We start from the raw sequence: 72,089 nt of genomic DNA on the forward strand, positions 1-72,089 counted from the left end.
GGCCGAGAGGTTAGGAAGTTGAATAGAACTTTCAGAAGCTCCACAGACCTTCCATGAGACACACACTAGAGTTCATGGTCCTCCAAATGGGAGTGGGGTGTGGTAACCCTATTGGCTTAGCTTTGTACACCATTGCGCTGTGTTCTAAGAGTTACGATGAATCCCTCCAGAGAATCTTCTCAAGTTCTACGACTACTCTCAATTTATTGCTGTAATTTTTAAGAACATATTTGGCACACAATAAAAAATGCCCTGGCACACAAAAAGAAACCTTTTTTTTAAAAGCAGAATTAAATGTCAGTAGAAACAGATCCACGGGGAATTAAAAATTATTTAGCTCCTTGTGTTTCAGTAAACAAAAGACAGGGTGAAGAAATTGGACAGATAAGTGTAAAATATAAAAGAAGATAAAGCAGAGTTGCAAAAAAAAAGACCAATAATAGCAAAACTAAGAAACTAATAGGCAGATTTAAGAGCAGATTAGTGAGAGCTAGAATTAGTGAAGAATAAACTATACATAAAGAAATACAAAAAGATACAAAAGGTTAGGAATATGGAAGGGAAGCTGACAGACACAGGGAATGCAGAGAGTAGGTCTAACAAAAAGGTATGGTAATTCCAGTAGAAAAGAGAGAGAGAGTAGGACAGAAGAAAATTTGAAAATAGAACGGCTAAGATTTCCAAAACTGTTGAAACATAAAAATCAATTGAAGCAGGATACACATGTAGGATAAATAGTTTTACATGTACACAAAAGAATAGCATACTAACAATTTTGAAAACCAAATATAAAGATAAAATATTAAAGCACATAGAGAAAAAATGGCAAATTACCTTCAAAAGAGCAAGGGATGAACCACCTGCTGACTTGTTAGAAGACATGATGGAAACCAAAGGAAAAAGTAGTGCTGAAATTCCAGTATGCCAACTTATAATTTTGTCAGTGGGGATAGCCTTCAAGAAAGAGGATGAGGGCTCCCCTGGTGGCGCAGTGGTTGAGGGCCTGTCTGCCGATGCAGGGGACACGGGTTCGTGCCCCGGTCCAGGAAGATCCCATATGCCGCGGAGCGGCTGGGCCCGTGAGCCATGGCCGCTGAGCCGGCACGTCCGGAGCCTGTGCTCCGCAACGGGAGAGGCCACAACAGTGAGAGGCCCGCGTACCGCAAAAAAAAAAAAAAAAGAGGATGAAATAAAGGTACACTCAGATAAATAAAAACAGAGAATTTATCACCAGCAGAAGCACGCTAAACAAATGCTAAAGTGAGTTGATCAGAATATAAAGTTCACAGTTGCAAATAAGGAAATGCAAGAAGGAATACAGAGCAACACAAAAGAGTATTATGTGGTAAATCCAACTGAATATTGATTGTATGAGACAATAATCATAATATGCCATGGGGGTTAAATGTATTTTCACTAAAATCTGTTAAAAACAAAGTGTACAATTTGGAAGGAGTTAAATGAAATCAAAGACACCTCACAGGTACTGACCTTGTCCACAGAAGGGATAGAAATACAAATCAGATTTGACTTTGATTGGTCAAGAATGCATCCTGTTGTCTCTTAGGTGACCTTAGAAAATAAGCAAATATTATATAACCATAGTGTTTTTACCTGATGAACACATTAAAAACAAAGCTATTCCCCTCACTGCTTCAATCCTCTACCCCCTACCAATCTTCACCCAACTTCTCCACTAACTAAAGTGTTTCCAAAAAGCAGTTGTGATGAATATTTCCAAGTGAGGGGCCTGGTTTGAGTTAATAAAGATGGAGAAATGACCAGGAGACATAACAACCTAGAGGTCACTGACAAGAGTTATTTTAACAGCATAGGAGGGTGAAATTTTAATTGGAATGAGTTTAAGAAAGAAAGGGAGGAGGGAAAAAGGAGACAACAAATACAGACAACTTTGGGGGGAAATTCTTCAGTAAAAGGGAACAGAACATGAAAAGACAGAGTTGGAAGACAAGATCAATGCCGAGTTATTTTTTCAGGACAGTATAGGATGTTTGTGTGCCGATGGAAATGATCCAGCAGAGAGAAAATCTAATCCTGTAGAGAGAGTGGGAGAAAATTTCTGGAGCAGTAACTTTGTGAACAAAGTGATGGAATGCAGTGCACAAGGAAGGGGTTGACTTAGGAGGAGACAACTCATCCATCAAATCAGGAGCAAAGGCGGACGGCTACAGAGCCACTTAGCTTGTTGGTTATGGGTGGGACCATGGAGGCTCCTTCCTGATTGTTTTTATGTTTGCAGTAAAATAGAAAGAATAAAATAGAATGGCCAGGCAGCTCTAAAAGATCACCAACATAAAGTGAGACTAGCCAGCCACGCTCCATGTCTTTCTTCAACAGCCTCGATGGAAGTTTAAAAGAGAGGCAGAATTAAGCAGGTTGGTAGCTATTTCAGATGGAGGGGAGGGAAGGGGATGGTTATTTCACATAATATAAACTGGGGAAGGACAGAAATCAGAAGATCTGAGTGGTGAAGGAGGATGAAAAGCTGTTAGAATCAGTAGATTATCAATCCTGATGGAATTAAAGAATCACTAGGGTTCAGGTCCTTGAAGTAGGGACCTGGAAACATAGGAAGTGGTGCTGGGAGAGTGGGATCCTTGATATGAGATGACAGTGGGGATGTAGCTAACCAGAATGTCAGAGCTCAGGGGTGGTCAAAGGAATCAGAATGTGATCAGATCAATCAGTTAATCTTAGAATTAATCAACTAATATTCATTTAACAAGTTTTCAAATCATTCTAAATTTCAAACCTGATCATGCTGTTATTGGAAGTCCTTTAGACTACTCTGCCCAAGCTCTGAGCTAGTTTTCAGGATAAAATTCAACCTCAGGAGGTTGGCATGAGAGTCCCTTTGTCATCTGATTTCTCCTTACTCCTCTAACAGCAGCAATAACTTCCTTCCCCCCAGCACTCTTCCTAGGCTATTAACTCCTATCAAAGAACATCTTAGATGCTACACTTTTTGAGAAAAAGCCCTACAACCACACCCCATCAAACTGAGCTTAGACATAAGATCTGAGTTTAAACATTACATTGCATTTTCACAATTAATGGCTTCCCACAAATCGGAAGCTCTTTGAGGACATGGACTTCTTAGTCTGTAACCCTCCTCTCCCACCACTACTTCCATATATTTGTGGATTAATTTAATTACTAAGTGAATGAGTAAATAAACGAATCAACAAATGTGCATCTACTTGAGGCAGAGACCAAGTTAAGGATTTAGCCTTGAGACTGCAGTTAGAAATAGAGATACAGTTCTTCCTGGTGAGAAGGAGTCTCTGGGGGAAAAAAAAGAAAACAAAAAACAACAGTTGTAGGAAGAATCTAACTTATCAATGCATCCCAATTCTTAAGAACTTAGTAAGTAATACATTAGTAAGCGGTAGCTCAGTGGAAGCAGCTGGACATTTATGAGTTAATCCCAAAGAGTGAGATACAATTCAAGTTAAAAAAGAAGCTAGTAATGGTATCAGGATAGATTCTGTAGAAAAGCCAGTTGTCTCTGGTAGTTTTGCCTGTAAATTGACCATTTGACACCTCTGTTAATTTTTTCCCCAATCTCAAAGTGGTTATAGTACAGTCTCAGTTGTTTATATAAATGAAGTCATTAATCTTTGGCAAGAAAGTAGAAACAATGACGCTAACTCTACCTTTATTTAAATTCTGTTAAACATCTTTGGTTTCTATGTTCAACTGTTTATTGGTATCTAGGTAGTTATTTAATTAGCTACTTGTTTAATGAAGCCATTTATTACTGCTCAGATAGCCATAATCAAGGGCATGATACAAATAAAGTATGAAAAAGATTAAAAGAAATTCATCAGCCAGATATGAGCTCCTGTACAATGGAGAGATTTATTATTTCAGGTCTGGTATTGAGATTAGCCTGACTGACTTTCTGGCTTTGAATCAACAATCTATTATCTCATTTTGAGATAAAATCTGGTGAGCAACAGTCATATCAGTTGTTTTGCAGACATAATCAAGAAAAGGTATATTCATTTACCTACCACAGCACCTGGCAAAACAAATTACTGCAGCAAGATGCAACATACTATATATAGTTTTTACTCATTAAACTTCATTCTATGCTAATTTTCTGTGCTGTTCCAGGTTTTAAGAAGACTGGAGTTTTGGATTATTTTGTTATTTAGACAGAAAGTGGTTTCTTTTCTTTTTTCTTAGATTTATTTATGATCTTTTTTGGTTTTCTTTTGGCTGTGTCAGGACATAGTTGAGGCACGCGGGATCTTTCGTTTCCACGCTCAGGCTCTTAGCTGTGGTGTGCAGGCTGCTCTCTAGTTGCAGCGTGCAGGTTTTCTCTTCTCCAGTTGTGGCGCGCAGGCTCCAGGGCGCCTGGGCTCTGTAGTTTGCAGCACACGAGCTCTCTAGTTGAGGCACATGAGCTCAGTAGTTGTGGCACGCAGGCTTAGTTGTCCCACGGCATGTGGGATCTTAGTTCCCTGACCAGGGCTTGAACCCACATCCCCTGCATTAGAAGGTGGATTCTTTACCACTGGACCACCAGGGAAGTCCCAGAAAGTGGTTTCTTTTACATTATGACTTACCCCAACAAACCATAGTGTTTTGGAAAACACTTACTTATGAATTGCTGGAGAAAAAGAATTACTCTCTTTTCTTTGTTTTTTCAATGTAATTTTTAAAAGGAGAAATACAGATAATAATAATTAAAATATTACACAGCTTAATAAGACCAAACATATGGCCAAAATATGTACATTTAAATAATGTACGCATTAGCGAATGATTGTAAAGTTAATGCAAAGTTATTTCTACTTCTTTGGCTCGCCAGTTGCCTACACCATGAAGTCTGCATCCTGACCGTGGCATGTCTGCCTGAGTTTCTTCGCACGAACACTTCTCCATATGTTCAGCCCCCGTGGCACGCACAACACTCTCCACCCTCCACATCATGTCGTGTTCCTTCCGTGATGGAACCGGCTCCGTTGCTCGCACTCAACATCTGAGGTAATTTCATTAAGAAGATGTTTATCCTAAGGAGGAAAAGAGCATGGAGGTTCAAGGAATTAGGAAATAGAAAAGCATGTGGTGGAAGGATTAGTATGCACTTAAGTTGGAAACCAAAAAGGAAAACTCCAAGGAATTTAATTTGATTTTAGCACATTTTATTTCATGTGGTTTTAACTAATCAGAAGAATTTGGTACCTAGAAATATAGTGTTATATAAACCAAATTATATAGTGTAAGCTAAGGCTCTATACATTCCAAGTGATTTTTTTCACATATAAAACTTTAGTCTCTTTGCCCATTGGAAATATAGGTGGATCATTAAATGTTCACACCATAATATCACTAAAGAAGTTGGTTAAGTGAGGTATAAATAATGTCACTCAAAGGAGGTGATTGAGTTTTCCCCATAGTAATTTTCAGTAAACTGTTAGACTGGGGTATTAGAAGCCTAAATGATTGAGCTGACAGTTTTCAATCTCAGACTTTTATCTTCAGATAATGACTTTAGAAATGAAGAATACACACAAATTCTGTCAGGAAAATGATGTGGCAGATTGAGACCTTCACATGGCATATTTTTATAACCATAGTCATACACTGAACTTAGTTGCTATAAAAAGCACAATAGCTCAACATTTTATATCTTTCTAGCCCATTAAAACCATTTTCAAAATTCAAGTAACTGAATTTCATTCAAAATATGTAGTATATAACTACACCTTCTCATTGTTTTATTAGGATATCTTTTTGTATGACAAGTTAGCAGTTGAGAATGGGCAAGTCTATTTTTGTCCTTCAAAACTCTTCAACAAAATTGGAAACTCGGAAATATTATTAACATTTTTATTTGATTTAATTTAAGATAATTTCTTTCACAGTCACTTAAGCTCTCATTTACACTTACAAGCTGAGAAAGCTGCCCCAAAATAAATCCTGCAAAGCTCTGATACAGAAGTATTTCAGTTCAGTTCAACTAGGATTTCCTGATTCCAGTGATGGACACTTGGGGAGATTACAAGAGGGTTATGAGCATGGCTGCTACCCTCAAAGGTTAATCTAATTGGAAAGACATAGCATACATGCATGATTCTGTTTCATACATGTTTACGTGTTGAGTACCATATGTGGTGCTGTAATGTAAATTAATGTAATTGTGTGCTTGAATAAAGGTTCAATGGACAGGAATTTATTTAAATCTGGGGGAAATCTTTATAGAAAAAGAAGAGTTATGAGTATTGAAAGTATAAGGCGTAAAATAAGATGTTCTACTGTTCAAAATCGTAAGAAATTAGATATCAAAGCCAAAACAAAGAAAACCAAGGAAATGGCAGGATGGCTCAAAAATTCAAGAACACGTGCCGCTAAAATAAATTCGTACATATTCAACAGGTAAGAGTAAAATTATGGGCACAGCAAAATCATGTGTTACTGATCTTAAGATGGGTAAGTCTGCAAAAAATATTTGGAGGAAGAAAGATTATTGTAGGAAAGAAAACTTAGAGGGATGCATTATTTTCACTAGTTAACCCACTCTCATAAAACACACTCAAAGTATGAGGCTTCTCTAAAAATTCTGTCCCATGAAAGATCTCTTTCAGGAAAAAAAGTAAAGGAAAGCTCAGAGATTCTCATCATTTCCAGAATTGAAAAGGTGTCATGTAAGGGAGAGGAATATATGGCCAAATGCAAATGTATTACATTAGATAATTCAGATTTCCAATTTGGACTCAAGAGTATAAAAATAATAATAGTAATAATAATAATAATAATATGAACCACACACTCTTCTTATATATATACATGTACATAAGTATATGTTAGATTCTAGTATTTCTTCTACTACATATCTATAATATCTATTATATTCTAATATATTCATATAATGTATATATTACAGGACTTACCTCAAGAAGTAATTTTAAGCATTAAATGGCTTATATATATTTAATCCTTAATATTATTATGTTAATGTTGTATATTAATATATTAATTTGTTTAGATTAATTCATTCATACTATGTATAATATATAATAGTATGTATAATATTTTATATATATGTATTTAATCCTTAAAACAAGTCCCTGAGGTCAGTGCTATGATTGTCCCATTTGCAGAGAAGAGGCCTACAAATGATAACAAAGTGCCGAGACCACACAGCTGGTAGATATCAGAGCTGGGATTTTAATACAGTCGACCCTCCATATCCATGGGTTCTGCATCTATGGAGGATTCAACCAACCTCAGATGGAAAATATATTTTTTTAAATATTCCAGAAAGTTCCAAAAAGCAAAACTTGAATTTGCCAAGAGCAGGCAACTATTTACATAATATTTACATAGTAGTAACAACTATTTACATAGCATTTAAATTGCATTAGGTATTTAAAGTAATCTAGAGAAGATAAAAAGTACAGGAGAGGAGGTATGTAGGTTACACGCAAATACCGTGCCATTTTATGTAAAGGACCTGAGCATCCTCGAATTTTGGTATCGGGGTTGGGAGGTCCTGGAACCAAACCCCTGCAGATTCTGAAGGACCACTGTATAGGCAGTCTGGCTTTAGAGTATGTGCTTTTAACAAGTATATTCTCTCTCTCTCTACATAGCAAATTGTCTCTGAAACAAATTATTATTTTCACTAGCATGGCCTCACCCATTTTCCTGCTGGTCCCTATAACTGAAAAGTGTGTCTCCCACTGGCCTTTTATCACTAGTCAGTACCTAACCATTTTTCAGATATCAGATCAAGCATTCCCTGAACTTCTAGTCTAAATCTGTTTCCCCTGTTATTGCTCATATAGCTGTATATGAGCTCATAACAGACCAATTATTTTCCTCAAAACATTTATATAAGTTCATAGTAAGTAATATGATAATTTGCTTAAAATCTGTCTCCACCACAAGGCTGCATGATCCTGTAGTATAGCACCTACCACTATAACTGGTACATAGTAGGAATTCAGAAATATTTGTGGAATAAATGAATAGAGGAAGGAAGGGAGGCAGGAGGGGAGGAAGAGTCACCCATTCTTTAAAAGTTGAATAACTTCTGCAGGAAACCCTCTACAGCTTCCCCAGATGGAAGTGGTCAGTTCTTCCCCAGTGAGCTCACCTCCCTTGTACCTCCATGTGTGTTGTTTTTCAGGTCTGCTTTGTATTATCTTTAATTCATCCATACCCACCTTCCTCACTATAATGTAAACCTCTGGAAATCATGAGTGGTGACCTATTTTCCTTTCCATTTTCTGCAGTGTTCACTCAGTATTATATTGAATAGCAAAGTGACTGAGCTTTCTTACTGGACTGAATTAGATAGGATGATGATAGCTTTCATGCATAATTTGTCCTTTTCTGGGCCCCAAATTTGGAAGGAAACATGCTGGAAGGCCTAGAAAGAATTTGTATGCTTTGTTACAGTTAATTCAGAAATATGAAGTTCCATATGTACCTTGCCTGCACATGCTGTTCTCCCATTGCAAAAGTCCCATTTAGCAGGGAAAACCTCTAAGGAAAAAAACATTCAAATATGCCAACTAAATACACCATCTTCTGTCTTTAAAATATAAACCACATGCTTTTTATGTTTTAACAGACTCTGGACTCCATCAGCAACTTTGAGTACAGTGAACTTAGAGTACCCCCAGGTTTGGAATTTCAAACAAACACTTTGTTTGGTCATATGCATGTATTGACCCGTACTAGGAATTCTTTCCCAGGAGTGGTGATGGGTTTTCACGATTAGTCCACACTTTCTCACCTCATTCCTTTGTGGGCCAAAGCATCTGGGACATAGATAACCACTAAGCTGGGTCTGCAGCCTGGGGCCAAAGAACAAATCACCATCCAATGTCCTCCGTGGAGGCAGAAACCAAACCAACCAACTGCGTCTCATTAGCACCATGTCCTTAACAACTGGGCCAACCCACCCACACTGAATTCATTCAGCTGTACACAGGAAATGCCATATTAGAAAATCGGCTCACCAAAATCCCAAAGAGGGACTGAAAATTTGGAATATTTTTGGCAGACTGTAATTTAAAACCAGAATTTGGAATTATGGAATTAAGATAGCAAATGCTACCCTATACGTGGTCAGAAGTAGTGTTTTCAAAAGATAAATTTTTTATCTTACTGCTATCTAATTTCATAAAGGTCAGAAATAAGAGACTTGGTCATTGAATGCTTGCTGTCCAAAGAGCCAAGGGCAAAAGGGTGGTTCGTCAACAGCCTGTGCTATATCCTTAGTTGTTTCAGATCCTTCTGGCAATGGTGGGTTGCCCTTCAAAGACTATGACTGAGAAAATTTCATCCTGTTCTTTCTATTAGGACCTGTGATCCCTTACTTCTATCTCCATTCCAAGGTCTAACAGACAGAAGTCTACTGGACAAGGGGATAGTTAATCTCAAAACAATGTCATCTACCCTCCCATTCAAATGTAACTCCCCTTCCACCCTGAAGTCCCCATAAATTCCCACAAGAGCCCCTGCCTTAACTAAAGTCTGTTACAGCTTTGCCTGCTCTCTGTGAAGGCTAAGAGGTTTGACTTTCAAATGCTAAAAAATAGAACATTCCAATCCTGCTTCTACTCCAAAAAGAAATAAATGTCCAGCTCCCTGGCATCTTAAAAAAAATAGATCTAAAGATCCTGCAATTGTCCGAATGGGTATTATGTGTGCATCAATTGATGGATTATATAAACTAGCACTGGTGTTTTAGAAAGAGATACCAGCCCATCCAATCACTTCAGTTTACACATTAAGAAATCAAGTTTCCACAGCTAGCTACGGAACATGGGCCAGAGTCCACTCATGAGAGATGCTCACCCCATACTCTGTCCTCAGCCTTATACTATGACATTCTTTAATAGACTCGGAAGGAAGTTAACAGTAGGTTTAATCTGCTAGCAGGTAATGAACACCTCACTGCTCTCCATTAGAAAAAGGTCTCAGGACAATCTTGAGAACGAAAAACGTAGCTGGAGGAATCAGGCTCCCTGACTTCAGACTATACTACAAAGCTACAGTAATCAAGACAGTATGGTACTGGCACAAAAACAGAAACATAGATCAATGGAACAGGATAGAAAGCCCAGAGATAAACCCACACACATATGGTCACCTTATCTTTGATAAAGGAGGCAGGAATGTGCAGTGGAGAAAGGACAGCCTCTTCAATAAGTGGTGCTGGGAAAACTGGAGAGGAACATGTAAAAGTATGAGATTAGATCACTCCCTAACACCATACACAAAAATAAGCTCAAAATGGATTAAAGACCTAAATGTAAGGCCAGAAACTATCAAACTCTTAGAGGAAAACATAGGCAGAACATTCTGTGACATAAATCACAGCAAGACCCTTTCTGACCCACCTCCTAGAGAAATGGAAATAAAAACAAAACTAAACAAATGGGACCTAATGAAACTTCAAAGCTTTTGTACAGCAAAGGAAACCATAAACGAGACCAAAAGACAACCCTCAGAATGGGAGAAAATATTTGCAAATGAAGCAACTGACAAGGGATTAATCTCCAAAATTTATAAGCAGCTCATGCAGCTCAATAACAAAAAAAAAAAACAACCCAATCCAAAAATGGGCAGAAGACCTAAATAGACATTTCTCCAAAGAAGATATACAGACTGCCAACAAACACATGAAAAAATGTTCAACATCATTAATCATTAGAGAAATGCAAATCAAAACTACAATGAGATATCATCTCACACCGGTCAGAATGGCCATCATCAAAAAATCTAGAAACAATAAATGCTGGAGAGGGTGTGGAGAAAAGGGAACACTCTTGCACTGCTGGTGGGAATGTGAATTGGTACAGCCACTATGGAGAACAGTATGGAGGTTCCTTAAAAAAATACAAATAGAACTACCATATGACCCAGCAATCCCACTACTGGGCATATACCCTGAGAAAACCATAATTCAAAAAGAGTCATGTACAAAAATGTTCATTGCAGCTCTATTTACAATAGCCTGGAGATAGAAACAACCTAAGTGTCCATCATTGGATGAGTGGATAAAGAAGATGTGGCACATATATACAATGGAATATTACTCAGCCATAAAAAGAAACGAAATTGAGCTATTTGTAATGAGGTGGATGGACCTAGAGTCTGTCATACAGAGTGAAGTAAGTCAGAAAGAGAAAGACAAATACTGTATGCTAACACATATATATGGAATTTAAGAAAAAAAATGTCATGAAGAACCTAGGGGTAAGACAGGAAAAGAGACACAGACCTACTAGAAAATGGACTTGAGGATATGGGGAGGGGAAAGGGTAAGCTGTGACAAAGCGCGAGAGTGGCATGGACGTATATTCACTACCAAACGTACAATAGATAGCTAGTGCGAAGCAGCCGCATAGCAGCGGGAGATCAACTCGGTGCTTTGTGACCACCTAGAGGGGTGGGATAGGGAGGGTGGGAGAGAGGGAGACGCAAGAGGGAAGAGATTTGGGAACATATGTATATGTATAACTGATTCACTTTGTTATAAAGCAGAAACTAACACACCATTGTAAAGCAATTATACTCCAATAAAGATGTAAAAAATAAAAAGAAATAATAAATTAAAAAAAATAAAAAATAAATTAAAAGTTCTCAGGAAAAGGGAAAGAGAAAAGAAAGGCCAAGTGACACATGTATAGTATGAAGGTAATTTGTAGCAGAGCTTCAGCTAAAATCTGAGCCTATTAATTCTTGCTGCCTTTATAGAGTGCTGAGTTAAAGAGCCCCTACTGACAGATTTAGAGATAGACATTTGGATCTCCACTGGAAATTGTGATCAAACTTCTAAAGCCCAGAATAGACTAAAGCCCAGAATAGACAGCCAGTCAGGTAAGCAGCAGATCTTACACAATGAGGTTTTTAAAAGATGGCACATGTCTGCTTAGCGTGACACATGCTATGCCAAGTCCTTTCATTCCAGATCTTGGAATCTAGAGCCTGACGTCCTGCAGAATGATTGTTCTCATTTGATGCACGATGGATAACTCCCTGCCTCACGTTCATCTACAGATGGCAATGAAAGTGCTCATTCCTGCTTTGCACCTTGAATTGTGAGTCCTCTCCAGCAATCTAATAAAATTGTAGTATGAAGAAATTGCATAACGTTATTATAATAAATGAGAAGTAGCACTACCTGGGGTCTCATCTCTTTCCAACCAAATATGAGAACCTTGCTTTTCAACATGAATAATATCCTAAAGCCCAAACTGCATTGAGTTTTTCATTTTCTGGTCCTCAGTGTGCTGATAAAGATTACTGACTATACTATGGTGTGATTTATCTATATTTGATGCCATAGACAAGCTTTTCTCTAGGAAATAATTGTGCATGGTGGCCATATCATTCATATTGCAAGTGCTTAATTTATGATAAATATTCTATGAGCAATTCCAGATAATATTGGCTAGAAAACAAAGTAAAATATTAAAAAGGTACTTTGTACTTCCTACTTTGGCAAACAGTGAAAAACATTTTAAACTTTTAAAGAAAAAGTACTACAAAGATTTCACTGTAAAGAGTTTAAGATGAATGCTTAAAATTCTTTCAGTTTAGGAACCGAAATATATAATAAAGAAAATTAAAATGTTATGTAAGAATATATCATGGTACAAATATAGCTGTTTAAATAGTGTACTTTTTTTAAAATTAATGTGTAGTTTACTTACAACATTGTATTTGTTTTAGGTATACAACATAGTGATTCAATATTGTTGCAGATTATATGCTATTTAAAATTATTATAAAATATTGGCTATTTTCCCTATGCTGTATAATATATCCTTGGATCTTACTTCTTTTATACATAAAATGTACATATTTTGTACCTCTTAATCCTCTCCCCCTGTCTTGCCCCTCCCCCCTTCCCTCTCCCCACTGGTAACCACTAGTTTGTTCTCTGTAGAACTTTTTTTTTTTAACATCTTTATTGGAGTATAATTGCTTTACAATGGTGTGTTAGTTTCTGCTTTATAACAAAGTGAATCAGCTATACGTATACATATATCCCCATATCCCCTCCCTCTTGCCTCTCCCTCCCACCCTCCCTAGCCCACCCCTCTAGGTGGTCACAAAGCACCGAGCTGATCTCCCTGTGCTATGCAGCTGCTTCCCACTAGCTAGCTATTTTACATTTGGTAATGTATATAAGTGTATATAAATATATATATATATGTTACTCATGTAACACAACCAAATGTCTTGTTATTATTTATAATCAAACTAACCAGTGAATTTGCTTGTGATCCCATATATTTTTCTCTAGGTCATAGTATACATAGTAAGCTATCATTACTTTAAAACGTTGAATTACTTTTTTCATTATATTACTCTTTCTGTGGTTGGCTCTATCTTTGCTCATCTACACAATTTCTCTCCTCCTGTTTTACATTCCTTTCTCAAAATATAACCCTATTTATAACAATAAACATAACTTCTTCTATTTGACAAATTTCACCATAGCCAAATCAGGCAAAAATACTTCTCTATATATAGATATGCCAATAATTGATGTCTGTCTGTGATCCATTCTGGGAAAAAAAGACACAGTGTTTACAGGAAACTGTTAGGTATTATCATTTGGCATAAAAGTCGCCCAACTGAGAACATGCTTATCTGTTATCATTGTTCCTTAAGCCTATTAATTCAGCTCATGACAAGAAAATATCCTACTTATAAAACATCCAGCATATGAACATGCCTTTTCTTTTGAGTCTTGAGAAAGACGAAAGTAATCAAACTGCTTTGAATTTCAAAAAAGAAAACCATGTTCATGAATTCAGATAGTGAAAGTAATTAGTCACAAATTTTAACTCTGCAGTAGGGCATGAAGATGAGACTTGAAATGGACTTTGTAAAACACTCCATGGACACATTGCTGACAATTTTTCAAGCTCTGCTGGTCACGTTGCCATTTAAAATAAATCTGCCCTTAATGTTGACTCAGAGATCTTTAAAAAAAAAAAGACAACTCTTCATAACCCCCAATCATCCTTACTTTTAAAACAAAATTATTTGCTATTATAATTTCTTCTTAGGCAATGTGAATAGAGATAACGCTGGAAATCTTTTTCCAAAGAAATGAGATTTCCTCTTATTGTGAAGATGAAAACACTCCCTCTTAGTCACAGTGAGTGGGGGGAAAAATCAGTCATTTGATTGTTTCTTGGTTTTAGGTGTGCCTTCTAAATTGGATGGCATTCTCAGACACTTGGGATACGTGACAATGACTTCCCTAAACAATTCCTAAGTACTAAAATAATATAGATTTCAGAATCTGTATTTGCTCCAACTTAGTGAAAAGTTGGATGATGAAGAGAAAACAACATATAAAATGGCTCCTGGTGGCTCAAAACAAAAATCAGCTAATAAAAGCAATCCCAAAGAACCACACTGAAGTTTAGTGTTCTCAGCTAGGTGACATTGTCATTAAACTGGGATTTTGGTTTTAAAATAAGACAGAAGAAAAATACATAAAAAATGAAATAAGACAGAAAGTATATTTGCAGTAGAAGGGAACTTGTTTCTATAACACAAATAAGTGTTCTGATGACAATGGAGAAATATGTCAGTTTTAAAGAATAGATGGTATAAATGTCATTTCCTGAGTATAAGACTTTAATTTTTTGAGACTTGTTTTATGGTGTTTTACTTATCCTGGAAAATGTTTCACATGCTCTTGAGGAGAATGTGTATTTTGCTGTTTTGGGGTGTAGTGTTCTACATATAGATGTATATTAAGTCTGAGCACTTCTCTGCATGTGAGATTTTAATAAAGTTTTTCTTAAAAAGAGGAAAAAAAAAGAAGTAATACTGGCTTTCCAACACTTAGGAAAATCTCTAATCTCACTAATGATCAAAATGGAAATTCAAACAACTAGATACCGATTCTTTGCTTTAAAATTAGCAAAGATTTTTATTCCCATGTTTGACGAAATACCCAGTGTGGTTAAGGGTGCAGCAAAAGTCATATACTCCCTCCCTGCCGGTGGGAGTAGTTTGGTACAACTCTCAAAAAACAATTTAGCATCCCATAGTTTTACTCCTGGTTCAAAAATATATTAGAGTGTTATTGATAAAAGCAAAAATTGGAAATAATTAAAATGTAACTATTAACAGTGATATTTATGAAGAGCTCATAGAAACATGGGGAAAAAGCAGGAGAGATTAACTATTATTTAAATAATTATACAGAGTTTGCCCCAGGAATGTGGCAATGCTTCAACATCGGAAATCCTCTCAGTATAGCTCACCGTATTAGAGAATAATCACATTGCTATGACAGAATATTTCAAAGTGTTTAAATATTCATTATGGTAAACTTGCCTTGTGACTTAATGTACCTTCAAAAAATGGATTGTCTAATCATTTCCCTCTCTTTGGGGCCCAAACTCCATGCTTAGCAGGGCAATTGAGGAGATAAATTAGGGTCAGGGTCCCACGAGGGCTTCTGTGTACCTACTCATTCTTTCTCACAAAAAGGCTCAGCAGACAACAAAGTCATACAATAAACCTTGAGGCTGTGGTGCATAAAAAACATTTGAGAAATCTCTATGGGCACTTGTAATTTTTAAAAAGCTCTTTAACAAATTAGGAAAAGTATTTGCTTGTATTGATACTTCTGAACTCGTGGTGGATACTGTACATTGACTCAGTACCCATTTAAGTACAGTCTGGTAGAATTCTTGAGCTACCAAGGTCAGACAGCTAAAAACTACATTTTCTGTGCTTTTATTACAGCTAGAATTCTGCGTGGGACCTGGCTTCTGCCAAACAGACCTATTACAGGAGACCTAGAGGTAAATGGTAGACACTGGCTTGTGGTGGTGGAGGTGTGGTTCTTCTGGGCAAGCTGAGGCAGGTGTCAGAGCATCTGGTCCCAAAAGACCTGGGTGCTGAGTGGCAGGCCACCACCATGGTACTGCTCCAGGACAGCACTGCCGCGGCGTGGCTGGACATTTCTCCTGCAGATCTATTCCCAATTATACAGGATCCAAGCTCAGGTATCTGACTTTCTTGCTGATAATATGTTCTACTAAACCCTTTTCTGCTTAAATTAGCTAGAAGAGAATCTATGGCCCCACACAGCAAACCACAAATGATACAGCCATAAGCCCAAAACTTCAACAGATATCATAAGTAATGGAGGAATGTTAGAAATAGCGTGTACACACTGCTAGATTTAAAATGGATAACCAACAAGGACCTACTGTATAGCACAGGGAACTCTGCTCAATATTCTGTAACAAGCTAACTGGGAAAAAAACTTGAAAAAGAAGTTTTATGTATGTATGTATATGTATTGAATATAACTGAATCACTTCGTTGTACACCGGAAACTAATACAACATTGTTAATCAACTATGCTCAAATATAAAATAAAAATTTATAAAGCAAACAAACAAATGTAGTGCTGAATGGAAGAAGTAAAAAAATTTAAAGAGTAATTTAAATGTTAAATTAAAACCACATAAGGATAGAAAGGAAGGGAGAGAGAGGGGCTTTTCAGTCACTTTGCTGGTGATGTTTCAGATCCTGTCGGCCTCGCCTGCTGCGGCTTTGGCCACTTTGCTCTGCCCCTGCTGCTGCTGCAGAGGCCGGTTATGTGGGACGGGCCAGCCTCCCACCGGTACAGCCTGCCGGCACCTGCCGGCACGTCCGCCGTACACATCAGCTCCCAGCCAGGAGCTGCCCCACTGACACAAAGCTGTATATGATGTTGCAACACCGAGCGAGAGCTGCTCACCAGTTGCTTTGACCAGTAGGAAGCGTGAGCCAGTGGATCAGTTCTTGCCTCTCTTCCCCACAGGGACTGTTCTGAGAAACAGTCATTTATTCAGCTTCTTGGAAGAAAGGTTCTACAAAACCAAATAACCAGATTTCCTTGCTGCCCCACATCTGTTCTTCCTCCTTGCCGCCTCAGTCTCCTTTATCCTCACTTCTGTCCCCGGGGATTGCATCTCTTAATAACTCGTTAGCACAGATGCCTTTTCCTCGGGCTCTGTTTTCCAGAGAGCCTGCCTCAGATGGGCAGACAAGCAAAGGAAACTTGTATGACTCGATGCTCATGCATACGCTGACCGCAGAAACATGATTAACTTAACCTTTCCATCTGAGGTTCAAGAAGGAAGGAGGGGATGGGGAAAAGAGGTGGACAGAGAAAGCAGTAAGGAATGAAATAGGAAACAGTTACAAACTATTGGCAAAACAAAGGCTTGATCTTTAAAAAGACCAATAAGATAAATCTTTAGCAAGACAGATAAACAACAAAGGAAAGATTTAATTTATAATGGAATAAATAATAATATATCAAACAAATTTTTAATTATAAAGAGTTATTGTGTATAACTATACATAAATAAATTTGAAAGTCCAAATAAAGTGAATGTATAATTTATAGAAACAGAATGCAGAGGAAAAGAGTTTCCTATCTCAATATATAAAGCTAGTATAACTTTGGTAACCAACCGTGTTACAGACAGTACACACAAACAAAAAATATATAACATAACTTATCTTACAGGTATGAAATGAAAATCCTAAATAGATACTTAATTATGCAATTCCAATAATATTTCTAAGTGAAATCTATCCATCTTTTAAAAATGTATTAATTTTTAAAATTTGAAGCATAGTTGATTCACAATGTGTTGTGTTAGTTTCAGGTGTACAGCAGAGTGATTGATAAAATTATGATGTATTTTACATACATATATATTTTTTTTCAGATTCTTTTCCCTTATAGGTTATTACAAAATATTAAGTATAGTTCCTTGTGCTGTAACAGTAGGTTTTTGGTTATATATTTTATATATAGTAGTGTGTATATGTTAATCCCAAACTCTTAATTTATCCCTCTACCTCCTTTTCCCTTTGGTAACCATAAGTTTGCTTTTTATATCGTGGGTCTGTTTCTGCTTTGGATATAAATTCATTTGTATCTTTTTTTTAGATTCCACATATAAGCGATATCATATGAAATTTGTCTTGGTCTGGCTTACTTCACTTAGTGTGATAATCTCTAGGTCCATCGAAATATACCCATCTCAAGTTTATTGCTGGAAAACAAATAGGATTTAGTAGCAGAAATTTTATCATCGTGATTCACCACATTGTCTAAGTGAGAACAACTATGTTACCAACTAAATAGTTGAAGTAAAAAAGAAGCATATGAATTTTAATTCAACACCCACTTATGATAAAAAATTCTATGAAAATAGAAACAGACGAGAACTTTCTTTACTTGATGTAAACTACCTGCAAAATAAATTATAAGATCTCACCGTATTTAATGGAAACATTTAAATTACTCATAGAATTTCTCAACAGATGAACTTTTAGGTTTAATAGTGTAAGAAAGAGTCTGACTCCATGGTTTCAATGTTTGACTGCTGACAGCTTTAAGCCGAACCCCTCCCTCTTCCATCCGTGTCCCATCTGTGCACGCTGGTAAGAAAGCCCTGGTGCTCTCTGCTTTGGTGCCGACAGGAGACTCAACCAAATAAGCCCCTGCCCCTGCACAGACCCGCACAAGCCAGCCTCCCTTCCTGGGTGAAGGTACCTCTGCATCTCAGAGTGGCCACAATAATAAATGGGGTTGACAAGTTCAAGATCATTATGCTAAAATCAAAAATGCAGTAGGTCCCTGTTGATTATCTATTTTATGTATAGTCATGCGTATAGTAGTGTTCTACTGTAGAGCACAGTGAACTCTACTCACTACCCTGTAATGGCCTATATGGGAAAAGACTCTGAAAAAGAATAGATACCTGGACATGTAGAACTAAATCACTTTGCTGTACACCTGAAACTAACACAATATTGTAAATCAGCTAGACTCTAATATAAAATAAAAATTTTAAAAAGCAAAACCAAAAACGTTCCTTTGCCTCAGCAACTGCAAATAATGAAACAGAGAATATGATATTCACAAGAACAAAACATGGATAAATTAGCTATGAATTAAGTTTAAAAGAATGCATACAATTTTTGAAGAAAATATTAACATTCTTTTTAAAAATATGAAAGATCATGGAAAATGGAGACTTGTGTTTGGTACCATCTTATTACCTTACTTCAGTGGGGTTCTCTCCTACAGAACACTCTCTGAATGATACACAATGAAGTTGTATAATATGTACATCCTGATTGTATTCATAAACGGGACTACACACGTCCATTCTCTAAATCTGAAAATATAGTTCAATTCAAACAGAAACCCGTGAAGGATATTGTGGAAGAATATAATTAAATGATCTTAAGTTTAATGTGGGAAAAGAAGAAGACAAATTACTGTCTGTATAAAAAGAGTACATTGTCATTATCATTAAAACCACATGAGTTCTTCCACTTCTGGTCAAGATGGAATAACAGAGACCAGATTTAAGTTCCTACCTAACACAACTGAAAAAAGGCAAAGTACCTGAAGTAATGGTTTTCAATACATTGGATATCAGGCAACAAACAAAAATGATTCCTGGGAATTGGGAACAAATTAAGTGAACACTGTGATTTCCCAGGTTTATCACCACGAGAGAGCCTCCCGGACATGGTGCAGTCACTTGCCAAGACCAAAATCTCACCTGGCCTAAGATTTAAAACCATCCACCTGCGCGGGGGTGATAATGAACCAACCCACGCCTGCACATGGAAGCGGCACTGCCCAAAATGCTCCAAAGTGAAAACCCGGGTCTTGCAAAAGCGTCGGCCAAGGCCATTGGCTGCTTTGCTCCCTGGTTTCCTCCCATCAACGTCTCAACATTTCCTGCCCAAAATGCAGGAAACCCCATCAGCTTCCTGAACTGAACATACTCCCCCCAAAGCCTGCGAGCTCACCCAGTGTCTATCACTGTGGACCTCACTGCTTAGAGAAGCGGAGCAGAGCCTGGAAAGAAAGGTTGCAGAGTTATTTTAATGACTTAAAGTGGGAAAGTATTTCATAAAAAAATACCCCAGGCTGTTGCCTGAGGGAAAGGAGGAGATTTAAGGAGAGAAACAAACACACACACACTGAACAGACTGCATTTTGATGATATATTTTTTTTAAGACAACAGTAAAGCTGTTAAGGTACATTTTGAGAAATGCAGACTTACATTAAGCTTCCTTGGAGAAGGTGTTAATTAAAATATTTAAACACTTTTCACTTTATGGATCAAATGATCCAAAGCACAAAAGAATGGGCGCATCTATCTTCTGTTGATTGAAAAAAGGGAATCTGAGTTAAATTAACCAGACTTCAGTTGGCTTTCTATGGGCTTCGATAGCTGGAAAGAGTGGGAAAATAATCTAGATGAGGAAGACTGATCTGGAATCCACCCTTTCTCTGAGATGACGAACAGCAAAGCTAGTTATCAGGTGTCCGCCAACCAGAGCAGATGCAGCAGGTAGTTTCACAAGTCACGGAGCGTGACAAGTACCTGCAAAGGAAGAAGGGGTACTGGCATCTTTAGGGTCTGGGGGAAGAAAGATAACTGCGCTGTAATATTTCACGATTGAGGGAATTCCTACGTTAAGAGCTCTAAAGATAGGTACTGTTTCTGTTGCTTTACTAATATCGAGCTATTTGTTTCTTAAAGGGCTCTGCTCTAGGCTTAAGTGTAGCTTTATATAAGCAGTCTTACGTCATCTGAAGCAATAGCTATAGACATGGACATTTTTCATTTTTCCATGAAGCCCTTGTAGAAGAGGCAATGGATTTAGTCATTATAATCAATAAAAATACTTTACCTAAACATTTTTCATAGAACAGATGCTGACATATTATGAAGCTCTCAGCATAGAATAAACAGATAAAGGCTCCTTTCCACTTTTTCAGTGGGAAGGAGAATTAATTTTAGATTTTAGAACCTAAAATCAAATAGCTGGAACAAAATGTTTAACTGACAGAAACCTTAAACTCTTAACTGCTGTACCTCTATGATGTCTTGAGATTGTTCCACTAAAGTTTTTTTTTTTTTTTTCATTTCTTATCGCAGTACTTTAGTCACCACTTGTACATGAGCTAAAACTAGTGAATGCCCTGAACTGGACAGCTTTGACGCCTCTAAGTTGAGTATCAAACAATACAAACATGTTTCAAGTTCTTATACTTCTTAGCTTGGAAGGTAGATTGAAAGGAGATAAATAAACATTCTAGAAAGGGAGCAACTGGCAGGATAGGAAATGAGATTAGACAAGAAATAGGGCTGAAACAATTGACTATTAATAAGAAAAAAAAATCAAATCCCTACATCACAACCTACACAAAATAAATTCCAGGGAGATTAAAGAAAATGGCCAAAGGATATAAACAGGGAAGTCATAGAAAAGGAAACTCAAATGGCCAATAAACATACAAAAAGATGCTCAAGCTCACTAGTCTTTGGAGAAATTCAAAGTAAGACCCCATTAATACCTTATTTTTCACTCATCAAACTGGTAGAAATTTAAATGCAGAAAATAGCAAATCCCGGCAAAGCAAGGGAAAAAGTAATTACAGGCAGTTGGTGAAAGGTGAATTGGTAGAACTATTCTAGGAGGTCAATTTGGTTATTCTTAATTGCAATTTTTAAATTTGCATCCATTAAAGTTGAAGATACACACACCCTAGAATGGAGAAATAATGCTTCTGGTATAAACTCTAAAGATACTTAGCATATGGGCCCAAGGAAACATGTATAAAGATGCCCAGTGAAGCATAATTTTCATGGGAAAAATTGGGGAAAAATGCTCATCAATGGGAGAATGGATAAACACACATATATTTATATAATGCTACTCTGTATAGCTACAAAAATTAATAAACGGATCTTTACAAACCAACATGATTAAATCTCTCGAATAAAGTACTGATTTTAAAAAAAAGATGCAGAATGAAATATAAAGTGTAATACCTTTGATTTAAATTTTTTCAATCTACAAACAATAATTCCTGTTTATGGATATAAATCATTACTAAAATATAAATATGAAGCATATTAATTTTTGAATAGTTATCTCTGGTGAAGGAGAGCTGAAAACGCAATTGGAGAACGTACAAAGAAGGTTTCATCTAGTCAGTGAAGCAGTATTTTTGAAAAGATAGACTTAAAACAAACAAGATAAGGGATTAATAATTAAGTATGGATGGTAAATGTATGTATGTTTATTATATAATCTAATTTTCTGTGTATTTTAAATGTTTTCATACTAAAAACTATCCCGATGAATTTCTAATAAGCCTATTGTACTTTAATCTTAACAGACAAAAGCAGGATGTTGAGTGTGGCCCATGATCTCAACAACCTAAACCATCAATGGTAAACTGACAGCCCTCAGTCTGACAAGGGCCTCGGCCCTGTTTTGCTTGGCTGTGCCTTAATATTGACCCACACAGTGTTTAAAAAAATCTGTGAAGGATATGTCAACATTTAGAAGTTAGGAGATACCACGTAAAAATCCTGACTTCTGCCTTTTATTGCAGAATCAGTAGGTCAGACAATGCGAACCATAGTCCAATGGGGCAAGATGGGTGGAGCTGGGGGGCTGCCGGCTCTTTTGGTCCAGAGCAGTCCAGTAACTGCCCACAGCACTGACCCCTGCAAAACTGGATCCGAGTCCCACTGGCCACCTACCACCACACTTGCCCTGTTCTCTTATTCCAGGAGAAAAGCCAAATATTTCACCTGGCCCTCTTTGTTTGTTTTCATTACCTGTCTCCTTCTCGTAGGCATCTAAATTTGTAACCCCTACTTAAAAAAAAAAAAAAAAATCATTGAACAGGATTGGAGAGAAGTAAAACAAATATTTTTCACTGTTGTCTCTGAGTTACTGGAGAGCCAGTTTTTAAAGCTTAAAAAGAACTGTATAAAACTGTGAAAACAGCCAAACCCAAAGATCCTTCCATATTCCTACTTCAGGTCCCAGCATGACACAAAACTACCCTTCTGGGATTATTTTCTGCTCCAGATTTTCTCCACTTTCCTGTCACAGGAAAGCTCCTAGCATAGTTCCCAAGCACACTGAGCCTTTTAAGATCCAGAGTTATTTTTTCCCCGCAGGCCATTCCTTTAAAAACAAAAAAATCCTTTCTATTTCCATGTCATCTTTCAAAGCTCTTACCCATAAATTCAAATATAAGTCCTCTGTGATGCTTTTCCTGATTTCCTCTGATAACAGAATTTTTCACCCACCTTTGCTCACATGACCAGGAATTCTATCTCTGGTAGCAAAAAACATTGGGTACATACATCTATTTGTCACTATACAGTGGGAGGACAAATCTTACCCATCTACCCATTGCTTCCTTCTTAGCGTAGAAAGGGCTTGTCTAGAAAATAGGAGATGCTCAAAAATATCAAACAAAAAACAGTGTATTAATTATCATTATACAATACGCTATAATTAGAAGATATAGGCCACTAAATTTAATCTATACTTTCCTTCCTGTGATATATCATGAAAGTTGCTGTCTTGATTCCACTATAACATGCATGTGTTTTTTTCTCATATAAATGCAAGAAATGTAAAATATAAAATCATAGTGAAGCAAACATATAAAAATTTCTATTTGGGGGGGTTTCCAGATAAGTGAAATCTACTTCATTATATTGCATTTTCAATACAGTAAGAATTATTTGTTCTCACTTCTCAAAATTCTAAAGAGTTTATAAATTTATAAATGTAAGTTGGATGTATTATTGAGTAAGAATTAGATGGCTTCTTTTTCTTTTAACATCTTTATTGGAGTATAATTGCTTTACAATGGTGTGTTAGTTTCTGCTTTATAACAAAGTGAATCAGTTATACATATACATATGTTCCCATATCTCTTCCCTCTTGCGTCTCCCTCCCTCCCACCCTCCCTATCCCACCCCTCCAGGCGGTCACAAAGCACTGAGCTGATCTCCCTGTGCTATGCGGCTGCTTCCCACTAGCTATCTACCTTACGTTTGGTAGTGTATATATGTCCATGCCTCTCTCTCGCTTTGTCACAGCTTACCCTTCCCCCTCCCCATATCCTCAAGTCCATTCTCTAGTAGGTCTGTGTCTTTTTTCCTGTCTTACCCCTAGGTTCTTCATGACATTTTTTTTTCTTAAATTCCATATATATGTGTTAGCATACGGTATTTGTCTTTCTCTTTTGGACTTCCTTCACTCTGTATGACAGACTCTAGGTCCATCCACCTCATTACAAATAGCTCAATTTCGTTTCTTTTTATGGATGAGTAATATTCCATTGTATATATGTGCCACATCTTCTTTATCCATTCATCCGATGATGGACACTTAGGTTGTTTCCAATTCCTGGCTATTGTAAATAGAGCTGCAATGAACATTTTTGTACATGACTCTTTTTGAATGATGGTTTTCTCAGGGTATATGCCCAGTAGTGGGATTGCTGGGTCATATGGTAGTTCTATTTGTGTTTTTTTAAGGAACCTGCATACTGTTCTCCATAGGGGCTGTACCAATTCACATTCCCACCAGCAGTGAAAGAGTGTTCCCTTTTCTCCACACCCTCTCCAGCATTTATTGTTTCTAGATATTTTGATGATGGCCATTCTGACCGGTGTGAGATGATATCTCATTGTAGTTTTGATTGGCATTTCTCTAATGATTAATGATGTTGAGCATTCTTTCATGTGTTTGTTGGTAGTCTGTATATCTTCTTTGGAGAAATGTCTATTTAGGTCTTCTGCCCATTTTCCGATTGGATTGTTTGTTTTTTTGTTATTGAGCTGCATGAGCTGCTTATAAATTTTGGAGATTAATCCTTTGTCAGTTGCCTCATTTGCAAATATTTCCTCCCATTCTGAGGGTTGTCTTTTGGTCTTGTTTATGGTTTCCTTTGCTGTGCAAAAGCTTTTATGTTTCATTAGGTCCCATTTATTTATTCTTGTTTTTATTTCCATTTCGCTAGGAGGTGGGTCAGAAAGGATCTTGCTGTGATTTATGTCATAGAGTGTTCTGCCTATGTTTTCCTCTAAGAGTTTGATAGTTTCTGGCCTTACATTTAGGTCTTTAATCCATTTTGAGCTTATTTTTGTGTATGGTGTTAGGGAGTGATCTGATCTCATACTTTTACATGTACCTGTCCAGTTTTCCCAGCACCATTTACTGAAGAGGCTGTCCTTTCTCCACTGTACATTCCTGCCACCTTTATCAAAGATAAGGTGTCCATATGTGCGTGGGTTTATCTCTGGGCTTTCTATCCTGTTCCATTGATCTATCTTTCTATTTTTGTGCCAGTACCATACTGTCTTGATTACTGTAGCTTTGTAGTATAGTCTGAAGTCAGGGAGCCTGATTCCTACAGCTCCGTTTTTCTTTCTCAAGATTGCTTTGGCTATTCGGGGTCTTTTGTGTTTCCATACAAATTGTGAAATTTTTTGTTCTAGTTCTGTGAAAAATGCCAGTGGTAGTTTGATAGGGATTGCATTGAATCTGTAGATTGCTTTGGGTAGTAGAGTCATTTTCACAATGTTGATTCTTCCAATCCAAGAACATGGTATATCTCTCCATCTGTTTGTATCATCTTTAATTTCTTTCATCAGTGTTTTATAATTTTCTGCATACAGGTCTTTTGTCTCCTTAGGTAGGTTTATTCCTAGATATTTTATTCTTTTTGTTGCAGTGGTAAATGGGAGTGCTTTCTTGATTTCACTTTCAGATTTTTCATCATTAGTGTATAGGAATGCAAGAGATTTCTGTGCATTAATTTTGTATCCTGCTACTTTAACAAATTCATTGATTAGCTCTAGTAGTTTTCTGGTAGCATCTTTAGGATTCTCTATGTGTAGTATCATGTCATCTGCAAACAGTGACAGCTTTACTTCTTCTTTTCTGATTTGGATTCCTTTTATTTCCTTTCTTCTCTGATTGCTGTGGCTAAAACTTCCAAAACTATGTTGAATAAGAGTGGTGAGCGTGGGCAACCTTGTCTTGTTCCTGATCTTAGTGGAAATGGTTTCAGTTTTTCACCATTGAGGACGATGTTGGCTGTGGGCTTGTCATATATGGCCTTTATTATGTTGAGGAAAGTTCCCTCTATGCCTACTTTCTGCAGGGTTTTTATCATAAATGGGTGTTGAATTTTGTCGAAAGCTTTCTCTGCATATATTGAGATGATCATATGGTTTTTCTCCTTCAATTTGTTAATATGGTGTATCACGTTGATTGATTTGCGTATATTGAAGAATCCTTACATTCCTGGAATAAACCCCACTTGATCATGGTGTATGATCCTCTTAATGTGCTGTTGGATTCTGTTTGCTAGTATTTTGTTGAGAATTTTTGCATCTATGTTCATCAGTGATATTGGCCTGTAGTTTAGATGACTTCTTACCCACCATATTCAGTGAGTTTTAAGAAAACTCCCCCAGCAAAACATACAGCAATACATATTCCAATAACTATAGTTTTTACCAAATCCTTTTGGATTCAACCTAAAGGGTTGATTTCTGTGCATATTCCTGCCATGAGGCCGCTTCTCCTAACCACCCTTCGTGAAAATTAAAGTGCTGTTTTAGTCACTCCCTAAGCTCAAATAACCCTTCATGAGTTATATCTCCATCCGATATCAGCGCCTTATTCTCTGCTGACTTCTCTCTAATAGCTGAGTTGTTTAAATTTTCTCAAGACATGTTTTACAGAAAATTTATCTGTTTAACAGACAGAAGAATAAGGGATAGAAGAATGGAAAAAAGCTAGTAGGAACTACAATTTTATATTTGGTCTCACAGGAATAAGCATCTTTTTCCTTCCTGTCCGTGTCACAGGCATATAATCTACCTTTACACTTAAATTGTTTAAAACATTTAGAACTTAGTACATTTAGTAAACCTTCACAACTGCCACTTTAAATTTGAGAATAATATAAAAATAAGGAAAAGTAAATAGATAACAGCTGCATTTAATTCCCACCAGTTGCCTACCTGCATGAAGACATTGTAGTCACATTTTGCAGCTCTTGGGAATTCATTGTAAGTTAGCCTTAGTAGAACATGACAGCTACCTTGTTAACGAACATTCTTTCCTGAAAGTGGATTCCATAAGTTATAAATATAACAGGCAAGAAGAATGCCATATGTAACCTCAAAAGTCAAAGATTACTGATGTGTGAGCCAGAAGTAGTAAAAATAGCCTGTATGTTGCATGAACCAGGGTATGGTTGCTGGCAATCATCTCAGGGTAAATTTCTCTACCGTGATCAGAGTCACAGCATAAAGTAACTCAAAACCTGAAGCATTTGTTAATAAAGAAGAAAAACACACATTTCACCAAATGTGGCAACAGCACTGACGAATGATTTACACTCAAGCATCATATTGTCTGAAATACTATGCTTTGTACCCTTGACAGTGAGGGGAATAAAGCAGTAATCAGGAGATCATACTTGCAAGGTATTGACTTTGAAAGAAAATGTCTGGTACACAGATTATGCTGATTAAGAATTTAAAAACTATACATTAAAAGCATAGTAATTCTTAAAAATGGTGTCATTAAGTAACACTTCTTTTTATCTTATCTATCTAAAAGTTACATATATGAAATACCTAGCTGGTATGCTCTGTATATTGGCAGAGTTCTCTGGTCTCTAGTTTAATATACTTGGGCAAAATCACCTAGTTAACAAACATGTTCACACGGGACCTGAAGCACAAAAATTATCTAAAAGCCAAGAGAATAATGTTCCTAGAGTATCCAGAAGAGGGTAATGACTTACAGTGAAGATCTGGGACCAGGTTCCCTGGTTTCACATTCTGGCTCTGCTACTTCTTAGCTGTGCTGTCTTAAGAGAGTTGTGTGTTTTGGTTTCTCATTTGAAAAATAGTACTAATCTCATAAGGCTATTGAGAAAGAATGCTACAACAACAAAATTAACAAATGTTTAATTGAATGTCTATAAAAATAATATACTAAAATTGTTTATTTTAAAATCTAAATGTTATTAGATTAAAAAAATTTGGAAAGGAAACAATTTGAGGCTTGGATTCTTCCCATTTATAAGTCCTAAGTATATGATAATGTCTATTAAGCAACCATAAGTTTTCTCAAAAATATTAACTGGTTATATATTAAATAAAATCTTACCAGCAAATAATTTCATAAATAAATTTAAAAGCTATTCCCAAAGCAAAATATCATTTTTAATGTGAGATGTGGGAGTATTTTCACATAGCTGACATGATGAGGATTATAGATTCTAAAATTAAGCATGCCTAGAGTTTATATATATCTTAAATGGCTCAGGAATTGATTTGTTAGAAAACAATAGGGGAATCTAGGTGAGAATGACCATCTTTTGGCTGAAGATGAAGATAGCATACATAATTCTCCATCCATTCACTTAACTGTTCATTTCCAGTATACATGCATAGCAGTGTCTGAATTGTTAAGCCCACCCACCAAGGGAACCAGCTTTACCAGCTAAAGTGCTTGTGTGAGTTGCTTTTCTGCCTGTAGTCTTACAGACTCTATTCATTTCCAAAGTAACTTAGGTCAGCACCTTTTCCCCACCCCTTCAGTAAGGCTGTTTCATGCTTATAGTCATACAAAGTATAGATTATTTTGTCACATTCTGCATTTCATCCCGAGATTTCCCAGCTTCCAAAATGATTATGTAAAATTTGCATACATCAAGTTTCATTCTCTGTGGTAAAGTTCTCTAAATTTTGCCAAATGTGTAGTGTCATGTACTCACAATTAAAGTATTATACAGTATATATTGACATATATACACTAATATGTATAAAATGGATAACTAATAAGAACCTGCTGTATAAAAAATCAAATAAAATTGAAAAATTCAAAAAAATAAAATATTACACAGAGCTGTTACCATCCTAAAAACAAAACCCTGTGCTTCACCTATTCAAGCTCACTCACTTCTCCATGAACCTCTGGCAACCACTGATCTTTTTATTTTCTCCATAATAAAAATTTTTTTCTTTTACAGAATGTCATGTAATTAGAATCATACAGTAGGTAAGGTAGACTGGCTTCTTTCAGATAGTAATATGCATTTAAGTTATTCAAGTTTTTTCATGACTTAATAGCTCATTTCTTTTTATTGCTGAATAATATTCCATTGTATGGGTGTACCACAATTTGTTTATCCTTTCTCCTTTTAAGAAATATCTCAGTTTCCAGATTTTGCCAATTATGAATTAAGCTGCTATAAGCATTTGCATGCAGATTTCTGTGAGGATGTAAGTTTTCAAATCAGTTGGACCAATACCAGGAGCACGAATGTTGGACCATGTAAGACCATGTTTACCTTTGTGTGAAACTACCAAACTGTCTTCCGGACTGTGTACCCCTTTGCCTTCCTACCAGCAATGAATAACTTGCTGCTGCTCCGCAATCTCATTGGCAATTGGTATTGCCAGTCTTTTTGGATTTTAGCCATACTAAACAGATATGTAGTAGCATCTCATTGTTATTTTAATTTGCAATTCTCTAATGCGAAATGATTTTTAGCATCTTTTAATGTGCTTAATTTTCTTTCATCTATTTTCTTTGGTAAGATGTCTTTTCAGATCATTTGCCCATTTTTTGATTGGGTTGTTTGTTTTTCTATTGTTCAGTTTTAACAGTTCTTTGTAAATTTTGGATACAAGTTATCAGATATATGTATTGCAAATATTTCCCCCCAGTCTCTGGCTTGTCTTCTCATTCTCTTAACGGCTTCTTTCACAGAGAAAAATGTTTTTCTATTTTAGGGAAGCCCAATATATTTTTTCTTTTAAGGATCATGCTTTGGGTGTTGTATCTAGAAACCATCACCAGATGCTAGGTCATGTAGAATTTCTCCTCTGTCTTCTTGCATAAGTTTTATTGTCTTGTATTTTTTATTTAGGTCTATGATATACTTTCAGTTAACTTTTGTGAGACATGTGTGATCTCTATCTAGGTTCATTTTCTTTTTTTTTTTTTTCTTTTTGAACAAGCAATTTTTTTGTTATAAGTTCTGTCCTTTGTTGAATTGCCTTTTCTCCTTTGTCAAAGATCAGTTGACTGTATTTCATTGATCAACTGTCTATTTTACCAACATTACACTGTCTTGATTGCTGTTGCTTTTACACTGTCTTTTTTTAAATTAATTTTTATTGGCATATAGTTGATTTACAATGTTGTGTTAGTTTCTGCTGTACAGCAAAGTGAATCAGTTATACATATATCCACTCTTTTTACGATTCTATTCCCATATAGGTCATTACAGAGTATTGAGTAGAGCTCCCTGTGCTATACTGTAGGTTCTTATTAGTTATCTATTTTACAGTAAGTCTTAAAATTGGGTAATGTGAGTCCTCCAACTTTGCTCTGTTTTCTTTAGTATTGTGTTGGCCAGTGTAGATCTTCTCACTTTCCGTATAAACATTAGAATAAGTTTGACAACACTTGCAAAATAACTTGCTGAGGTTGTGATTGAAGCATTGTATTGCTTCATCCATTTCATAAGTATTAACATCTTAACAATTTGATTTTCCCAGTCCATAAACTTAGGATACCTTTCTATTTGTTTAGATGTTCTTTGATTTCTTTCATCAGAGTTTTGTAGTTTTCCCCTTGTCAATGTTCCACATATTTTGCTAGATTTATATATAAGTATTTCATTTTGGGGGGGTGCTATTGTAAAGTGTATTATTTTTCATTTCACGTTCCAGTTGTTCACTGCTGGTATATAGGAAAGGAACTGACTTCTCTATATCAACCTTATATCTTGTGGCTTTACTGTACTTATTTATTGGTTTGAGGAGATTTTTTATTTGTCAATTCTTTGGGATTTTCTACGTAGACAGTAACGCCATCTGCAAACAAAAACAATTTATTCCTTCTTTTCCAAACTGCATATATTTTATTTCCCTTACTTGTATTATTGCAGTAGCCAGGATCTTCAATATGATGTTGAATAGAAGTAGTGAGAAAGGACATAGTTGCCTTATTCCTAGTATTAGAGGAAAGAATCCAGTTTTTCACCATTAAGTAGCTGTAGATTTTTTTGTTGATGTTCTTTATCAAGTTGTTCAAGTTCCCCTATTTTCTTAGTTTGCTGAAAAAATTTATAATGAACGGGTGTTGGATTATTTTCAAATGCTTTTTCTGCTTCAAATACGATCATATGCATTTTCTTCTGTAGCCTGTTGGTGTGGTAAATCACATGATTGGTTGTTGAATGTTGAGCCAGCCTTGCATACCTGGAATAAATCTCACTTCTTTGTGGTGTATTATTATTTTTATGCCTTGTTGATTGATTTGCTAATATCTTGTTTACATTTTTGGGCATAAGAGATATTTGTCTTTAGTTTTACTTTCTTATAATGTCTTTATCTTATTTTGATATTTGGGAAATGCTAGCCTCACAGCTATTTAGGACAATTCTATTCTTACTGATGATTTCGCCTGCTTGATCTATCAATTACAGAAAGAGGGTTATTGACGGCTCAAGCTATAGTAGTGAATTTACTCATTCTTCTTTCCATTGTATCAGGCTGTGTCCAATCTACTGATGAGCCTATCAAAGATATTCTTCAATTCTCTTACAGTGTTTTTATTTCTAACATTTCCTTTTGATTCTTTCTTAGTTTCTAATCTTCTTACATTACCAAGCTGTTTTTGCATATTGCATGCCTTTTCCATTACAGCCGCTAACTTATGAACTGTAGTTATATAAAATTTCTTGCCTGGTAATTGGAATACCAGTGTTCTATCTGCATCTGGATCCAATGATTTATTATTTTGCTTCAGTCTATGTTTTTTTTTATTGCCTTTTATTCTGTCTTATAAATTTTTGTTGAAAACCAGACATTGTATATTGGTTAGTAGTAACTGAGGTAAATAGGCCTTTAGTGTGAGGATTTACATTAACCTGGCTAGGACTGGGCTTTAGCTGACGATCACTGTGCTTGTAGGTACCCAAGTCTACAGCTAATGTCCTTGTTTTGTTTCCTCTCTTACCTTTGAGCTCCCCTAAGTCGTCCTCCTTGGAGAAAGTCTGTGTCTTCCAACCCTTTCAGCTGTAATTCACTGTTATTTATTATACTGGACCCCAATTAGCATGTCAGTTGTCTGGGAGGAGCATTCTATAATCTTATGAAAATAACTCAGTCTTTTAGTCTGCCGGTATCTCTGCGCTGTGACCTTGGCAGATGTTTTTCCCACCTTCCATAAGACAAGGCAACTTGGGAACAGAGTAGGAGGAATGTCCTTTCTGGCTGTGACATGGTTCAGGTAAAGTCTTTTCCCTGTAGAGTAGACAGTTGTTATGGAGAACATTCTGGGGGTATTTAACATAGGTTACTTTACCCCTCCCCCTGCCAAAACCAGGAAGGGAATGTTTTTGGTTCTTCACCATGAGAACCAGATGAAATTTCTGAAATACACCTAGGAAAGTTCGGAGACCCCGTAAGACTGGAGTTTGTCAGACTAAAGCTAGTGTACTCTTAGCCTCCAGCCGTTCCTCAGAAACACCACTTCCGTGTTCTTTCATTTTTGTGGCTCTAGCTGTTTCTGCTCCAGGAAAGTAGATGTTAGCTTGACTCTAGATTCACTTATCTCTCTGGTTTTTGGCGTGGTAATCAGTGCCACAACCTCAGTTCTCTAATAGGTCCAAGAAAAGTCATTGATTTTCAGTTTGTTCCATGCTTTCTTGTTGTAAGTGTGGAAGCTACAACTTCCAGGCTCTCCTAATGTTGCGACTGAAACTGGAGGTCTGAACTGAATGTTCAAGAGGAAATTTTAAATACTAATTTGACCAACATCTGCTTAATCTGTGCTCTATGAATCACCTAAAAATGCATGCAAATTTGTATAGCATACGTACTGTGTACTTTTCAAGGGGTCTAAAGCTTTTATTAAATTCTTAAAGAGTTGAATGATTTGAAAAACTAAGAACAACACGATAGAGAATAATTCCTTTCATGTCGGCATGTAAAAATACAACTCAGGTCCCCAAGCTAAGGAGTAACAAGAAAAGATAAAATACATTACTTTTTGCTTTCATTTTAATATCTTTTAACAATGAACTTAAATTCCAAATTAAAAGGCAGCATGCGCCATATACATTCAGTTTGTGAAAAGTTACCCAATAGTCCACCAAATAATTTTGACAAAAGATTTGTAATTTCGCTTTACATAAATTCATTCTAAAGCCAGGCAAAATAATATGGTTTTCTAAGACGTAACTGAAGAGCAGACTTACCGAGATGCAGGACTAATATAAGGTTCTAACAAGGCAAAGAAGACGCTCAGTGGTTTTGGGGGGGTTTTTTGTTTGTTTTTTTACTTTTCTAAAAAACAAAGACTTAGCCTCATCTGTTCATAGAAGAGAGTAAGCTAACAATTACAAATCTGATGTTGGAGACATCTCTCATGCTGTATGTTACACGAATACTATTAGTAATAAAACAGCAAGATAAAAGGTTACTTTTTAATTTTGTACCACTGTGTAAATCATTGTACTTATTTTCAGGTCTGATTAGATGGCATTGCTGAGAGAATGTAGAAAAAAGAGCTTACATGCGAGCATTAGATTAATATAACTTTTATTAAAAGAACGTTATGGTGGCAATATCAAATCCCCAACTGTTCTCTGTCATCTCTGGGAGATAAAAAGGAAAAGAAGCCCCACCGTTTGCAGGGAGAAGACCCTGTGGCTAGTCCATCACTATTTTGCTTTTGTTCTGTATTTCACATCACCACTCCACTTCCTAACAGTAGCCTTTGAAAGATGAAAGTGGACTCTCACTGAGAATTTCACACAAATGGATTAATTTGTGTCGCCATTTTTGGCATGTCACCATGGATACGGCCATCTGACGGCCTCAGTGCAGCTGTGAGCTGATTGACGGTCCATTCACAGTTCAAGGCTTTACAAAACCAGTAACAAGAAAGAACGCTCATTAGTGGACAAGGACCCTACTTATGCATGTGGGCGACTAAATGTTACGTCTCAGTAAATCTGACATTCATATCAATATCACCATGGAAGAGTGTATTAAAAACATGCAGACTTAGTATATATATATATATATATGTATTCTAAATATATACTGTATAATACTAAATATGTATATATATATATTTGATACCTCGCTTTCTTTTCTCTTCATTTAAATCTAGCTAAATGACAATGGAATGGAAGCACAAACAGAAGAGTGTTTGTGCTGTAAATCCTATATTTTCTAAAAAAAAAAAAAAAATCGAAGGACAAAAAGCCATTTCTTGTTATAAACTTACAGACTGGTATTAGATTAATAAAAGGGAGTAATTTCTGTCACTTACTATGAAATGGGAAATCTGCCTTCTGTACGTGCCATTGTGAAGTAGAATATTGACATTTTACATTGTCACACACCCAGATGTACAAAAATGTAGCTTTATTCCTCTGTAATTAAACTTAGCTCCTGAGGCTCCAGGGCTGCTTGGTAGTGAGATACCTTCCTCGTGCACTCAAGGTATACCTCATATAGTCTGGGGTATCTGCCTGTCAGTTCAGGAAGCGCCCTCCTCACGTCTCTAATTCTCCTCTTCCGGGTGAGATCTGCGTTGCTGACTTGGCTTTTCCATTGCCCTGTTACCAAGGAGGGGAGACTGTCCTGTCTCGCCATGCCCTCGCTGGCCCCTGCAAGACCTGCCCCTCTGGCCTTGAGCACTGACCCCCGTCCTGCTGCCTCTTCTGCTGGTGTCAGCATCCATCCACAGCCTTCAGCCGTCGGGTCCCTGTTTCAATGTGCTCTTCAGCCTCGATGCCAGGCCCTCTGTCTGTCTGCTCAGCCCCTTCTGTGTACTTCCTGGGGTGTTCGGGAATGCTTACCTGCTTTTCGCATGCTACAGGGAGGTGCCTGAGAAGATGAGGCTGACCTCAGACCTCACTGCACGGACATCCCAGTACCTGAGACACCGAGAAGGAAGCCTTTCAGCTAACGGGACACAGAGAAACTTTGTCTAACTCTGTTGAATCATGACCCACCCTAACTCTTCATATTATGTCTCATCAGAGAAGGGAACTACATGTGAAGCTGATTTTGACACTTTGATGTTCTTTAGCCATGAGTCTCCCTTTATTTCTACCAAAGAGCCAGAAATAACAACTCCTTCAGGACTTTCAGCGCTCAAGATCCCTGCTGTTTTCCTTAGAATCAGAATCAAAAGGCATCGTTTGGCACGTAACCCATGTATAATATAAGCTAATCCATCAACATGACAGCACAAATGAACCTGAGGTCCTACTGTCCTCTCCATCACTGATGGTTTCAGTAGGATTTACTATTCCACATCCTCTCTTTTTCTCTTAAATTGGGCAGAAACACCAGATCAGAATGAACGTTTTGGCACTGCTTACTTAGAAATATTTCATGTGAATTAAAATTTTAGCACCGAAATGAATCAGAACACTGATCGACTGTGGAATGTGGGAATATTTGCACACATCATGCAGGTGCATCTTAAATTGAAATGCTCTTTGTTAAAACAGTCTGATGACTCTATCCTAAAGCAGTGGAATCGGGTAAAAATAATGTGCATCCTATATGGGAATAAATCATGTAGATAAAATGTGGAGCTAGATGGGATATACAAGATTTACATAGTATGTCTTTTTTTCTGTCGTTGTTTATAAATTATCCAAGTTCATTACAGAACTTGGTCGTTCAGAAAGACACCAGGGAGGAAGGGGGAAGCAGCTGGGAGATCTAATCCATGTGATGAAAGGCAATTAATGAGGAGAAAAGAACTCGGGAGAGAAAAACTCATACGGCAAGATAAAAAGTATAAGAGAGCAAGTAGTAGGCAGTATAGAGAAAATATAGTACTTAATTTTCAGTTGTCTGGTTTTTATCTGTTGTAAGGGCTGTTTTCTACTTCCTCTTAGATAATGATAGTATCAGATCTATTTGCTTTTCTTACACTTGTGTTTGAAATCCAATGGTAAACTTTGAGATGATACTTTGATCAGGAAATAATAGAAGAGTCTCTTTATTCAGTTTTCTGTGAAGCCTCAATCCCAAATCTTTGAAAATGAAATGTGGCCAGGAAAAGGTCAGAAGTTCCAGGCTTTAAAAATATTAAATAACACTAACTAAAGGAAAGAATGAACAACGACCCATTTGGAAAAAGTTATTTCACTTATAACAATTATTGTTATAAATGGAGAGGTAGCTGACACAGGGTGTTTTGGGGGACTGATTTTTCAAATATATGCAATTAGAGAACAGGAATGAATGGGTAAATTGCTCTTAAAAGAGAATTAAGCAGAGTCTTTCATCTTAGAAAATCCAGTTGGAAATCTCAGTGTGTATCTTTTAAAGAGTCTCAGTTCATTTTTTATATATGAAACCTCTTGGGTGTCAAAAGGATTTCAAGCAAAATAAATATTGAAAAACAAAAAGCTCTGAAGAGAAAGTTACAAATTAAATATAGAGATACATTGATCTGGATTATTATAAGCATGTGGGTAAATAGCTATTAATTTTGCTTCTGGAAGTTTCTGAGTGTTTTCACCTTTAGTAAAGGAGCATTTTAGTCATTTAAAAAATTTATATCTATTTCATCTGGATGATGAAAGTCATGACATTTTTGTTTTCTAAGATCTTGAACATGATTTATCAAAATAATACATATTGGTATCTGGCTGTGATAGCAGTACTGACTCCCCAATGTCATTAATTCACTAAGAATGAATATAACCATATTATTGGCTGAAATTATAAGTTTAAAGATGATTATAAGGAAAATCTTAGCATTGGTGATGGCAACACATTCAGCAGTTAATAGTAAAGCCTAAATATTTGTGTCAAGTAGACAATAAAATATAAATCAAATTGTACAACTTGATTGTGACCTATACTTATAAAAATCTTTTCAGTTAAAATTTAAAATAGAGATTTAAAAATGCTTTGCAGATATTGAAGCATTATGGGGAAAGAAGCCTGTTTACAAGCCCAGAAATAACAATGGTGAAGAAGAGTAATTTCAAATGCACAGTTCTGTCATTACTGCCACAGCTGAGGGCCGGCATGGGCAGTGACTGTTTGAATTGTCGGCAGTAACTGTGTCCTTAGTGGGCCCCCTGCCTTTCACTTTAAAAAATTTCTCAGAAATGCCAAATTTATATTTCAGAATACAATAATACACACATCGTACACTTGAGAGGAGAATTTGACATTGATTTTAAACATAATTATCCATGAATAATTTGAATCCATATAATTAGAATTTATGTTCTATATATAATTTTATTCTCTGCCCATGGTTTACTCTTAATTAGGTACTTGGCCTGATAACTTTGAATTTCGTGGTTTATTTTTTTTTCTCTGCCAACTCCATTTTACTTCCTACTGATATATTTTTTAAAAAAACAAAGAAACCCCAGCAACTATATTTAGTCCAGACAGAGTAACATGAACTACATTTTCTTGAGTAGATACCAGTGCCAAACACTCTGCTACATGCTTTATGTTCTTTATCTCCTTTAAACCTCGTAGCACATCTATACCAGGCACTGTTAGTGTCATTTTACAAATAAGCAACTTGAGGTGCAAAGAGGTTAAGCAATTTGCCCAAAGTCTCAAAGCTAATAAATGGCAGAGCAAAGACATGAATCTAATTTTAATGATACTTAGCACTTGCAGATAAAATTCTTCAAAGTTCTTGAATCCGTGTTGTACACTTTATTTTAACATACCAATCACTTTATTGATAAGGAAGTTTCCATAAGTTTGATTTAAGCTAAACTAAATGTGATTAATTTAGGATAAACTAACTATGAAGGTTATGTTTTAATCAATTAAGACCAAAAGGCAGCAAGGGAAAATTTTTTAGAGAGGCTGTCAAGTATCTGGGAGCTGAAATTTAAAGAAATGTAAGTACACAACACTTGGGCTGAGAGTGAATTAAATGTCAGCAAAAGAAACAGCATCTTAAGAGCGCACAGTTCTTTAGCGCTTGTCCTTCATATAAGGCGGCATGGAGTGTGGAATGATTCCATGATCCTATAGTCACCTCTTGTCCCAATTTCTCGTCCTGGTGAAATCTGTATCCTGCTCACATCATGCCTTCTATGCTATCTTTTCCACTGCATTGACCCAAAGAAAGAACACAATTTTTTCTCTTTACTTCCCCAAGCAATCAGTATCGAAGCCCATTGTGTGTGATAGAATTCAGCTGAGTATTTGAGAGGATCAGAGAGGTTTAGCAGAATACACAAATAAATAAAATTATAGAATGTGATGCATAATCCGGTTACTATGATAACAGGTCAGACCTAATTACACAATAAAGGGCTCTCTGAGAAGTAACCTTTAAGCTATTACACAGAACATCTAAAGACAGATGTACACATCTAAAAAGATTGAAAATCTGTATACCATAATGTTGAGAGTGGTGAAAGATGTTAGTAATGTTTTCTTCTTCACATGTATTGTTAAAAATTTCTATGATAAACATTAAAATGTCTAATGGAAACCAAAAGAAAGCTGGAGTAGCAATTCTCATATCAGACAAAATAGACTTTAAAATAAGGACTATTGAAAGAGACAAAGAAGGACACTACATAATGATCAAGGGATTGATCCAAGAAGAAGATATAACAATTGTAAATATTTATGCACCCAACATAGGAGCACCTCAATACATAAGGCAAATACTAACAGCCATAAAAGGGGAGATCGACAGTAACACATTCATAGTAGGGGACTTTAACACCCCACTTTCACCCATGGACAGATCATCCAAAATGAAAATAAATAAGGAAACACAAGCTTTAAATGATACATTAAACAAGATGGACTTAATTGATATTTATAGGACACTCCATCCAAAAACAACAGAATACACATTTTTCTCAAGTGCTCATGGAACATTCTCCAGGATAGATCATATCTTGGGTCACAAATCAAGCCTTGGTAAATTTAAGAAAATTGAAATTGTATCAAGTATCTTTTCTGACCACAACGCCATGAGACTAGATATCAATTACAGGAAAAGATCTGTAAAAAATACAAACACATGGAGGCTAAACAATACACTACTTAATAATGAAGTGATCACTGAAGAAATCAAAGAGGAAATTAAAAAATACCTAGAAACAAATGATAGTGGAGACACAACGACCCAAAACCTATGGGATGCAGCAAAAGCAGTTCTAAGGAGGAAGTTTATAGCAATACAAGCCCACCTTAAGAAGCAGGAAACATCTCGAATAAACAACCTAAACTTGCACCTCAAGCAATTAGAGAAAGAAGAACAAAAAAACCCCAAAGCTAGCAGAAGGAAAGAAATCATAAAAATCAGATCAGAAATAAATGAAAAAGAAATGAAGGAAACAATAGCAAAGATCAATACAACTAAAAGCTGGTTCTTTGAGAAGATAAACAAAATAGATAAACCACTAGCCAGACTCATCAAGAAAAAAAGGGAGAAGACTCAAATCAATAGAATTAGAAATGAAAAAGGAGAAGTAACAACTGACACTGCAGAAATAAAAAAAATCATGAGAGATTACTACAAGCAACTCTATGCCAATAAAATGGACAATTTGGAAGAAATGGACAAATTCTTAGAAATGCACAACCTGCCAAGACTGAATCAGGAAGAAATAGAAAATATGAAGAGACCAATCACAAGCACTGAAATTGAAACTGTGATTAAAAATCTTCCAACAAACAAAAGCCCAGGACCAGATGGCTTCACAGGTGAATTCTATCAAACGTTTAGAGAAGAGCTAACACCTGTCCTTCTCAAACTCTTCCAAAAGATAGCAGAGGGAGGAACACTCCCAAATTCCTTCTACGAGGCCACCATCACCTTGATACCAAAACCAGACAAGGATGTCACAAAGAAAGAAAACTACAGGCCAATATCACTGATGAACATAGATGCAAAAATCCTCAACAAAATACTAGCAAACAGAATCCAACAGCACATTCAAAGGATCATACACCATGACCAAGTGGGGTTTATTCCAGGAATGCAAGGATTCTTCAATATATGCAAATCTATCAATGTGATAAACCATATTAACAAATTGAAGGAGAAAAACCATATGATCATCTCAATAGATGCAGAGAAAGCTTTTGACAAAATTCAACACCCATTTATGATAAAAACCCTGCAGAAAGTAGGCATAGAGGGAACTTTCCTCAACATAATAAAGGCCATATATGACAAGCCCACAGCAAACATCATCCTCAATGGTGAAAAACTGAAACCATTTCCACTAAGATCAGGAACAAGACAAGGTTGCCCACTCTCACCACTCTTATTCAACATAGTTTTGGAAGTTTTAGCCACAGCAATCAGAGAAGGAAAGGAAATAAAAGGAATCCAAATCGGAAAAGAAGAAGTAAAGCTGTCACTGTTTGCAGATGACATGATACTACACATAGAGAATCCTAAAGATGCTACCAGAAAACTACTAGAGCTAATCAATGAATTTGGTAAAGTAGCAGGATACAAAATTAATGCACAGAAATCTCTGGCATTCCTATACACTAATGATGAAAAATCTGAAAGTGAAATCAAGAAAACACTCCCATTTACCATTGCAACAAAAAGAATAAAATATCTAGGAATAAACCTACCTAAGGAGACAAAAGACCTGTATGCAGAAAATTATAAGACATTGATGAAAGAAATTAAAGATGATACAAATAGATGGAGAGATATACCATGTTCTTGGATGGGAAGAATCAACATTGTGAAAATGACTCTACTACCCAAAGCAATCTACAGATTCAATGCAATCCCTATCAAACTACCACTGGCATTTTTCACAGAACTAGAACAAAAAATTTCGCAATTTGTATGGAAACACAAAAGACCCCGAATAGCCAAAGCAATCTTGAGAACGAAAAAAGGAGCTGTAGGAATCAGGCTCCCTGACTTCAGACTATACTACAAAGCTACAGTAATCAAGACAGTATGGTACTGGCACAAAAATAGAAAGATAGATCAATGGAACAGGATAGAAAGCCCAGAGATAAACCCACGCACATATGGACACCTTATCTTTGATAAAGGTGGCAGGAATGTACAGTGGAGAAAGGACAGCCTCTTCAGTAAATGGTGCTGGGAAAACTGGACAGGTACATGTAAAAGTATGAGATTAGATCACTCCCTAACACCATACACAAAAATAAGCTCAAAATGGATTAAAGACCTAAATGTAAGGCCAGAAACTATCAAACTCTTAGAGGAAAACATAGGCAGAACACTCTATGACATAAATCACAGCAAGATCCTTTCTGACCCACCTCCTAGCGAAATGGAAATAAAAACAAAAATAAATAAATGGGACATAATGAAACATAAAAGCTTTTGCACAGCAAAGGAAACCATAAACAAGACCAAAAGACAACCCTCAGAATGGGAGAAGATATTTGCAAATGAAGCAACTGACAAAGGATTAATCTCCAAAATTTACGAGCAGCTCATGCAGCTCAATAACAAAAAAACAAACAACCCAATCCAAAAATGGGCAGAAGACCTAGACTTTTTTCCAAAGAAGATATACAGAATGCCAACAAACACATTAAAGAATGCTCAACATCATTAATCATTAGAGAAATGCAAATCAAAACTACAATGAGATATCATCTCACACCAGTCAGAATGGCCATCATCAAAAAATCTAGAAACAATAAGTGCTGGAGAGGGTGTGGAGAAAAGGGAACACTCTTGCACTGCTGGTGGGAATGTGAATTGATACAGCCACTATGGAGAACAGTATGGAGGTTCCTTAAAAAACTACAAATAGAGCTACCATATGACCCAGCAATCCCACTACTGGGCATATACCCTGAGAAAACCAAAATTCAAAAAGAGTCATGTACCAAAATGTTCATTGCAGTTCTATTTACAATAGCCCGGAGATGGAAACAACCTAAGTGTCCCTCATCGGATGAATGGATAAAGAAGATGTGGCACATATATACAATGGAATATTACTCAGCCTTAAAAAAAAACGAAATTGTGTTATTTGTAATGAGATGGATAGACCTAGAGTCTGTCATACAGAATGAAGTAAGTCAGAAAGAAAAAGACAAATACTGTATGCTAACACATATATATGGAATTTAAGAAAAAAAAGGATGTCATGAAGAACCTAGGGGTGGGACGGGAATAGAGACGCAGACCTACTGGAGAACGGACTTGAGGATATGGAGAGGGGGAAGGGTGAGCTTTGACAGGGCGAGAGAGAGTCATGGACATACACACACTAACAAACGTAGTAAGGTAGATAGCTAGTGGGAAGCAGCCGCATGGCACAGGGATATTAGCTCGGTGCTTTGTGACAGCCTGGAGGGGTGGGATAGGGAGAGTGGGAGGGAGGGAGACGCAAGAGGGAGGACATATGGGAACATATGTATATATATAACTGATTCACTTTGTTATAGAGCAGAAACTAACACACCATTGTAAAGCAATTGTACCCCAATAAAGATGTTAAAAAAAATAAAGTAACTTGAAATCAAGAAACATAAATTAAATAATTGTGGCTTTTTCTGGAGGGCCCTTTGTACAACCCATTGGCTTAAACATCAATGTATTCCTCAGTGCCTTTCATATAAAAAATTAATCAGTGAATAAATATAGATACAGATGAAACACACTTTCCCATAGCCCATGTTTACAAAGCATACTCAGAGTACTCTGAGTACTGAAATATCTAAAAACTTTATTTAATTTATGTAATATTGTATTTATATATAAATTTGATGAAAAATACAGAATATTACTACTTATATGATTTTTTAAAAAATATTACATAGAATTTCATAATTATTTTAAAAATCCTTGGTTTAACTAGGCACTAGAAGAATTAGATTGGTCTCTTTTAACTTATTACTTCACTTTATTTTTATTGATATTTTAAATTTTTTACAAATGTTTTGAATTCATTTCTTTGAAATTTCAGGAAGATATGGACATTGGAACAAACCTTTCACAAATTAGAATAGATTATTAATATCTTTGACCAATGTAAGCCATTTATGTATTTTTTTCCTTCAAAATATGGAGAGTCAAACATATTACCATGTAAGTAAAAAGATACTTTTTATTAAGTGTTTTATACCTACATAAACTGCTCTGTTTTAAGACTTTTCACTGAGTAACCTTAAAATCAGTTTAACTAACAACAGATATTTTTTATAATTCACTTAAGATAATTAAACATTCTACATCTGAAAAATATACCTCTTATAAATATCGTCTTTTAATGCCTTTCAGATGGTGTAAATGATCATTTTAAAAGATGGTGAATTATTTAGAATTTCACATGTTATACTAATATCTCTTCAAATATAATCTCCTGTTAAATAGCCCATGAAGCTTCCAAATAAATTCAATGGGTAAAATCCTAGACACAATAAAGTTCAAATAAATTTCAGCATTAGGGACACATGGACCCATGTAAGTTCTACTTCAAGGGATTGTTCTTTAGAGCAGTAATTGGCAAGTGGTTTGAAGCAATCAATCACAAGTTTCCATGAGTAAGTAGGAGGCAAAATATTGTGGTCTTGGCTCGAGGATACCCTGGTGGAATGTCCATTCAAATCCATCATGAGCAGAGCCCACTTTGTTTTACATGACACTTGTATACTTCATCAAGGGAAGTGCTAATCAACATACAAGAGCTTTTATTTCAACATTTAAAGCGTATAAAGAACAAGTCATGGTAGCTCTTCCAAATAATCTCCAGGGCAGGAAAGAGGAGCCAGAATAAGCAACGCAAGCCTGTTGCCCCACCAGTGACATTTATCTTGAGCCTGAGCTACTTCCTGATGTAGATGTTGGAGACACTTCATTTTGTATGTGACTTCAAACCAGCTCCCTAAAATGAGGTGAAAATGAAATGTTCAATCCTTTGGACCCAAAGAAGGGGTAAGCTATGGTGAGTGCTACTGCTAAATGGAGCTCACTAGTGCTTTTGCCAGGATTTTCATTTTCTCCTCTTGTATAAAATGGGCTCATCTTCTGAGAGTCAAATAGAGGGAAAGACTATGTTGCATTTATATCCAAATTCAAATAGCTTCAATTCACATTTGCTGAACAAGGATCATCTATTTCAAGAGACAAGAGAGCTCTATAATGAGAGACTGCCCGCAGTTTTCCTTTAAGGTCTGGAACAACATGTGTCTAGCAATCCTTGTGCCAAATAGGACAAAGGAAAGAGCTGGTGAAATGAGGTCATGAGAACTGAAGAACTTGCTTGTAATTTTATTAAACTTTTGAAGGCCTTAGTTTGACTCTATGATGTAGAATCCAGCTAGATTGTCTTAGCTGGTTTCCAAGTCAATAGATCCTTGAATGGTCCTGACTTATGGCTTGTACCTCATCTGCCTCAAGCATCCCAGGAAGCCAGGAAATCCAACACAGAGCCCTCTTCAACCACAAAGCTTCGTATAGGGTGTGCCCATGACAATCATAGCATGGGTATCTGATCAGTAAATCTGAGCCCAAGATGACCTCATTCTATTTTTTATTTCCTCAAAGATTTGATGCAAGAAAGAATGGAAATATGAAAAATATCTCGAGAGGTTTTATTCATTTTAATCATCAAAATAGTTAGATAATGGAGAAAAAAAGGAAAAATCATAAATATATCTGAATCTCATTTTTTTTTCCCAAAAAGGAAAGGCTTATCAGAGTTGATTTACGGATTGTCAAGATTTAAAGAAGTTACATTCTGGGAGAATTCACAATTTCTCTTCCCATAATACATCATAGAAAACTACCTGTAAAGGATACTGAAGGAAGAAAAAGATTTTACAATATTGCAAACCTGAGAGAAGGTTTACATACAGAAAGTAGGCGCTTTCAAAAGGGAGTCAATGGGGCTTACCTGGCGACGCAGTGGTTGAGAGTCCGCCTGCCGATGCAGGGGACACGGGTTTGTGCCCCGGTCCGGGAAGATCCCACATACCGCGGAGCGGCTGCGCCCGTGAGCCATGGCCGCTGAGCCTGCGCGTCCGGAGCCTGTGCTCCGCAACGGGAGAGGCTACAACAGTGAGAGGCCCGCGTACCAGAAAAAAAAAAAAAAAAGGAGTCAATGCACATATTTTAGTTGAGGTGTGGGATAGACAAGATAAGGACAGGAGTGGTAATACAGTACAGAGAGTTTAAGGAAAACGTAGAATGAGAGGATCCTCATTAAGTAATGTAATAGGAAGCAATAGTAGTGTTTTGAGGAATTTGAACAATCTATATATTATCTTAAAAACACCTGAGGCAAGGAACTAGGCCCATGTTTATTGATCACTTTCTCTATACCAGTTGTTCTGCTAGCCACATCCATCCCCATGAGGTATGGATTAATTATAAATCCACCCTGGAAGGTGTGGACTTAATTCTCTCAAACTCACCATGACATACGAATTTGCATTTTAAATGACTGATATTCAGAGTCAATATCTTGCCAAAGCCCACACTGTTTTTAAAAACAGGTTGACAAAAAAGGCAGTAGTGGCCAGTTATGGAAGCATGGATCAAGAGAAGTAGAAGCAACAGAATTTGAATGAAATTTAGGAGCTTGTTTTCATCTCAGATCACACTGTACTGCTTTCTTTCTCTGGAATATATGGTGTTCGGCACCGGTGTCCCTGGGGAAGGGGTTCTTCCGAGAGCTCTCACACACTCTCCCTGAGCTTATCCCAATCACTACACTCACCAGTCCATGTCTTGATGTCTCTTAATACGTCCGTTGACCCCTCTTGGCAATGAACTTCTTAAGAGCAAGAATGGTGTCTTTTTCACAGAGTTAACCATGGAGGCTCATTCAGTGCCTGGGACACAGGACAAGTGTTACACATATTATGGTTGAGAAGGATGTGGTAATAAAGATAAAAGGAAAGAAACTTACTCAAATGGTATTACCAAGGTATAAAGGCAGACCCGGTTTAGAAGAAGAGTAAAGATATATCCCTGCATGGTTTCTAGGTAACAGGATGGCTGTACCCTTTGAAGGGGGCTGGGAGGGCCGGAAGGACCCATCAACAGCTCAGGAGAGCCATGCTTAGCAGAGTGCTTGGTGGCAGAGTGAGGTAAAGGAAGCTCTTTGAAAGACTGACTGATTGTGCCTTATAGTGAAGAGAGTTTCCATTACACTTGAAATGATTCAAGCTTCTTACCTTCCCTACCTGGCCCTGCATTAGCTGGTGCCTGTCTCTTTCTCCAGCCTCATCCCCTATTTCTGTTCTTCTCATTACCTTTATTCCAAATCCAGGTCTTCTGTCTATTTCTGGAACATGCCAGGTGTATTCCTACCTGGGGTCTTTACAGGGCTGGTTCCATCTTAACATTCAAGTTACCACTTCTTCCGGGAGGGTTTCAATAATAACAGTATATGAGATGCCTTCCTCCACCCCCAAGCATTGTCATGCTCTTTCAATGCTTATCGATCTCCGAATTTATATTATTTATTCATTTCATGATTTACTTGCTTTTCTTTCATCTCAGCACTGGAACTTTGAGCTACATGAAAGCAGGTACTTGGGCGCTTCACTTTTAAATCCCCGATGCCTGGTGCCTATAAGCGCTTAATAAATGTTTGTAACTAAGTGAATGAATTGATCACCCACCCTGCCATCTTGCTGGGTAGCATTATCAGGGAGAATGGATAGAAATGAAAATAATAGCTAATAATAATTAACTTATTATTACTATATTCTGGGCACTAAGTACTTTATGTGGATTAAAATATTTAATCTTCAGAGAAACCTAACATGATCCCAGTTTTGCACATGAAAAACTAAGACCCTGAGGGTTTATAATGTTTAGTATAGAACACAGCACAACGTAGGTACAAGAGAATGTTAAGTTACACGAAATGACAGCATCTGGTTTTCTAACTTATCACCTGGAATATGAAATTGTTTCCAAAATTCATGGCCTACACGTCTTTGACCCTCCCACCATGGGGAAAATTTATACTTTACTTTCAGGATTTTGCAGCCACTGTGTAGTTTATCTAAGGTGTCACCTGCAGCAGTAGATGTGCCAATCCCTTTGTTCCCACAGAGCCCTCTACCTAATTGTGTTAAAGCTCATAGCACATTTACACTGCACATGTGTGTTTACTTGCCTGTCTTTCTGATGAGATGGAATTCTTCGAGGGCAAGGATACTGTCTTCTTATGCCGCTACCATCCGTGCCTGTCATAGCACCGAATAGATTCTCAGAAAGCATTTACTGAATACCATTGTTCATAAACTGAAAAAAATTTTCAGTTGCTTATTCTTCCAAACATAAGAATCCAAATTTTCACTAGTGAAATGTATTTTTTTAACATCTTTATTAGAGTATAATTGCTTTACAGTGGTGTGTTAGTTTCTGCTGTACAACAAAGTGAATCAGTTACACATATACATATATCCCCATATCCCTTCCCTCTTGCATCTCCCTCCCTCCCACCCTCCCTATCCCACCCCTCTAGGTGGTCACAAAGCACTGAGCTGATCTCCTGCTGCTATGCGGCTGCTTCCCAGTAGCTATCTATTTTACATTTGGTAGTGTATATACGTCCATGCCACTCTCTCACTTTGTCCCAGCTTACCCTTCCCTCTCCCTGTATCCTCAACTCCATTCTCTAGAAGGTCTGCATCTTTATTCCCGTCTTGCCCCTAGGTTTTTCTGACCATTTTTTTTCTTTTTTAGATTCCATATATATGTGTTAGCATATGGTATTTGTTTTTCTCTTTCTGACTTACTTCACTCTGTATGACAGTCTCTAGGTCCATCCACCTCACTACAAATAACTCAGTTTCATTCCTTTTTTGTGGCTGAGTAATACTCCATTGAATATATGTGCCACATCTTCTTTATCCATTTATCTGTTGATGGACACTTAGGTTGCTTCCATGTCCTGGCTATTGTAAATAGAGATGCAATGAACATTTTGGTACATGACTCTTTTTGAATTATGGTTTTCTCAGGGTATATGCCCAATAGTGGGATTGCTGGGTCATATGGTAGTTCTATTTGTAGTTTTTAAAGGAACCTCCATACTGTTCTCCAAAGTGGCTGTATCAATTTACGTCCCCAACAACAGTGCAAGAGGGTTCCCTTTTCTCCACACCTTCCCAGCATTTATTGTTTGTAGATTTTTTGATGATGGCCATTCTGACCGGTGTGAGATGATATCTCATTGTAGTTTTGATTTGCATTTCTCTAATGATTAATGATGTTGAGCATTCTTTCATGTGTTTGATGGCAATCTGTATATCTTCTTTGGAGAAATGTCTACTTAGGTCTTCTGCCCATTTTTGGATTGGGTTATTTGTGTTTTTGATATTGAGCTGCATGAGTTGCTTGTATGTTTTGGAGATTAATCCTTTGTCAGTTGCTTCATTTGCAAATATCTTCTCCCATTCTGAGGGTTGTCTTTTCGTCTTGTTTATGGTTTCCCTTGCTGTGCAAAAGCTTTGAAGTTTCATTAGGTCCCATTTGTTTATTTTTGTTTTTATTTCCATTTCTCTAGGAGATGGGTCAAAAAGGATCTTGCTGTGATTTATGTCATAGAGTGTTCTGCCTATGTTTTCCTCTAAGAGTTTGATGGTGCCTGGCCTTACATTTAGGTCTTTAATCCACTTTGAGTTTATTTTTGTGTATGGTGTTAGGGAGTGTTCTAATTTCATTCTTTTACCTGTAGCTGTCTAGTTTTCCCAGCAGCACTTATTGAACAGGCTGTCTTTTCTCCACTGTATATTCTTGCCTCCTTTATCAAAGATAAGGTGACCATATGTGCGTGGGTTTATCTCTGGGCTTTCTATCCTGTTCCATTGCTCTATATTTCTGTTTTTGTGCCAGTACCATACTGTCTTGATTACTGTAGCTTTGTAGTATAGTCTGAAGTCAGGGAGCCTGATTCCTCCAGCTCCATTTTTCTTTCTCAAGATTGCTTTGGCTATTCAGGGTCTTTTGTGTTTCCATACAAATTGTGAATTTTTTTGTTCTAGTTCTGTGAAAAATGCCAGTGGTAGTTTCATAGGGATTGCACTGAAATTGTAGATTGCTTTGGGTAGTAGAGTCATTTTCACAATGTTGATTCTTCCAATCCAAGAACATGGTATATCTCTCCATCTGTTTGTATCATCTTTAATTTCTTTCATCAATGTCTTATAATTTTCTGCATACAGGTCTTTTGTCTCCTTAGGTAGGTTTATTCCTAGATATTTTATTCTTTTTGTTGCAATGGTAAATGAGAGTGTTTTCTTAATTTCACTTTCAAATTTTTCATCATTAATGTATAGGAATGCAAGAGATTTCTGTGCATTAATTTTGTATCCTGCTACTTTAACAAATTCATTGATTAGCTCTAGTAGTTTTCTGGTAGCATCTTTAGGATTCTCTATGTAGAGTATCATGTCATCTGCAAACAGTGACAGCTTTACTTCTTCTTTTCTGATTTGGATTTCTTTTATTTCTTTTTCTTCTCTAATTGCTGTGGCTAAAACTTCCAAAACCATGTTGAATAAGAGTGGTGAGAGTGGGCAACCTTGTCTTGTTCCTGATCTTAGTGGAAATGGTTTCAGTTTTTCACCATTGAGGACGATGTTGGCTGTGGGTTTGTCATATATGGCCTTTATTATGTTGAGGAAAGTTCCCTCTGTGCCTACTTTCTGGAGGGTTTTTATCATAAATGGGTGTTGAATTTTGTCGAAAGCTTTCTCTGCATCTATTGAGATGATCATACAGTTTTTCTCCTTCAGTTTGTTAATATTGTGTATCAGGTTGATTGATTGGCATATACTGAAGAATCCTTGCATTCCTGGGATAAACCCCACTTGATCGTAGTGTATGATCCTCTTAATGTGCTGTTGGATTCTGTTTGCTAGTATTTTGTTGAGGATTTTTGCATCTATGTTCATCAGTGATATTGGCCTGTCGTTTTCTTTCTTTGTGACATCTTTGTCTGGTTTTGGTTTCACAGTGATGGTGGCCTCGTAGAATGAGTTTGGAAGTGTTCCTCCCTCTGCTATCTTTTGGAAGAGTTTGAGAAGGATAGGTGTTAGCTCTTCTCTAAATGTTTGATAGAATTCGCCTGTGAAGCCATCTGGTCCTGGACTTTAGTTTGTTGGAAGATTTTTAATCACAGTTTCAATTTCAGTGCTTGTGATTGGTCTGTTCATACTCTCTGTTTCTTCCTGGTTCAGTCTCAGAAGGTTGTGCATTTCTAAGAATTTGTGCATTTCTTCCAGGTTGTCCAATTTATTGCCATATAGTTGCTTGTAGTAATCTCTCATGATCCTTTGTATTTCTTCAGTATCGGTTGTTACTTCTCCTTTTTCATTTCTAATTCTATTGATTTGAGTCTTCTCTCTTTTTTTCTTGGTGAGTCTGGCTAGTGGTTTATCAATTTTTTTTATCTTCTCAAAGAACCAGCTTTCAGTTTTATTGATCTTTGTTATCATTTCCTTCATTTCTATTTCATTTATTTCTGATCTGATCTTTATGATTTCTTTCCTTCTGCTAACCTTGGGGGTTTTTTGTTCTTCTTTATCTAATTGCTTTAGGTATAAGGTTAGGTTGTTTACTTGAGATGTTTTTTGTTTCTTAATGTAGGGTTGTATTGCTATAAAATTCCCTCTTAGGACTGCTTTTGCTGCATCCCATAGGTTTTGGGTTGTTGTGTTTTCATTGTCATTTGTTTCTAGGTATTTTTTGATTTCCTCTTTTATTTCTTCAGTGATCTCTTGGTTATTAAGTAGTGTGTTGTTTAGCCTCCATGTGTTTGTATTTCTTACAGATTTTTTCCTGTAATTGATATCTAGTCTCATAGCATTGTGGTCAGAAAAGATACTTGATATGATTTCAATTTTTTTAAATTTATCAAGGCTTGATTTGTGACCCAAGGTATGGTCTATCCTGGAGAATGTTCCATGAGCACTTGAGAAGAAAGTCTATGCTGTTGTTTTTTGATGGAATGTCCTATAAATATCAATTAAATCCATCTTGTTTAATGTATCATTTAAAGCTTGTGTTTCCTTATTTATTTTCATTTTGGATCGTCTGTCCATTGGTGAAAGTGGGGTGTTAAAGTCCCCTACTATGATTGTATTACTGTTGATTTCCCCTTTTATGGCTGTTAGTATTTGCCTTATGTATTGAGGTGCTCCTATGTTGGGTGCATAAATATTTACAATTGTTATATCTTCTTCTTGGATTGATCCCTTGATCATTACATAGTGTCCTTCTTTGTCTCTTGTAATAGCCTTTGTTTTAAAGTCTATTTTGTCTGACATGAGAATTGCTACTCCAGCTTTCTTTTGATTTCCATTTGCATGGAACATCTTTTTCCATCCCCTCACTTTCAGTCTGTATGTGTCCCTAGGTCTGAAGTGGGTCTCTTGTAGACAGAATATATACAGGTCTTGTTTTTGTATCCATTCAACCTATCTATGTCTTTTGGTTGGAGCATTTAATCCATTTACATTTAAGGTAATTATCGATATGTATGTTCCTATTACCATTTTCTTAATTGTTTGGGGTTTGTTATTGTAGGTCTTTTCCTTCTCTTGTGTTTCCTGCCTAGAGAAATTCCTTTAGCATTTGTTGTAAAGCTGGTTTGGTGGTGCTGAACTCTCTTAGCTTTTGCTTGTCTGTAAAGCTTTTAATTTCTCCGTCAAATCTGAATGAGATCCTTGCTGGGTAGAGTAATCTTTGTTGTAGGTTTTTCTCCTTCATCACTTTAAATATGTCCTGCCACTCCCTTCTGGCTTGCAGAGTTTCTGCTGAAAGATCAGCTCTTAACCTTATGGGGATTCCCTTATGTGTTATTTCTTCGTTTTCCTTTGCTGTTTTTAATATTTGTCCTTTGTATTTAATTTTCTATAGTTTGATTAATATGTGTCTTGACATATTTCTCCTTGGATTTATCCTGTATGGGACTCTCTGTGCTTCCTGGACTTGATTAACTATTTCCTTTCCCATATTAGGGAAGTTTTCAACTATAATCTCTTCAACTATTTTCTCAGTCCCTTTCTTTTTCTCTTCTTCTTCTGGGACCCCTATGTTCGAATGTTGGTGCGTTTACTGTTGTCCCAGAGATCTCTGAGACTGTCCTCAATTCTTTTCATTGTTTTTTCTTTATTCTGCTCTGCAGTAATTATTTCCACTATTTTATCTTCCAGGTCACTTATCTGTTCTTCTGCCTCAGTTATTCTGCTATTGATCCTGTCTAGAGAATTTTTAATTTCATTTATTGTGTTGTTCATCACTGTTTGTTTGCTCTTTAGTTCTTCTAGGTCCTTGTTAAACCTTTCTTGTATTTTCTCCATTCTATTTCCAAGATTTTGAATCATCCTTACTATGATTATTCTGAATTCTGTTTCAGGTAGACTGCCTATTTCCTCTTCATTTGTTAGGTCTGGTGGGTTTTTGCCTTGCTCCTTCATCTGCTGTGTGTTTCTCTGTCTTCTCATTTTGCTTTACCTACTGTGTTTGGGGTCTTCTTTTCGCAGGCTGCTGGTTCATAGTTTCTGTTGGTTTTGGTGTCTGTCCCCAGTGGCTAATTTTGGTTCAGTGGGTTGTGTAGGCTTCCTGGTGGAGGGGACTAGTGCCTGTGCGGGAATCTCTCCGCTTTTTCCTCCGCACCCCTGTTGCTGCGCTCTCCTCCACAGCTCCGAAGCTCCCCCCTTCCGCCACCTGCAGTCTCCACCTGCGAAGGGGCTTCTAGTGTGTGGAAACCTTTCCTCCTTCACAGCTCCCTCCCACTGGTGCAGGTCTCCTCCCTATTCTTTTGTCTCTGTTTTTCCTTTTTTCTTTTGCCCTACCCAGGTACGTGGGGGAGTTTCTTGCCTTTTGGGAGGTCTGAGGTCTTCTGCCAGCGTTCAGTAGGTGTTCTGTAAGAGGTGTTCCACATGTAGATGTATTTCTGATCTATTTGTGGGGAGGAAGGTGATCTCCGCGTCTTACCCTTCCGCCATCTTGAAGCTCCTCTCTCGTAAAATGTATTTTTAAGTAATCTCAAAATGACTAGTTTGATAAAAAATAGTATTTTTTAAATTATGGAATAATTAGGTTAATTCAGTCACATAGTTCATATTTTAATCATGTCAGAGACGGGCATCTTGCAAAATATATATTGGTCTTAGAAACATGTATGAATGTGATTTTTTGGCCACATTATTAAAAGTATGACTGTGAGGTTTCAGATTCCCTTCATATATAAGTAGTAGTTCATCAGGTCACTCCCCTAACACACAGTTCGTTCGAGATAAGAAATCGTCTAGCAGTTCAGCATTGGGATTTGGTGAAGCAGATCGTCTAAAACAGTGGATGTTTTTCTAAGGCTTACCTGATTAATCCAGACCTCTGGAGTCTACTCTGCTGAGCTAGAAATCTTAGAAGGAGAGGTGTTCTCATAATACTTTTCAACACAATTTGTTTCTGGCTTTAGCCAAAAATAATGTAAAAGAGACCTGTCAACACATTAAGGTCCAAACTTAAAAATTTTTTTTAAAAAAAGGCTTGGAGGTTAGAAAAGAAAAAAGTCTTTGAAATTAAAAAAAAGTTCCATTCTGGGTTGCAGTTCAAACAACAATAATAAAGCCACAGCACAAGGGTAAATGCATTGGACAGTCATCCTTTATTTTAACAGATTATGGTGTGGTCCCCTTTCAGGTAGGAACAGAGTCCATTCAGTCCTTCTCTGCCTCTGGTAAGTTCATCTCAATGAAAAGGATGAGGAGATGATGAAAAGATAAGAGTTCTAAGGAGGGCAGAGCCTATAATAAGAAACACAATAACAGGAAAAAGGTGGGGGACACACAGCATTAAAAGGGGCCTTAAGTGTGAACTTGGGGGGGAAGAAAAGTGAAAACAAAGGAACGGCTGAAGCCAAGAAAGAGAGCAATTGATTCTTCTGCCCTGTGGATGGAAGCTTTGCCTGCATACTTGGAGAATGTTGATTTTCCCCTGTCAGGTAACTTTAATTGAACCCATGTTCTAAGGATGACAAAAACAAGTTAAGGTACCAACTGGACTTGAACGAAGACTCTAGTGTGCACACCTACAGATAATTTAACATTCCCAAAAGCATTTAAAATGGTTTTAGCGATGTAGGAGCGATTTTGCTTTTAGTGTTCTGCAAAGCAAAAGCACAATTTAATTATCTCAATTTGATCTATTAAGTACTTGTTTGAGGTGGACTAGAATTCCAGGAATCTTATAAGACCAAGCTGCAGCAGCATTATTTAGGGACATAATTCCGTACAAACTGGAGCATAAATAAAACCACAATACATAGAACTTGTGTGAATAGAGGAAAAAAACCTACCAATCTAGGGTCAGGCTCTTAAAAGAGGCATTTGGTAAGGTTACAGTATGAGCCCGCAGGTGCTATAGTGTCAAAAACCTTGTGGAGAAAATCTTTTCCATTTCCCTGTATTTATTTATTTTTATTTATTAATTTTTTTTTGGCGGTACGCGGGCCTCTCACTGTTGTGGCCTCTCCCGTTGCGGAGCACAGGCTCCGGACACGCAGGCTCAGCGGCCATGGCTCTCGGGCCCAGCCACTCCGCGGCGTGTGGGATCCTCCCGGACCGGGGCATGAACCCGCGCCCCCTGCATCCGCAGGCGGACTCTCAACCACTGCACCACCAGGGAAGCCCTCCCTTTATTTTTAAAACTAAATTGGTATCACCTGCTATGACCATCCACCTTATTCTCTGGGTTAGTTCTATCTTTTGGTTCCCTAAATTAAAGTCAATCCTCAAAGAACAAATTTCTATCATCACAGAAAATATTCAAAAGACTCTTAAAGTGACTTTTTAAATGGAGCCCCAAATCACATGAGCGGAACGAAATGCATAGTATTTCAAGGCATGAAGGAAGAGTGGAGTAACTTGAATGTTGCTAGTGGTGGTGGTTTTCATCTTTCTTAATGCCCCATATTCACGTGATAATTGTAAGGTTGTGTTTACCCCTGATTTCTAAATCAACCACTCCTTTTCCATAGTTCCTAAAAGTATTTAAAGCGAAACGAAATACAGTTATAAAATGTGCATCTGTACGACCCACTGGCCCATTTGTGAAATGTGGTGCTCATTACTGATAGTGGAATTAGTGGGGAATGGGGAACCTATTTAGAAACGTTAGGAATTATCTCAGGAGGAGTGAGAACCTTAGTTGGACTGAAGCTGCCTGGAGAAATATGAAAAGAAAGACTCATAGGCTAGACTGCTACTTGTGCATCTTAATGCATGGTGGCCACAGCACAGCTGGGTGGAGATGGCATTCTCTTCCTGCAGAGCGAGAGAGGACAGGTCGTAGGGAACAACGCCGAGATGCTCTACCAGCAGCCCGTGTCTCTTCTCCGGGAGCAGCAGAGGAGGTTAAAAAGCCTGTTTACGGTTCAACGATTTCTTCCTATGCAGCCTACGCCGTACACAAAGTTATGAATCCCACAGAAAGGCTGATTATAGTTCTCTTTTTCATGCTCTCCTGAATCCTAGGAGAGTTGGAAACAAGAACAGAAGACAGAGGACTATTACACTCAAGAGAGTAAGGACTTTCAGTGGAATGGTGCTGCCCGGGGCTCCGTTCAAAATGTAAACAATCATAACCACCCGGGATTTGGGGGCTGCCTGGGAGCCCAGGCTGCCATCACTCATGCCAAACCCGTGGACACTTGATACGTCTCTGGGGTGAGTTGAATCTGGGCCACACATGGGAACAAGCCAGATGATACTGGCAGTCTGTCCAAGCCACACCGTGATGGAAGGCATCCACCATTTCCTGATTCCAACAACAGGTTGGGGATTCCCAGATAAGGAAATATGTCATTACAAGCTTGTGATGTAGACAAGGGTTTAGGCCGACATGACTAATCCATGGCAATTTTTGGACTTTCCCTCCGCTGGATCTGAAGCACCTCTGAGAAGCCTTCCCTGATGGCCACGGCTGGGAATCGGCCCAGATGACAGGGGTGCTTCCTTCTCTGAATTTCTGGATTCATGGTTCTCTGCTTGGGATACGCTGGCAACCAAAAATCCAGCAAGGACCCTGAACCAAGGGGTTGGTGCAGGGTGAAGACAAGGTATTAAACAAACGATATCCAGATAAGTCCTTTCATGACAATTGCGATAAAGGCTATGAAGAAGTGCAGGACACTGAGAAAGCATAGCTCGTATATTCTATATCACCAGTTCATCACTTAGCATTCAACACTTCCTTGCTTCTATGGGTAATGAATTCCCCTGCTTCTGATAGGTCTCTAACCTTTCTGGGTAGACTGTAAACTCATGATCGTCAGGGACTTGACCTGAGAGAGCATTATCTTGCAGAGATCCTTGTCATAGCCTCTCAAAAACACGTGATGGTTTACTTTTGCTGAACTGAATCGTGTTAAAGAACACAATTCTGAAACAAAGACAAGGGGGGATGATTAGAGCCGAGCTCATTGTAGCTGCTGCCTGCATTGGGTGGGGCTGTTAAGGAAGGGAAATTGCTCTAGCAGTTGAAGTGTCTACACCCCTCTCAGTTACTATCTGAAATGCGTGGGAAAGGAAAATAAAAAGAATTGACTTTAAAATCCTCCACTTCCTATACCTTTAAAGGAGGGGACCTATAGCCCTTTGTGCAGCAGAGATCGATCATGAGCCTTCAAAGGTGCTCAGGTAGCAGTAGAACCGAGGAGGGGGTGGAAAGTGATTGATTTCTTGGAAAATAAGTGAGGAGAATTAAGTTGGGGTGAAGGAATGCTGGGGATATAGAGCAAGGAGGCCGAGCACCCCCAGCTCTTTGTGCTAAACATCAGATGATCAGTGATACATGGAAAGAGAATGAAGGAAGACAGGATGTGCTTAAGTCTATACGATAAGGTGATGGATTTGACCATGAAGCCTCCTGGCTCCTCTCACATCGCGTCACATCACACGGGGCCACACCTGCTTCAACTGGAAAGTGCTAGCTCCCTCTCCTTCCTTCCCCAAACTCTGCACTGACTTTCCCAGGTTCACACCAAGCACACTGGCAAAGCCCGGAGCCACCTTCCAGCTGCTGGAAAGAATGCTTCTCCTCTCCTACAGCATAAAGGAGGCTCCACCCCGGCACCACTGTCAGTGGATATGCACATTTCACGCAGATCAGCCACACCTACGCTGTGCTTTGCTCTTTCACCGAGAAACACGGCAACAGCCACAAGAATTCTCCATCATTTTGGCTACAAAGCTCTCCAGAAATTGAGTATCTATTAGGTTGGCTTTCAGAATGTAATATTAGAAAGATCAAGTCTTTTTAAAACCACAAAGAGCATATAAAGTTGCAGAGTTCGGGATTGTTAGGGCAGAACTCCAGGCTCCCCACCGGGTTCAGCCCTGCAGTGACGGTTGTTCCTCTTTCCAGCTTGGATCATAACTACTAAGACCTTTGCTGCACACATAATGTTTATTGTTTTTCTCCCCAACTGTTATTCATGATTGAAACAGCCCTTGAAGGCAGGTGTGGGAAATGAAATATTATTGAAATATAAGGTGATGATCACCATTACATTTCAAGCTAAATTTTTTAATTAGGATGTAAGTCATTTAAATTTCGTATAATTTCAGAGACTACCTTTTTATCTTAATAGAAAAACACCTTATACGTTATTGGGTGGATTCAAATAGAAAGAACCAGAGGAAATTATCTTTGACCAGCAGCGAAGATAAGTGATTATATATCTTAGCTGTCAAATGTAACTATTCTTTATAAATCCTGAATGGCAACTGCTTTTTTCTCCCCCTCCTTTTCTGGCCTTCTATTTATTTTTATTTACTTATTTATTTTTATGCCCAGGTGAGAAATTAGAATATATTTCAGTTCTGGCTTAACTTGTTCAGGTATCAAACAGGATGTACAAGTCCTCTTCAAAGGGGCACCATTACTTGTTAAATAAAATGGCAACACATGGTTAAGAATTCCTTTAATAGCCCTGCAAAATAAAGTAGATCACTGACCACCAACGCCCTCTGCAGCAAGATAAAAATGAACCCGTGACAGTCAACATCTTCTCTTCACAGATTTATAGCTCATGCAACTATGATGCTGCGTCACCCTTGTTCTGCTTACGAAGCTCCAGACTTTGTCTAAATCTTCCAAACCTTGACTGACTCAAGCACTTTGAAATGGAGCTACAGTCAGTGATGCATTAAGTTAGTAGGCAAAGAAAGGATCTAAATACTGTTTTATATATAATGGCTGGTTGAGGACGACAATCCATAAACCTTTCTCCTTAAACGAAGCAGGAGATTCTGAACAATCAAAACCATGGTTTGGCTGCCTTTCTCTTGTTTCAGCTTCTTTTGTCTCTTGGTTTCTCTTACTTGTGGAAGCGAAGGGCTAAATCCCTAAAGCGGAGCCTGTTAGGGATATTTCCAGTCTGACTCAAACAGGAAATACCACAAAGATCGTGAGGGAGCTGGTTCCCGAGAGATTTCTAGCCCAGGTTACATACTCCAGAAGTTGAAATGTGTTAGGTAGTATTCAGAAGGAAAATAGCACTAAATTATGGGGGGGGAGGTTACCCAAGTAAATCCCTTCCGATAATCTCTTACTGATAGTTGGATTTCAGTTAAAAACTCTTTGCTGTAAATCTGTATCTATCATCCTTTCGTATGATCTTTCTTTAACTATACTCTTGTCTTGGTTAGGAGTCAGTTCTTATTGGATGACCTGAAAGTGATTACCATCATACCAATGCAGTATTAGTCATTAACTTGCCTAAATTGCTAACAGTGTGATTGGTAATCTATACTGAAACATGCTTCTCTTTGGTCGCACTTCAAGCCAGCACAATGCCAATGCAATTATTAGCAAACAATTGACTTGAATGGCCCTTGAAGAATCTGGAAGTATGAAAAAGGAAAAGTTGTCATCGCTTTCTTAAAACTAGAAATTAAGCATGTTTTTTAGACGCTAGGAGCTTTGAGTACACCCTAATTTCCTCACAATCAAATGTAATCTTTAAAATTCTATTCATGGCAAGAGGTACTCATTTTAAATGGTGCCCCCTAGATTTCTAAATATCCTGAATAAAATCAATCACCCAGTCTGCAGTTTAAAATACATGAAAATAATATGACATAAAATTAATAATAAATATAAGTGGGAACCTAAAGGAAGTAAGCTTTTGGTATTTTAGAACATGGGAAAACAAGTATTTATCCAGGTATACACTTCACTAGTGTTCTCACCAAATTACTCTTGTTCACAGATTGTGTATCTTGGCTAAACAACTTTTGAGAAAAGGAAACTCCCCTTTACCTCTGCATCCAATTTTCCAGTTATAATGCGTAATTCAAAGTACACTAAGGCCGACCTCACCCAGTGCCAAAAAGTTAAAATTATGCTCTTAAGATTACAGCGGAAACATTTGAAGTTGCTTAGTAGATGATTCCCTTGTTTCCCTTTTTCTCTCAGCAGGAATGAGTACTGCCTTTTGCAAGCTGTTCTCTGAGTTTTTATTAAATATCCATAAAAGTGCAACAGTATGATCACTGCCGTTAGCTAGAATAACAACAGCCCAGGAGCTAGACCTTGGTTTCTATAGTAGGTCTTCAAGTCATCCTGATGCAGAGCAGACTGCATGGAAATCAGGATACCCATCTCACTGGAAATTAACATGCTTTACCTCTCCGAGTCCGCCCCCAATCACACGCACTCTGCTTGGTTTTCACAGGGTTATGTGTGTGGAAGGAATTCTAAATCCATCTGCAGTGAGAAGTTTCTCATACTGATTAACTTAGCAAGTGTCAAACATCCTCGTTTTACAGGTTGTAACAGTGACCTAGGCAGTGTTCAACCCTCAGGCAGCCTTACCATGCGGGGATAAAGTGAGCCTCAGGGGAGAAGATGTAAATTTAAGAGTAACTGGGTAATTCCAATAAAAGAAACAAGTTCTCCAGTTCTGGTTCTAGGGACAGGGAGGGGTAGATGGGAGCAGTGAATGGAGCATTCAATGGAAAAGTAGCAGGATATGAGAAGGTCTAGGTTAAGAGAGAGCATAGAACGGACAGTGGTCTGACGGACGCTAGAGGGTCATGTGCTGTGTGCGGTGTGCATGTTGGGAGGTGGAGGGGAGGCAGGAGGAGAGGGGATGATGGAAACACTGGGGTGGAATCAGGGAGCCACAGCCCTGAGAGCCTTGCAAGTTACATGGGGAGGGTCCTAACTGTCTTCAGGGAAGTGAGGTCATTGAAAGTATTTGAGGAGGAAAGGATGGCCACATCTGCATTTAGAACGATAATTCTAGTGGCCATATAAGGAATGATTTGTCTTGGCTGGGACACCATTAGAAAACCCCTAGAAGAGAGAGAAGGGCTCAGCTAGAGAAAGGTAGTGATGGAGGAAGATGTCAAGAATGAGCCAATTTAAGATAAAGATGCTCGGAATTGACAGCATTTCAGATTATCTGGACATTGGGGTAATAGAGAAGGAAGGTTCAAGGATGGAGCTTCATAACGTTTCCTGGGCTACAATGCAGATGGTGGTGCCGTCCAGTGAGATAGTAAATATTGGAGAAAGAGCAAATTTCTGCAGCAGGAAGTTGATCAAGGGATCAAAAAAGCACTACAAAGTGAGACTTATTAGAAGCACCTTTAGAAAATATAGATAGGATTTAGAGAAATTGCCAAGTCTTTACTGTTGTTAGAGCAGAACACATTAATAGTTAATTATCATAGTAACTATAGCCAATTTCATAAGAACAAAGTTCCTCACAATAAATATTGTTTCCCTCATCCTCATTTTTGCTTGTTTCTCATAGTCTCAGTACTAATCATTGGTCATAATGATCTTTCCATCATTCCATCAGACCTTCAGATGCTCAAATCTCCAACACAATACCTGTTCAGATATGAAAAAAAAATCATACATTTTGGCATCTAAACTACTTTTAAAGGATTAAAGTCATGTAATTATGGATGGTCTCATCAACAAATTCCTTGCCTTATGTCCTAATATCCTATGGAATGTCTTGTTTTGATAGTTAACACTGGGCTGCTGGTTACAGAGACAGAGAGCCTATTGAATGAGGTTTCAGAAAGAAACCAAGTCCTGTGAACTTCAGCCGTTACTGGCATCATGTGTAAGCACAGTGCTAGGTTCTGGGGGAAAATGAGGTGTGAGAAGTGATCCCTAAATCGTCAGAGTCCACCATCTTTCTCTGGATCGGGAGATTAGATAGATACATACATAGATAGATACATACATACATACATAATGCAAGTTGGAAGTTGTTTGATTGCCTAAAGTTACATAGTGATATAGAACACACATCATGGAATTAGAGGGGAATGAACTGTCTCTTTATTGGAGAATTTTTTCACTCTGCCACCCACATTAAGAAATTTAAAAATATATATAAAGAATGCATTCAACTTAAATGCTATACATATACAGAATGTTTGGTATGTAACAAAGAGATGTTTCCAGAGAGTAAGATAAAAAAGAGAAGAGACAGGATTTCTATACCCATCACAAATTCAGTTCAGCTGATAATAACAGATACAAACAACAGCTTGTGATCTTATGTAAACATAGTCCAGATGTAGGAGGGCGTGTATACTTAGGCGTAAGTCCCAGCTAAAATTTCAAATCTTCAGTGAATCTTTCCTTCACTTACCCCACGTGGCCCCTTGTCGGTGGCATACAGCCTTATTGCCAATTGTGATTACTGTGCTTATTTTTCTGTTTTGTTAGTTTCCATCTGACTCTGTTGCTAGAACATAAGATCCATAAGAACAGGAACCAGGTCTGTCGTGTTCCCCCTATATCCCTGAAGCCCAGCACAGAGTATAGCACTTGGTAACATACATATGTGTTGAACAAATACTAATCTCATAGGATTTTGACATTAAAATAAAGATTTGACATTCTTTCACATGGAATCATGATTATTCCATATTAATCACTATGCTTTCAACTTCCTATAGATTAATTTGACATGCTCACTAGTAAGGCAGTTCCATCTTCAACCAAACAATACATCTATAGTTCCTAAGGTTTTTCTTCAACCTTCCTGAACTCTAGGATTTTCAATGGCATAAACTACATTTTATTTGTCTTTATCCTTTCAAAGCTTGATGCAGCATCTAACACGTAATAGGTATGCAAGAAATATTTATTTTAAAAAGGAGAAGAAAGAAATACAGCTAAGGAGGTTTTAGTTGTTCTTCATTTCATAGAGGCATAGTATTAAAGCGCTTTTTATTTCAGTGCCCTATTGATTATTTAAAAATTCATCATTAAAAATAATATTTAATAATGATTAGTCATTATTAAATATTCATTACTTATACATTTATTATATTATTTACTTATTATTAGATATTTAATAATGATTGGTCATTATACCTAAGCTTTTGGTTTTGGTGGGTTTTTAACTACCAATATTGGAAAAATGTGTATGTTCAGGGATTGAGATACATCTCGCAATCAAATAAAAGGGTACTTCGTGGAAAAGAGTGTTCAACTTTCCTTGATTTTATTCTGAAAGAAGTGACACTTCTTTGTATTTAAATGCCTTTCACGTTATTCCCAGGACCAATTTTAGCTCTTTTACAATGTTTATCCTCAATCATTTATCACCTTTTGTCATTAAGCTATTTAAAATCATGTTAGATGCTAAGAGGTAATCTGGAGCTCTTATGCCAAAGGCTACAATGTCTCATATATCTTGAAAGTGAGATATCAGATAAGAATATCAGTCTTAAGTATTATCAGCCCTGGTAAACTGGTGCCTCAGTGTCTGCACCTTATGTCAACTCAGGCTGAACATACTGGACTTAACATATGTAGTGAGAAGGAATTATGGGGAAACACAGCTATTTCCTTAACCTGAACCCTTAAAACACCAACATACAGGAACAATTATGAAACAATTATCCTAGATATATCTATGGCATAATAAATGACAATAAACCCACTTTTATGATGCTTTAAATGAAAGATCTCAAAGAAATTTACAAACTCTACAATAAGAGCCAGTTTACGAAGGATAGCATGGAAAGGAAGATAAGGATAAAAGGATAAGGATAGAAGGATAAAATGGAAAGTTGCATAGATTTCATATTTTAATGAACTTATGTGGGTGAAGAGCTTTGTAAATTTGTAAATCAAAATATATTTTATATTTGTTTTTAGTATTCTTCCTTGAGTTTGAAAGATAAATTTAAGTATGTACATCTTTATATATCTGCAGGAGAAAGTTTATAGTATACTGTAATCTCAAGTAGTTTCCTAGAAGCTAACTAACTAAAGACATGATGTATTCTAACTATAATGAATAGCAGTTCATTACAATTTTTCCTTTGGAAAAATATATGTAAATCAACTAATATATTAATGATTGGTTATTTTTACCTAAGAATATGTTTCAGTGGCAACTGTATTTGTATCAGTCTAGTGTATGGTAGCTTACACTGAAACAAATTAAATTAATTTAATTGGCATGGGTTAAACTAGGATAAGCATGTGCTGGTGAAGTGAATGTTTGTCCCCTGGGTAAAGGAGACTTTTTCTTCCTAAATAATGATTTGGGCTCAGTGTTAACAATTAAGAGTGAGCCATAGCATGCTAACCCACAAGAGGTATGTCACAAAATACTAGATCATTTGACAAAGAGCAAACAGAAGCCTGGAAATTAAACTATTTCCCAAAGCCAGACCTAGTGGAAGCAAACTGCCGGAGCTGCTTGCCTCTGTGTTTTTTTCTTAGTGGTACCCCAGAGAAGAGGGAGGTCCTTCTGAGGGCCGCTGGGGAGGGGAAGGCTGATGGGTTTTATCTAGTGCTTTCTGCTAGGGTAGTGCATATCAATTTTAGGGTCACATGGGGGATCTTGTCATTGTACAGATTCAAATTCAGTGGGTCTTAGGTGAGGCCCTAGATTCTGCATTTTGAGAAATCTTCCAAATGATGCAGATGCCCTTGGTCTGTGGAACGCACTTTAACGGCTACCTTCCAGGTGAAAGGAAGAGGAAATTCTCTTTCCTTTTTACAAGTTTCCTTCAATTTCCCAGCTCGCTTACCGCAGAGCAGCAGGTCAGTAAAGCCACAACTTCACAATAGCCCAAACACAGAAAAACCTTTGAAAGGAAGAATTAGATTGACTTCGGAGGGATCGCTAAAAGGAGAATGAATATTTATTTTTTTAAAAAAAACAAAGCATACTCATTCAGATTAAAATAAAAGGATAGCCAACCTTTTCAGTGAAATTACCTGCCTAGAAATATAGCCATCACATCTTTGAGGACAAATAAGACCGCACCTCAGGTTTAGACTCAATCTTCTTCAGTTTCTACAGAGTCCATTTGGGAGAAATATTATGAAGAAACTTGCAGTCTGAACCCTCCTCCTCCACCCGCTTCTCTAAGTGTCTAATATTTGCATTATATACAAAAGGAATCTTTCTACTCTATGATCTGTCAAGATTAAAAATTTTCTTGTGCCAGAAACATGCTAAGATGAAACAAAACTATAACTGAACAAATCCTACTCCAAAGCTGTTTCCAAGTAGGAATTAATATCAGAAATATTTACTTCACATATTTTCCATTGGATGGCCTTTTCAGATTCTTGCTACTTTAAATACAGAAGTAATATTCATTGGGCTACACTATTTTTAAACTGTGTTCTTATAATCAATTGTCAAATCTTCTTCAAGCTTCTATATAGGTGTTGGGCTCCTAGAATCTAAGTGGCTATATAGTAAAGCACTACGGTAGATAATTTAACTTTGGACTTTGATAATTCAGCTTTGATATAGTTCCTCAAACAACTTAAAAATATGATGTTCTGTTAACAGTTATATGGACATATTTTTATTTAGGTAACTATAGCAAAAATAACTTGTATTCAGTGTAAGAAGAAATTACAGATTTGAACTGTGCATGAATTTTATTTAAAAATTTCATTTTTGCTCCATTTTTTTTATCAAGACTATACTTTTAAGAGGGAGAAAGTCACAGAAATGTGTCTGTACATTGAGCTTTTCAATTTACATAAACAGTCTTCAACATTCAGAAGAATAGCAGGCAATCCTAATAGATTTAGCATTTGGTGTCTAGGAAAACAGACACATTTGGTAATCACACCTATATACCCTAATGTCTGAGCAACCATTAGAAGGTGTTTACTTTTTCGGGTACATAATTAGAAATCTATTACATTAGGTAATTTTGGAAATGGGAAATTAAGACTCATTTTCTTTGCAAGTGGTTATAAAAGGCAGAGTTGATTGCTGTTGATTAAAGAATCTGTAATGAAAAGTAGTTTTTCCCTTCTTCCAAAAAGTTGCATTTTTCTCAAAGAGATACTGCAGGCAACAGAAGCAAAAAATGCCACTTTGGTAGACGTTAACTTGAGACACGAATCTAATATATTTACAGCCAACAGCTTTAAAAGTCATACGCAATCCCACAAGAGCAATACTGATTTCACTAACTTTGACATAAATGTCAAACTTGATAAGCACAAGTTCAAAAGATCTATACAAAAGTATACAAAAGTTATATATCTATACAGTAGTCCTCCCCACTTATCTGCAATTTTGATTTCCAAGGTTTCAGTTACCCGCAGTCAACTGTGGTCCTAAAATATTAAATGGAAAATTCCAGAAGTAAACAGTGCATGGGTTTTAAATTGCGTGTCTGTTCTGAGTCACATGATAAAATCTCTCTCCATCCAGCTCTGACCTGCCTGTGATCCCCAGCCATCGACCGCGTCGATCCAACCATCCACTTGGTCACAGCTGATGATCCAGCATCACTGGAAGCAGCTACTTCTCCTGACGTATCATCAAAGGTCAGTACTAGCCTAATGCCGCATCACAATGCCTGTGTCATTCACCTCACTTCCTCTCCCGTCGTCGCAAGAAGAAGAAGGGTGAGTACAGAACAATAAGATATTTTGTGAGAGAGAGAGGCAATACTCACAGTCATAATTGTCATAATTTGCTATTAGTTATTGTTAGTCTTTCACTGTGCCTAATTTATAAATTTATTGTAGGTGCGTGTGTATAGAAAAACACATAGTAGATGCAGGGCTTAGTGCTCTGATTTCAGGCATCACTGGGAGTCTTGGAATGTATCCCCTGTGGATAAGGAGGGACTACTGTACCAAAAAAGTATACAAAAGACATATATCTGTACAAAAGATCAGAAAGCCTATACTTTCTGATATGAGATATGCTTAAGAATTTTGAAGTAGAGTAAAAATTCCTGTAACATCTGTTACAAGATGTCCTGTTCAGGCATAACTATTTACAGAGAAAATGTAAAGTGAATATGATATATTGTTTCAGCTATCAATCACTACATAACAAACCACCACAAATTAAGTGGCTTAAAGCAGCAGTTGTTTTCTTTGCTTAGAATTATGTGGGTCAGTAATTTGGCCTGGCTCAGCTGGCAGGGTCCCCGCCGCCGTTTTATTGAGATATAATTGACATACAGCATTTTTGCTTGCCAAACTCCTGAACTTCAGATAAAAGCCGTAGAACTCTGTGGCATCATCAACCACCACCACAGCAACAACAAACAGAACTTAAGGGCCTTCCATCATACAAAAATTACCTCTTAGATGAACCACAGACCTAAATGTAAGAGTTTCAACAAATAAAAAAGAAAAAGAAGAAAAAGGCAAAAAAACACATACTGGGAAAAATATTTGAAAAATACATATTTGATAAAGGACATATCAGAATATATAAAGAGCCCTAAAAGCTCAATAAGAAAACAAATTAAAAATGAGAAAAAGATTTGAACAGACCCTAAAAAGAAATAAGAGAGAGAGAGAGAAAGCGATCGGATTTGTGGTTACCAGAGATGGAGGGTGGAGGGAGGGCAACTGGACGAAGCCCATCAAAAGGCACTGCAAACTCCAAGTTATACGATAAATAAATACTAGGGAGTAACTTGCAGCATCATCAGTGTAATTAACACACTGTCTGTTATGTAGGAAAGTTGTTATAAGATAAACAAATACTAGGGAGTAGTAACTTGCAGCATGATCCATGTAATTAACACGCTGTCTGTTATGCTTGAAAGTTGTTAAGAGAGGAAATCCTAAGAGTTCTCATCACAAAGAAACTTTTCTACTTCTTTAATTAATACATGAGCTGATGGATGATCACTAAACTTATTGTGACAATCGTTTCAGGATGTATGCAAGTCAAATCCTTACGCCAGACACCTTAAGCTTATACAGTGCTGTACGTCAGGTATATCTCAATACAACTGGAAGAGAAAAACTATAAAATTTCTAAAATAAAATGTAGGAGACAATCTCCATGTCCTTTGGTTGAGCAAAGAATTCTTAGACATCATGCCAAAAGCACAATCCATTTGTTTAAAAACTTGACAAATTGGAATTCATCAACGATTTTAAAAGACACTTAAAATAGTGTCAAAAGACACTATCAAGAAAGGCAAGTCTCAGAGTAGGAGAAAATATTTGCAAATTATACATCTGGTAAAGGACTAATATGTGAAATATAAAAAAATACAACTCAATAATAATGACAAAAACAATTAAATATGGGCAAAAGATTTGAATAGATATTTCATCGAACAACATACACAAGTGGCCAAAAAGCACAAGAAAAAATGCTCAGCATCATTAATCTTTAGGGAAATGCAAATTAAAGCAACAATGAGATACCACTGCATATCCTCCAGGATGGAAAAAAGGATGGACAGTAACAAGCCTTGGCAAGGATGTAGAGAACCTGGGACCTTCATTCATTGCCGGTAGGGATGTAAAAAGGTGCAGCCACTTTGGAAAAGAGTTTGGCAGTTGCTCCAAATGTTAAACCTATGCCGCAGGACTCGAAACTCCACCCCTATCTATTCGGGAAAATGCTAACGTATGTCCACGTAGACACTCACATGTGAATGTCGATTGGAGCATTATTCATAATAGCCAAAAAAATAAACTGGAAATGCTCCAACATTACAATTACCTGATGAATGGATGAACCAAACGTGATATATCTACACGACGGAAAACCAGCAACTGAAAGAAGCAAACTACCGGTACACGGTACAAAATAGAGAACCTCAAAAACGTTATACTAAGTGAAAAAAGTGAGACACAGAAGACTACACATTTTATGATACCGTTTAATGTAGAGTCTAAAAAAGACAAATTTACAGAGACAGGAAGCAGATCAGTACTCTCTGGGGCTGGGTGGGGGGTGAGGATTTCAAGACCAGATCTGTAAGGAGTTGTATTTAATGGGCACCAGGAAACTTTCTGTGAGGAGGAAAATTTCAGTGTCTTGTGGTGACACCTGCACAGCTCTATAATTCAGTTAATTTATAGTAAATAAAAGACACGTCAGTAAAGCTATCTAAGAACAGTTAGACATTGAATGTACCAAATTGCATCTTCAGTGCTTCCTGGACTTTAGGACATCTCTTTACACTTAAACACACACATGCACTCACACACACACACACACACACACACACACAGGAGCGTGTATATACATACACATTCAGCTATTGTTCTACCCAGCCTACCTCTCAGATCTTTTATATCTCATCTCATTCTTGTTATTCCATCTATTTATCTTACGTAGCAGATTCTTCCCTAACTTTTTTCATAATCTCATTGCCTTTGAAGCAAGAGCCTTCTCCTTCATAGTACCTAAAACTTCCTTTATGAGATTCTTTTCAAACAAACTATTTTTAGTTTAAGTAATACATTTGACATCAAACTTTAAGCAAATAAAAATGTTCTGCATGGTATTAATTTTATGGAATTAAATGGATTGTTTTATTTCCCATAGCTTGTTCATGGATATACATGACATTTTTCAATTAAAATGAAAACTATTCCCCAAGTGCTCCTTGGCAGTATTAAACGGAAGTATAATTTAAAAGCAGAAAGTTCAAATAATGATTAAATACCGTCTCAAGAATTTGTTATACGCTGGCCTGCTTGGACTTAATAATTTTTAAATTACTCATCTTCATGTTCTCACGTTGATCTTGCCAAATTTTCTGTTAAGAGATTGTCATTTGTGATTATAATATGGTACTCATTGTTCAGAAATAATTTTCCACCAGCTCCCTATCTGTAGAAGTTGTTTTTATTCACACAGCACAACCTCATAAACATAGAGACCAACCTGGTTTTCGCAAATGTGGGAAAACCAAAACAGAAAGTTCTAGTTTTTAGAGTAAAAATCAGCAATAGAGAAATTTTTAAAGTATCATTTAATTAATTGTTACTATGTTGAAAAAATGCTGAACAGGGACAACATGTGTGGTTGTATATCTTCACAAGTTTGTCAATCAAACAGAAGGAATCGCTGTTCTCTGCATTTTATACTCTTTTTTTTTCATTTAACACTACTTAAAAAATATTGCTCAATTAAGCAGTAACAAATTACACAGTTTCCCACTCTGTCCTGTTTTATTACCTAGCATCCAAACCAAAAGCAATGGAAACCGGTCATTGATTCTGGGCACCTTGTTGTTTCCATTTTATCATGAAAACTGAAGAGACCTTAACTGATGCTTGGAAAACTAGCTCTCATCACAGAAACTCAGGCTGAGTCAAGGAAACCTTTGAAGACACAGCCCACTTTCCTACACTTCCTGAGAGCTACTTGAACAGGTTTCCACACTTGCCAAAAAGTCAGATTTATCTCAGGAAGTAAGCTTAAAATGTTCAATCATTAAGATTTATTAAAGTATAATGTTAATACATCAAACTGATAGGATCACTTCATGTTTCCCAATGTGTATAAAATGCACTGTTCCTTAATTACTATCATTTTCACACGTAGAAAAAGAACACACGGAACATGACTATGCTTTGAGGTAAAAACAGTTTACCACTAAGAAGACTATATTTTCTCGGCAATGAATAAGAAGCTGAGTGCCCCTAGAACCTTTTCAAACAATCCCAATTTGGGACTTAACATGTGTGCACTCCTCGACTCTGGGCACATTGATTCTGTGTTCTCTTGGTTAGGAAGTCACTTCCCTCAAGCTGCTGTGTTTCATTTTGTTGTATGTCCTCCACATGCTGGAGGAGTGCTTTCAGACAGTTTTATAATGAGTGTAATAAAGGTGGTCTAGTTGATATCCAGATTTCCTTATCCCTTGCAAATAGGCTATTCAATTTTGAGACACTCAAGTCTAAAAGTCAAACTTATCAAAATTTCTATCTCCTTTTCTTTTTGTCTAAGAGTATATACCTATATAGTCTCATTATCTTTCTTTCACCTGCTTAAATATTTTCTTGATTTTCTATCTTTCCAATCACTGATATTTTCTATTTCAAATTAAAAGTAGGAAATTGTTTTTCACTGCTAAAAAATATTAACAGCAAATAAACCACTCCTTTGAAACATTTGTCAGCCTCAGGGGTGAAATGTCATCTGGCTGAAAGAAAATGTGAAGTACCAGGATTTCTCTGGTCAGCCTCCCATAACATTACCTTGAGTCTTAATTGTACCTGCGCAGACCCTTCTGCAGATGACAACTCAGTGCATAAGACTATCCAGCTGGGTATCTTTATATCCCTGTGAGGAAAAATACAGCCATGTTTTCATACCGCTCTGTGACGCTTGTGCTCACACACAGGCACCCTTTCATTTGTGATGCTGGAGTTTGTATTCCTAAAAATCAAGCTGGTAGGCAGGTGCTGCACAGAGAAACACAGAGAGAACCACCTTCACTCGTGGGACCCATACAAGGATGGGGTGTGAAGAGAAACTGACAGACTGTAAGGAAAACGAGCCCCATAAGCAGATGAACAGAGAAGCAGAGGGCTTTGTGGATGTGCCAGTGCTTTTGACTAGCAGAGTCCAAATGGACATACTTCACTTTGGCTGAAAATAAGCGAACCAGGGAAAAGAGTTCATGAGAAATGTGCTTCTTGGTCTATAGTCGTATTTTTTTAAACAGTGAATCGATAAAGCAGTGGCAGCATCATAGCTTTGAGCATCACAAAGTTGCCTTACGGAGAGGGACAATGAAATAGACAAAAAAACAGATCTCAGGGGACAATATTTTCAACAAAAGCAGGTGACAAGATACCACCCAAAACCCCAGAAGCTGAGTAGGTAGGACGAGACGCAGTCCTGTGTGGAGATATAGGTATGGATATACATAGATAGATATGTGATCATATATTGGGATCGGCAGCTGTGCAGAGGTAGAAATAAGAGGAGTTTTGATGATCCTACAAGCCAGACTTAGAAATTGCTTACAAATATTCATCTCTAAAAGAGGAGGACCACATCTTAGTAAAAATATATCAGCAAGCAGATTCGGGGGACAAATGGTGAAAAGAGCAGAAGTTTGCAGACTTCGGAATTGTGGAGAGTGCCAAGAGACCATAGGCACAGGCTAAAGGGCTGCCAAGAGATCGGAGGATTCTGGGTCGGCCTAGGTTCCCAATAATTAGGAACTCACAAGAAAAAAATCGCCCTTTGAGTAGGACAGAGCCCACTCTGAGGAAATACTGCTGGAAGCAGAATCCCAGTGGAGCAGGCAGGAACACAGTTGATGCAGTAGAGAGGGAGCCCTCACATCAGTGAGCAGGGGCCCGTGGAAGCTGATCTCGGAGAGTATTTTTTAGTGGCAACTTCAAAGACGAACACTGTTTTTCACACTTCACAGGACCCACAGTTGGGGGGACACCCAAACACTGAAGGTAGAAAACCATCCTGCTCCATCCAGACCCATCACACATGAGCCACAGGAAAGGGCCCTGATTGATGGCTCGTCAAAGAAAGTGTAAGAAAAAACTGCTCGAAAAATGTACCAACAAAGGAGCACACCGAAAACAATATGTAACAGTATTTCAAAATTAGCTCAGAGGAATTAAGAAAATGGCAGAAGCCGTGAATAAGCAGCAGAAATCACAAAAAGAAAACTGTGAAAATGGATGACTAGAGAACAGGAGGATGTACAGCAGAGAGAGATCAGGAACGGAAAAAATTCAAACTAGAAGAAACACACAAAGAAAGACTACAGAGAACATGGTGAGAAAAAAAGTTAAGAAGGGGGAAATTTTTTAAAAATCAAAATATATGGAAAGGTACAGAAATGGGTTTGTTGGAAAAGGTAAATATGGAAAAGAGGCCATGAAG

This window comes from Delphinapterus leucas, chromosome 21 (genome assembly GCF_059928025.1).
Source record: "Delphinapterus leucas isolate spDelLeu-1000000601 "Yukka" chromosome 21, BTC_Dleu_Yukka2, whole genome shotgun sequence".
In the NCBI taxonomy this organism is placed as follows: Eukaryota; Metazoa; Chordata; class Mammalia; order Artiodactyla; family Monodontidae; genus Delphinapterus; species Delphinapterus leucas.